The sequence below is a fragment of the Oncorhynchus nerka genome, linkage group LG22, assembly GCF_034236695.1.
Source record: "Oncorhynchus nerka isolate Pitt River linkage group LG22, Oner_Uvic_2.0, whole genome shotgun sequence".
In the NCBI taxonomy this organism is placed as follows: Eukaryota; Metazoa; Chordata; class Actinopteri; order Salmoniformes; family Salmonidae; genus Oncorhynchus; species Oncorhynchus nerka.
In genome coordinates this window covers 27,220,379-27,281,326 of record NC_088417.1, presented here as the reverse complement: position 1 = coordinate 27,281,326, position 60,948 = coordinate 27,220,379, and the positions used below count along the sequence as shown (strand labels likewise).

General features: G+C 41.3%; 1 protein-coding gene across 3 annotated transcripts; it reads right to left on the bottom strand.

The window, feature by feature from the left end:
- Nucleotides 1-22,657: 22,657 nt before the first annotated feature.
- Nucleotides 22,658-39,882, bottom strand: LOC115105059 (polypyrimidine tract-binding protein 2-like). Of its 3 annotated transcripts, none has more exons than XM_029626602.2 (13): nt 39,790-39,882; nt 38,787-38,814; nt 37,421-37,487; nt 33,240-33,421; nt 32,494-32,790; nt 32,121-32,231; nt 31,499-31,712; nt 29,191-29,306; nt 26,587-26,620; nt 26,017-26,109; nt 25,533-25,749; nt 25,209-25,286; nt 22,658-24,316 (listed from the first exon to the last, which is right to left on the bottom strand). In XM_029626602.2, exons 1-13 carry the CDS (start codon nt 39,795-39,797, stop codon nt 24,187-24,189), a joined length of 1,575 nt encoding a protein of 524 aa, XP_029482462.1. In that variant the 5' UTR covers nt 39,798-39,882; the 3' UTR covers nt 22,658-24,186. The 3 variants fall into 3 exon arrangements, with proteins under 3 accessions (XP_029482462.1, XP_029482463.1, XP_064863181.1); XM_029626603.2 differs by having other exon boundaries at nt 31,511-31,712; XM_065007109.1 differs by lacking the exons at nt 26,587-26,620; nt 29,191-29,306 and having other exon boundaries at nt 31,511-31,712.
- Between the last annotated feature and the right edge of the window lie 21,066 nt (nt 39,883-60,948).

Sequence of the window (60,948 nt, the reverse complement as noted above, 5' to 3'; positions counted from 1 at the left end):
CCGACCCTGGTTCATACCTCGGCTCCGCCGACCACCCCGTGTGCCCCCCCTCCCAAAAAGATTTGGGCTGTCTTTTGAGCTTTCCTTGTGGCCACGACCCCCGGCGTCGTCGCTGTTCTCCCTTCTCTCCTTGCGTTTGCTGTGACTCCTGCCAAGGAAGGATCTCCTGTCCTTCCATTATTTCCTCCCAGGTCCAACTTATTTTCCCCATTGTAGCACACTGCTTGGTCCTGGTGTGGTGGGATATTCTGTCACAATCGTTGAAAGCAAACTCGGACCAACATGCAGCGTGATCTGGGTTCCACATCTTTATTTATTTAAAGTAAGTGAACCACATAACAAAAGAATAACGAAACGTGACGACACTGGAGTGCTGACATACAACTACACATAAACAATATCCCACAAACACGTGGAAAAAATTATACTTAAATATGATCCCCAATTAGAGACAACGATTACCAGCTGCCTCTAATTGGGAATCATGCCAATCACCAACATAGAAAAACAAAACTAGAACCCCACATAGAAATAATAAACTAGACTAACCCCCAGTCACGCCCTGACTACTCTACTCTAACATAGAAAATAAGGTCTCTCTATGGTCAGTATGTGACATCTGGTAATGGTACAGGATGCCCAGCTAGCACATAACATTCTGAGAACCATATGTTGGTTAGGTGTGGATTTCAGTACTTCAGGATAAGGTTTCCTTTTTTTCTGTGAGTGGTGAGTGGTTCAGATTACAGACAGGTAATATACACTGCTCAAAAAAATGAAAGGAACACTTAAACAACACAATGTAACTCCCAAGTCAATCACACTTCTATGAAATCAAACTGTCCACTTAGGAAGCAACAGTGATTGACAATACGTTTCACATGCTGTTGTGCAAATGGAATAGACAACAGGTGGAAATTATAGGCAATTAGCAAGACACCCCCAATAAAGGAGTGGTTCTGCAGGTGGTGACCACAGACCACTTCTCAGTTCCTATGCTTCCTGGCTGATGTTTTGGTCACTTTTGAATGCTGGCGGTGCTTTCACTCTAGTGGTAGCATGAGACGGAGTCTACAACCCACACAAGTGGCTCAGGTAGTGCAGCTCATCCAGGATGGCACATCAATGTGAGCTGTGGCAAGAAGGTTTGCTGCGTCTGTCAGCGTAGTGTCCAGAGCATGGAGGTGCTACCAGGAGACAGGCCAGTACATCAGGAGACGTGGAGGAGGCCGTAGGAGCATCCTCCACCATGACCGGTTTGGCGGTGGGTCAGTCATGGTGTGGGGTGGCATTTCTTTGGGGGGCCGCACAGCCCTCCATGTGCTCGCCAGAGGTAGCCTGACTGCCATTAGGTACCAAGATGAGATCCTCAGACCCCTTGTGAGACCATATGCTGGTGCGGTTGGCCCTGGGTTCCTCCTAATGCAAGACAATGTTAGACCTCATGTGGCTGGAGTGTGTCAGCAGTTCCTGCAAGAGGAAGGCATTGATGCTATGGACTGGCCCGTCCGTTCCCCAGACCTGAATCCAATTGAGCACATCTGGGACATCATGTCTCGCTCCATCCACCAACGCCACGTTGCACCACAGACTGTCCAGGAGTTGGCGGATGCTTTAGTCCAGGTCTGGGAAGAGATCCCTCAGGAGACCATCCGCCACCTCATCAGGAGCATGCCCAGGCATTGTAGGGAGGTCATACAGGCACGTGGAGGCCACACACACTACTGTACCTCATTTGGACTTGTTTTAAGGACATTACATCAAAGTTGGATCAGCCTGTAGTGTGGTTTTCACTTTAATTTTGAGTGTGACTCCAAATCCAGACCTCCATGGGTTGATAAATTTGTTTTCCATTGATAATTTTTGTGTGATTTTATTGTCAGCACATTCAACTATGTAAAGAAAAACAGTATTTCATAAGAATATTTCATTCATTCAGATCTAGGATGTGTTATTTTAAGTGTTCCCTTAATTTTTTTGAGCAGTGTATATTCTAAAAGTACATATATAAAGAAACAAAACAGGTGTCCTTATGGTTCTATTTAAAGCAATGTCCTCAAATTGTTCAGAGAACATTAAGAAACATTATTTTGTGGGAATGTCAGTACTTCAGCATAAAATGTTCAGCAAGGTTCCTCGTGGTTGTATTAAAAGTCATTTTCTTAGAACATTAAGAAAGCGTTCCATAAAATCACAAGAAAACATTGGTAACGTTCAAAGAACGTTCTAAGGATGTAATTTAAAAACATATACATTCTGTTGAAAGCGTGAACAAAACTCTATCCTCTATCTTGCTAAGTGTGTTCAGGTGTGCTAATTGGCCACACCTGATTGTTGCTAGTTTCCTTTGAAATGGGCTGTTTGAATAGACTAAAATAGCTTTGTATGACAAAAAAATGGCATGCTAGCTCCATCCTGGTGGCGCAGTGGACTATTTTGATTGATAGAAAACAGAAGATTATAGGTTTGAATCTCACTGACCACAATAAAAAAAGATTAATGATTAATGTCTAAGCAAATTCATTTCCATGTGTCCTATCTGTGCTTGGAGTTAGAAACAGTTCATGTAAGCTGGCAGTGTTATTAAAAGTCCTATCGAAACATGTTTTCAGAGTGTTATTGAATTACCTTATAATTACCTCAAATGTTAGTTCTCGGAACGTTAATAAAACCTCCCAGGAAAACTTTCAGGGAACCATAGTAAAATGTCCTCAGTACCTCCCTGCAACCTGGAAATAAAATGTTAATTTCTGTTCAAATAATGTTCAGTTTTACCATGATTTCGTATGATTTCGTTCCCAGAATCAATGTGAAACCAAAAACCCACATTCCCATAACTTCCAAGGAACTAAATGTGCTAGCTGGAGAATCTCACAATCTGCTCTGGCCCCCCAATGGTGGAACAAACTCCCTCATGACGCCAGGACAGCGGAGTCAATCACCACCTTCCGGAGACACCTGAAACCCCACCTCTTTCAGGAATACCTAGGATAGGATAAAGTAATCCTTCTCACCCCCCTTACTAGATTTAGATGCACTATTGTAAAGTGGCTGTTCCACTGGATGTCTTAAGGTGAACGCACCAATTTGTAAGTCGCTCTGGATAAGAGCGTCTGCTAAATGACTTAAATGTAAATGTAATACATAATCAATTCAGTTTTGTTATGCTTTGAACACTCATCTCTCTCTATGACTAGATACTTGTGTGTGGAAGGCTCAAACTACTTTGTATTATATTATTGGTGTGAATGCTTTCTGAGAACAAAACTTTGGTGGAAATGTATGTGCTTAGCACTGTTCTGCTGATGTACATCATAGACACAATCCAAGCAAGAGACTATCAGCTAACAAAATGAGTGCTAAAAACTAATTTTACAGACACAATTTTAATTAGCTGAAAATCCTTTGCCACATTTTTTACGATGGGTCAAAGTTTATTTGCTTCTGCCGTGAACATTAAGCCAATATAAGGCGTTAATTGGGGTTATTTTAGGCTCATTACTTTTTAATATTTTTTATCTTGCTTGAGATCAGATGTTGTTTCATCCCCCAAAAATGATGCAAATGCCTCGGTCACACACACACACACAGAGACACACACACACACACACACACACACACACACAGACACAGACACACACGCACACACACACGCACACACACACACACCATACAGTTAATTGTGATCCAGGCTCCCCTGGTAAAGGTTTCCTCAGATTCACCTTTTCTCCTGTTCAGCTCCCAACGGCACATTACACATGATTACCAACATCCTCAAATGTGTACGCTGAGAATAATCACAGACCAGGGAGGTTTCACAAAATGTGGCTTATTTTTTAAATCTTTTTTTTGTGGTCTTGGTGATTTTCTTGCTCAACTTTTTGACTGTTTGTGTCTTAAACAAGGCTTTTTATTTAATACATTTATTTAATACATCAATGAAATGTTTCCTTCCTGATGGAGAAATTATATTTGAAAGCCTATCAGTTATCAGATCCTTCATATGATAAAGAATTCATATTATTAAAGCTTTCAAAATATGAGAATACAACAATTGTTTTCAAGTGACCAGGATATGTGTTTGTGTGTTTTATTCTGAAAGAAGAAGACAAAACAGTGTTCAATGAGGCGAATTGCGTGGTTTCACACATCTTGAATGCGTGGTTTCACACATCTTGAATGCGTGGTTTCACACATCTTGAATGCGTGGTTTCACACATCTTGAATGCGTGGTTTCACACATCTTGAATGTGTGGTTTCACACATCTTGAATGCGTGGTTTCACACATCTTGAAGAAGACTAACATGCAAACCTCACTGGCCACATTGCGTGTGCGAGCGTTGCAAAATACATCTATACATACATGTTATGTTATTCAATCATTTCACCCACAACGCTTGAATGCGTGAATGAGCGTCTGCGTAGCCAAGCACTAAAATAAAACTTGGTTCTATTTGAGACGTGCCAACCACTCCCTCCTTATTGAATATCAGGAAGATACAAACCCATGTGGGGTTTAATGAACGAGGTTTCCATTTTTATCTGTGAATTAATCATCGGAGAAGAGAAACACAATTTTGTATGACTTCAGGTCAAAATTCTACAAAGACCCAGCTAAAAAGAAGACCAAATGTCAGGTAAAATAACAAGCCAATGTTCATCTCCCTGGACAAACTAGCTACAAACAGCTAGCTAACAACATGTTCATCTCCCAGGACAAACTAGCTACAAACAGCTAGCTAACAACATGTTCATCTCCCAGGACAAACTAGCTACAAACAGCTAGCTAACAACATGTTCATCTCCCAGGACAAACTAGCTACAAACAGCTAGCTAACAAAATGTTCATCTCCCAGGACAAACTAGCTACAAACAGCTAGCTAACAACATGTTCATCTCCCAGGACAAACTAGCTACAAACAGCTAGCTAACAAAATGTTCATCTCCCAGGACAAACTAGCTACAAACAGCTAGCTAACAACATGTTCATCTCCCAGGACAAACTAGCTACAAACAGCTAGCTAACAAAATGTTCATCTCCCAGGACAAACTAGCTACAAACAGCTAGCTAACAACATGTTCATCTCCCAGGACAAACTAGCTACAAACAGCTAGCTAACAAAATGTTCATCTCCCAGGAGAAACTAGCTACAAACAGCTAGCTAACAAAATGTTCATCAATGTTTCATGTGTTTTTTGACCTGCCCCCAAATTGGTTGGTTCACAGTTGGTTTTGATATTTGAACCGGAGTGTCATGAGCACGTCTGGTGAGGATGGACACAATCAACATTTGCATGATGGCACACACGGACGGACGCACGTGCTTGGCCGATGTAGGCGGCATGTAAGTCACAACACAATTGTAATCCTTTTTGGCCTGTTTCTCTGGGATTACTGACATGTAATATGCCAGAAATTCCACTCATTCAATATACCCAATGAAATTCCTTTTATGTATTTTTGACTGCTCTTCTCCCCCCTTTCTATAATATTTGCTCTTGTATGAGCCTGAATACACTGATTGCAAATGCCAGTCGCCAAACAAATTGGAGTTATACAGATGCATGTATTACATCAATACATGCAAATGACATGCCAGCACTGTATTCTAGGTCAGCCTTGGTTCTGTCAAGTTGTTATCAGCCCATCTTTTGGAGAAAAGCTCAGTGTCCTTCAAGGAGAATTGGCATTTCATCTCCACAGTTATGCCTATGGATAGATTTATGAAAGGCTCCACCTCTAATGACAGTGATATTGGCATAGATCAAGGCATTGCATGTACTGTATCTGCACATGGTCTCTCGCTCACACGTACATAGAGAAAATAGATATGCAAGCTAGTATGTATGTATGCAGGCGCGCAAACATGCACATGTACACGCTAAGTCACAAAAACCTTGTGATGGCCAGGTCTTATATTTACAGTACTGATCCGACTGGCCACACCTATTGAACACAATCATATAGGAATGTGGTCTCTTTTATAAATGAGGAAATGCTTTTCTCAAGTCAAATTCTCCCAGTTAGTCACAGCACATAGACCTTTCTCCTGAGAGTATGTGGTCTCACCGCAGGGGGTTTGATTAGATGACTCGATGAATTACTGTCTGACTGCGAAGCAACGGTTATGTTTAGAACAAAAAACATAACTGAACAAAAAAAAATAACATATCCTTCTTATCAACAGAGATCTGAAAATGACAGAAATTAAAAGCGTAAGTAAAACTGTTTAATTAAGGGAGGAAGGAAAGATAATGGTTCCTTCTTTCCCTCAAGTCCAGAGAGGGGGGGGGGGGGGGGAGAAGAGGGTGAGAGAGGAACACAATTTTTTATGCATTACACTGTATAGTGTATTTTTTTATGCATTACACTGTATAGTGTATTTTTTTATGCATTACACTGTATAGTGTATTTTTTTATGCATTACACTGTATAGTGTATTTTTTTATGCATTACACTGTATAGTGTATTTTTTTATGCATTACACTGTATAGTGTATTTTTTTATGCATTACACTGTATAGTGTATTTTTTTATGCATTACACTGTATAGTGTATTTTTTTATGAAAGGTATTTTCTCAGTGTGGGTTTCTGCAGTGCGGCTCGTGAATTCTGTCCATTCGTTATTCTTTTGTCACTGATACTTCTCTAGGAGGACTAGGTGGAGATTGAAAACATCTCAATGGATTCTGCTAGTGTCACAATTAGATATTTTCACAGGCAAAATCCACTTCGCTGCTTTACAGAGAATCCCCATTGATGCTATTTGATTCTCCTTTCTCTCCTCACCCTGACAGCCTCAGTGTGTTAATTCCAAGCTGAATGTTTGCTGTTAACAATGCCAGACTAATATTATGTAACTCTTCAAGTCCTAGCCCCACCACAGTGGGGGACGCAGCCATAAGTAAGGCTCAGTAATTGTGTTCTCATTGATCGTTTTAAGCCAGAGACCGTAAATATGCGTGATGTTCTTCCCCTCAAGTGTCACCAGTTCCTTCCTGCACAGACCGACACAGGTGATTGTGTTGTTATGTATACATTCAGTATTCAATGTTTTGACCCTGGCTTGATGGTTTAAGAGAACGTTTGTTCGTGCTGTAAAGAAATAGATTGTTTATTATACAAATATTTGCTTCAGTCGTACTAGCTCTCCAAATGAGGCCGTATTACATCTACAGGTTTCTCATGGATCCAGCAAGCATTTCCTAGGCAACGATAAAATAGCACAGCGTCTAAAATATGCCTCCCAATCGAAGGCAAATAGCACAAAGATGTGTGTCTTCCTTTTCAATGTCTTGTATTTAGTGTGATTATTCTCTCTCTCTTTCTCTCTCTCTCTCTCTCTGATATTCCCTGTGTAGTTCTTATCCTCCTCTTTCACAAATGCCCTTGGAGAGCAAGACCCTGTAAGCTACAATAAAGGCACCCAAGCATGTGCCTGAAATAAACCTATTAACGAACAACCAATTAGGCTGTTTTGTTTTGAAATCGGTAGCCACGGAGACCTTGTTTGAGACCATGCCTTACAAGACCTAATACAGGAAACCAGTCGAGATGTGACGGCAGCAGGTCCTAATGCCCACCAAACCACTTGTCACTGTGAATACACAGCATTATATTAGCTGACAATGATATACTTTAAAAAATAATATAGAGATGCTGCATCTCTGCCAGCATTTTGAGGGCGAAAATACTTTTAAATCTTTTGTACCATCAATTTGATTATTACTTTGAGTTTGAGATTATTTCTTCCATATGGCTGAAATTAATTTGGAGGTAGTAAAGGTTAGATGACAGAATGTTGAGACACATATCCCCTCGTTCTGTCATATTGTCAGATCAGCTTCACATACGAGGAGAACCAGGATAAAGATCAAAGCAAACAGCACAAGACCAGAGCTGTGGATCAAATTATAAAGGATGAGAAATATTGAGATGTGATAATATCAGTAATGTCTTTCTGGATGGGGCTTTTACTCTGGCTCCGCCGCGGGGGACGAGGAGGGCAAGCAGCAGGAAGAGAAGGGGCAGGAGGAGGAGAATAGGTCCCGTCCTAAAGAGCAGGATATTAAACGTGTTATTGTTCCCTAATATATCCTTCTGGGAGATAAGATCATCACTATGGTGACCTCACCTCACACACTAATGTCATCGCCCCATAACAGAACGATCCTCTGAGAACACTGCTGGGCCATTGGCCACATGTCATTCTGCCAAAATAGCGGAGAGAAAGAGATGATGTACATGTACAATCCTCAATTAGCGACCAGCGTTGAGATGAACCTTTGTCCAACCTTTAGAGCCGGTTGTATAAATCTCTCACTGTTACATTGTCTATGTCTTAAACAGGCATTCTCAGGAGTAAGTGTAGCTGCTATGGTACATTGACATTAACTGAATGCATATAATTGATGACAAAAATGGGGTTTGAATGCCCCTGTTTTGAATGATAATAACATTAGAAGATATACAGAGAAGGTTTTTTGAAAGACAGACAAGTTTGTTTAAGCTGAGGTGAATACGGGATGGACAAAGGGCATACTGTAACTTGGTGATGGTGTACAAAATGTGACCATTTCTATCCTTACTCTCCATTCATAACAGTACGCAATCGGAATGGTATGGTTTGGGAAGACATCAGTGTTTGAAGTACATTTCCCTTTGGGAGTGAGTCTAAGACTATGGCTGTTCATTGCCCTTTGACCTCTTTGAGTAGATGAGATCATTCCCCAGTGGAGTTTGTATTTTTTTTTTCGAACAAGTGGAAGATGTATATTCGCGTTTCATCAAATCAAATTAGGAACAGACAGAGAGCTCTTAAAATGTACAAACACACCCCAGTGTTATTGACATGCGGCCTACATATTCTGTACTGTAACAGTAGACAACTATGAGCTAACTATGATTTGGTCATCTCAGTGTAGTGAAGGGAATAAAGATGGACTCTACAACAGTTCAGTAAATCAAATCAAATTGTATTTGTCACATGCGCCGAATACAACAGGTATTCGGTAATGCAACCTTACAGTGAAATGCTTACTTACAAAGCTGTTTTAAGAAAATACCTAAAAAAGTAAGAGATAAGAAATAACTAAAGAGCAGCAGTAAAAATACAGGGCTATCGGTGTCAAGGTAATATTATTAGAGAGTTATTAAAGTGACTATGCATAGATAATTACAGAAGCTTAGAAGAGGCAGTGCAAATAGTCTGGGTAGCCATTTTATTTTTTTAACTGGGCAGTTAAGAACAAATTCATATTTTCAATGACAGCGTGGGAACAGTGGGGCAGAACAACAGATTTTTTTTTACCTTGTCAGCTCGGGGATTCGATGTTGCTACCTTTCGGTTACTAGTCCAACGCTCTAACCACTAGGCTACCTGCCGCCCCAGTTGATAAGCTGTTCAGGAGTCTTATGGCTTGGGGGTAGAAGCTGTTTAGAAGCCTCTTTGACCTAGACTTGGCGCTCCGGTACCGTTTGCTGTGCAGTAGCAGAGAGAACAGTCTATGACTAGGGTGGCTGGAGTCTTAATAACAGCAGGAGAGAGAGTTCTCCTCATTGTAAGCATGATGACAGAAGGTACAAAGAGCCAGTCTTCTACCACCACTCATCAACATAAAAGTGTCTTTACTTTGAGGTGTCTCTCCCTGGACCGTGCCTGTGCCACTCTGGTCATGTGACAGACAGGAGAGTGATGCCTGGGCTATTGAAGAGAACAGGAGTCATAGCTAGTAAGAGCCGACACACGACAACAAACATCTTCGACGTGAGATGAAATTACCCATGTCCCCATGTCTGAGAGGCATGACGTCTTGATGTGTGACAAGAGGTTTGACGGAGGCTTGAGGAATGAGCCGAGCACCTGATATTGACATTACTCTACCCGGTGAAAGCCCCGCAGGCAAAATATTCACAGAGAAAGAGTGCAATAACCATAACGTTGGCACCCACAGCTCAACCCAGAGGAAAGCAATTGCTGTAATTGAAAGAAATAAACTCTGGTAAAAAAAAAATGGTTAATAGTTTCCTTTATAGCCTAACTGGGTTATCTTTCGACGGCAAGAGACACCCACCTCACTTTCAAACCTTCACATAAATTATTCAAATCAGTGGAGGAGGGGAGTCATTTGCATATAGATAAAAGTCAGTTTAATATTGCAAATTACCTTTTTATACAGCAATCTAGAAGATTTGGCTTTAATCTCCCAATAAACGTCTCTTTGTGGATCTGTGTGAACCTGGAGAGTGTGAGAGGAGGAGTGGAGGGGGGAGGGGAGGGGAGGATGGAAGGATGAAGATATCACAGGAAAAGGTTTCCTATTCATTCCACTCCTCCCTTTAATTAATAGATTATTTACACATGCACACCCCTGTCACTCTCTCTCAAAGCATCTCATTACCTCTCTGACCCCTCTGCCTGGCAACTGAGCTGAGCCTCCCTGACCACCCACACACACGGAGGGATATTTGACAGAAAGAGAGAGAGAGAGTCTGTTTTGTGTTGTGTATATGTGCCTTCTAGGCAGAGAGAGTGTCTGTCTGTCTGTCTGTCTGTCTGTCGGTTAGAGTCAGTGTGTATATTGTACGTGCAAATGTTGAGGGGGGGGGGTTGTGCTTAGCATGTTTGACCGGTGACCACTCACCCAACCGTACTCTCTCCATGTTGGGAGAAAACCAAGACTAAAACAAACACATATAGGGTATAATATAATCTGTTTCAGTTTCTAAATATACAGACTGTAAATTAGTAGGTCTACAGTACAGTGCCTTGCAAAAGTATTCATCCCCCTGTTTTTCCTATTTTGTTGCATTACAACCTGTAATTTAAATGGATTTTTATTTGGATTTCATGTAATACACAAAATAGTCCAAATTGGTGAATTGATATGAAAAAAAAGCTTGTTTCAAAAAATTACAAAAAATGTCAAACGGAAAAGTGGTGCATGCATATGTATTCACCCCCTTTGCTATGAAGCCCCTAAATAAGATCTGGTGCAACCAATTACCTTCAGAAGTCACATAATTAGTTAAATAAAGTTCACCTGTGTGCAATCTAAGTGTTACATGATCTGTCACATGATCTCAATATATATATACACCTGTTCTGAAAGACCCCAGAGCTGGGCTTTATGGAAGAGTGGCCAGAAAAAAAGCCATTGCTTAAAGAAAAAAATAAGCAAACATGTTTGGTGTTCGCCAAAAGGCATGTGCGAGACTCCCCCAAAATATGGAAGAAGGTACTCTTGTCAGATGAGACTAAAATGTAGCTTTTTGGCCATCAAGGAAAACACTATGTCTGGCGCAAACCCAACACCTCTCATCACCCCGAGAATACCATCCCAGTGAAGCACGGTGGTGGCAGCATCATGCTGTGGGGATGTTTTTCATCAGCAGGGACTGGGAAACTGATCAGAATTGAAGGAATGATGGATGGGGCTAAATACAGGGATATTCTGGAGGGAAACCTGTTTCAGTCTTCCAGGGATTTGAGACTGGGCACTTAAGTGGTTTAAGAGGAAACATTTAAATGTCATGGAATGGCCTAGACAAAGCCCAGAACTCAATCCAATTGAGAATCTGTGGTTTGACTTAAAGATTGCTGTACACCAGCGGAACCCATCCAACTTGAAGGAGCTGGAGCAGTTTTGCTTTGAAGAATGAGCAAAAATCCCAGTAGCTAGATGTGCGAAGCTTATAGAGACATACCCCAAGAGACTTGCAGCTGGAAATGCTGCATAAGGTGGCTCTACAAAGTATTGACTTTGGTGGGGTGAATAGTTATGCACTCTCAAGTTTTCTGTTTTGTTGTCTTATTTCTTGTTTGTTTCACGATAAAAAATATTTTGCATTTTGCATCAAAGTGGCAGGCATGTTGTGTAAATCAAATGATACAAACCCCCAAGAAAATCCATTTTAATTCCAGGTTGTAAGGCAACAAAATAGGAAAAATGCCAAGGGGGTGAATACTTTAGCAAGCCACTGTATATGCTAGTTCTAGTCAGATCAAGTTAGTTAGTATGTAGGGGGTGTTCTGTGTTCAGAGGAAACGGAGAAGGTGCATGTCAGTCAGGCGGAATTTCAGAAAAAGGACCCTAGCCCTAAGAAGTAAACCTAGGGTCCTTTTTCTGAATTTCCGCCTGACTGACATGCCCAAAGTAAACTGTCTGTTACTCAGGCTCAAAAGCCAGCATATGCACATATGGTATTACTGGATAGAAAACACTTTGAAGTTTGTAGAAATGTAAAAATAATGTATGAGACTATAACAATTGATATGGTAGCTGAAAATCCCAAGAAAAACCAACCAGAAATCTTTTATTTTGAGATCCCATGCTCTTTCAATGGAAAGATATGGGTCCTATGCAATTCCAGCTCCCAGATTGCAATTCCTATGGCTTCCACTAGATGTCAACTTTGTTCAAGGTTTCAGGCTTGTTTCTTCAAAAACGAGGAAGAATTTTGAGTTTTGGTACCGGGAGTCACAGTGGGAAATCAGTCTGTGGGCGTGCGACAAAGGGGACGCGCACTTGCTAATTTGACTTTTCTTTCCGTATGAAATATTATAGTTTATTTACATTTTAGGGTACCTGAGGATTGTATAGAAACGTAGTTTGACTTGTTTTAACAAAGTTTAGTGCTAGTTTTTTGGATTCCTTTGTCTGCATGTTGAAAAAGTGAATTGTTGAAATCAACGGCGCCAACTAAACAGACTTTTTGGGATATAAAGAAGGATTTTATCTAACAAAACAACCATGCATGTTGTAGCTGGGACCCTTTGGATTGCAAACTGAGGACGATTTTCAAAAAGTAAGTGATTATTTAATCGCTATTTGTGAGTTTATGAAGCCTGTGCTGGTTGAAAAATATGCTGATGTGGGGCGCCGTCCTCAAACAATTGCATGGTATGCTTTTCCAAGTCGTCCCTCCCAGCTGAACATTAAACTATATTCCACATCAAGTAAAGCAGTAAAAATAGATTTTAAAAAAATACACCATACAACTTATGGAATAGCAGGGACTGTGAAGCAACACAAACATAGGCACAGACACATGCATACACACACACGATAACATGCACTATACACACACGTACACATGGATTGTGTGTTGTAGATACAGTGGGGCAAAAAAGTATTTAGTCAGCCACCAATTGTGCAAGTTCTCCCACTTAAAAAGATGAGAGAGGCCTGTCATTTTCATCATAGGTACACTTCAACTATGACAGACAAAATGAGAAAAAAAATCCAGAAAATCACATTGTAGGATTTTTTATGAATTTATTTGCAAATTATGGTGGAAAATAAGTATTTGGTCACCTACAAACAAGCAAAATTTCTGGCTCTCACAGACCTGTAACTTCTTCTTTAAGAGGCTCCTCTGTCCTCCACTCGTTACTTGTATTAATGGCACCTGTTTGAACTTGTTATCATTATAAAACAGTCACACTCCAAACTCCACTATGACCAAGACCAAAGAGCTGTCAAAGGACACCAGAAACAAAATTGTAGACCTGCACCAGGCTGGGAAGACTGAATCTGCAATAGGTAAGCAGCTTGGTTTGAAGAAATCAACTATGGGAGCAATTATTAGGAAATGGAAGACTTACAAGACCACTGATAATCTCCCTCGATCTGGGGCTCCACGCAAGATCTCACCCTGTGGGGTCAAAATGATCACAAGAACGGTGAGCTGGGACCAAAGTAACAAAGCCTACCATCAGTAACACACTACGCTGCCAGGGACTCAAATCCTGCAGTGCCAGACGTGTCCCCTTGCTTAAGCCAGTACATGTCCAGGCCCGTCTGAAGTTTGCTAGAGAGCATTTGGATGATCCAGAAGAAGATTGGGAGAATGTCATATGGTCAGATGAAACCAAAATAGAACTTCTTGGTAAAAACTCAACTCGTCGTGTTTGGAGGACAAAGAATGCTGAGTTGCATCCAAAGAACACCATACCTACTGTGAAGCATGGGGGTGGAAACATCATGCTTTGAGGCTGTTTTTCTGCAAAGGGACCAGGACGACTGATCCGTGTAAAGGAAAGAATGAATGGGGCCATGTATTGTGAGATTTTGAGTGAAAACCTCCTTCCATCAGCAAGGGCATTGAAAATGAAACGTGGCTGGGTCTTTCAGCATGACAATGATCCCAAACACACCGCCCGGGCAACGAAGGAGTGGCTTGGTAAGAAGCATTTCAAGGTTCTGGAATGGCCTAGCCAGTCTCCAGATCTCAACCCCATAGAAAATCTTTGGAGGGAGTTGAAAGTCTGTGTAGCCCAGCAACAGCCCCAAAACATTACTGCTCTAGAGGAGATCTGCATGTAGGAATGGGCCAAAATACTATCAACAGTGTGTGAAAACCTTGTGAAGACTTACAGAAAACGTTTGACCTCTGTCATTGCCAACAAAGGGTATATAACAAAGTATTGAGGTAAACTTTTGTTATTGACTAAATACTTATTTTCCACCATAATTTGCAAATAAATTCATTAAAAATCCTACAATGTGATTTTCTGGATTTTTTTTCTCATTTTGTCTGTCATAGTTGAAGTGTACCTATGATGAAAATGACAGGCCTCTCTCATCTTTTTAAGTGGAAGAACTTGCACAATTGGTGGCTGACTAAATACTTTTTTGCCCCACTGTATGTGGTAGTAGAGTAGTGGCCTGAAGGCACACACTTAATGTGTTGTGAAATCTGTTATAAATGTATTGTAATGTTTTTTAAATTGTGTAACTGCCTTAATTTAGCTGGACCGCAGGAAGAGTAGCCGCTGCCAAGGCAGCGATCCTTAATAAATACAAATACAAAGATGAAAGGAATTTTCCCCTCCTCTCACTGTGCAGATAAACTGTACAGTAGATAATACAATGTGATAATGTGTAGGCTTGTGAGGAGTGAAAATATCGCAGCTTGATTTGCATGTCCGACGGCAACACTTGAGATGAACAAACCATGCCTCAAATTACCATGTAATAAAACTATACCTCAGAATGGGGGTTCCTCCCTATGAAAAATATTGCTGGCAGCTTAATGGTGCCAATGAAGAAAAAAATGGTATTATATTCTCCCATCTGAAACCAATTCCTTTAGTGATTCAACATGTAAAGATGGTATTGTGGTGATGTTATGTAAGTTGATAGTTTTCTTTTGTAGTATTAAGGTACAGTAAGATATCGATTTAATTGTGTTCATACTTTTTATTCAGTCATAATATTGAGTATAAACTACAATACATTATTCTGAGGAAAGCTTCAAAAACTGCATAAGTGTTCTAATGTCAGTTGGTCAGGAGTCAGGTAGAGCCACCCACTGTGTTTATGGTAGCTAGTCTTGCTCCAGGCACTAGGTAATCAAGTACACAACGTAGGACAACACAGACCCATGAACGTCCCCCTATTTCCCCCTCTGCCCTGGGCGTTGGTGACAGCAATCACCATGCCGATCCTACAACATGCACTTCCACTGGGCCGGAGCAAGTGAGGGAAAGGGGGGTGGACGACACTGGTGATTGTGTTGGGGGAGGGTAAGTTGTTTGTTTGTGAGGGGGATCTCCGCATGGAGCAGACCAAGCAGTAAAAGACACAGTCCCTCCATGTCCCTCTCCCTCTCGAACAGGAACACAATCCAAATCAATAGTCATTACCAGCCGGGCCAACTGAATTGCATGTCACAGTAAGGTTACCTTGGGGCCAAGGGAGGCTGACACGTGAAGATTATGAGGCCTGTGTGATAGATAGGGACATACACACACTCACAGTCTTGAACAGCTAACCTTGTGGAGACACACAATTCCGTCCCATTTACAATCCTATTTTCCATAAACCCTAACCCTAAACCTAACCCGTACTCTTACCTTAACCCAAAAATCAAACCTTTAACCCTAAACCTAGCTCCTAACCCTAAACCTAACCATAACCCCCTAAGAAATAGCATTTGACCTTGTGGAACCAACAAAATGTCCCCAGTTTGTCAAAAAATAAAAAATACCAGTCTTGTGGGGACTTCTGGTCACGCATGCACGCACGCAAACACACACACACTCTTTAATGGGGTCTGTGTGTATTGGCTGAGTGGAACAGTATGGATTAGCAGTTACGGTCCCCACCATGCACTGATGACCAGGTAGTGAACTTAGTAAATGGAATACAATATCAGAACAGCAGGCTCACCACTGTGTCTCTATACAAGGGAATGAGACGAGATGAGTGGAGCACAGCGGCATGGAATGGCTGACTGAGCTGGAGACTGGAGTTGGTGCTGACTGACTGACTGCTAGAGGGCCTCACTGTATATTAGCCAGAGCCGAGCACAGATGAGAAGTGCACTTCTACTATTAAGAACTATCTCTGAGCTCTGAACTGAACAGGCCTCCAGTGTGAACAAGATACTTCATGATTATCCACTGATTAACAGTCTGAATTAAATAAGTTACTGAATGACTTTGGAAAGAGCTATTATTTTCACACTCCAACAATTGTTTTGATGTCTTTAAATGCAGCTAATACATTAAATGAGATATTATTCTTCATTACAAATGCCAACACACTGGGTACACTACCTCATTTCACCGTGGTGATTGGGTAATATTTGGTTGAGACGTTGATCAATGAGATTACAACCTACAGTTGAAGTCGGGCGTTTACATACACTTAGGTTGGAGTCATTAAAACTCATTGTTCGACCACTCAACAAATTTCTTGTTAACAAACTATAGTTTTGTCAAGTCGGTTAGGACATCTACTTTGTACATGACACAAGTCATTTTTCCAACAATTGTTTACAGACAGATTATTTCACTTATAATTCATTTTATCAGAATTCCAGTGGGTCAGAAGTTTACGTACACTAAGTTGACTGTGCCTTTAAACAGCTTGGAAAATTCCATAAAATTATTTAATGCATTTAGAACCTTCTGATAGGACAATTGACATAATTTGAGTCAATTGGAGGTGTACCTGTGGATGTATTTCAAAGCCTACCTTCAAACTCAGTGCCTCTTTAATTGACATTATGGGAAATCAGACCTCAGAGAAAGAATCGTAGACCTCCACAAGTCTGGTTCATCCTTGGGAGAAATTTCCAAACGCCTGAAGTTACCACGTTCATCTGTACAAACAATAGTACGCAAGTATAAACACCATGGGACCACGCAGCCGTCATACCGCTCAGGAAGAAGACACGTTCTGTCTCCCAGAGATGCACGTATTTGGTAAGAAAAGTGCAAATCAATACCAGAACAACAGAAAAGGACCTTGTGAAGCTGCTGGAGGAAACAGGTACAAAAGTATCTATATCCACAGTAAAACGAGTCCTATATTGACATAACCTGAAAGGCTGCTCAGCAAGGAAGAAGCCACTGCTCCAAAACTGCCATAAAAAAGCTAGACTATGGTTTGCAAGTACACATGTGGACAAATAATGTACTTTGTTATTTTCTTGGAGAAATGTCCTCTGGTCTGATCAAACAAAAATAGAACTGTTTGGCCATAATCACCATCGTTATGTTTGGAGGGAAAAGGAGGAGGCTTGCAAGCCGAAGAACACCATCCCAACCTTGAAGCACGAGAGTGGCAGCATCATGTTGTGGGGGTGCTTTGCTGCAGGAGGGACTGGTGCACTTCACAAAATAGATGGCATCATGAGGCTGGAAAATTATGTGGATATATTGAAGCAACATCTCAAGACATCAGTCAGGAAGTTAAAGCTTGGGAGATGTTGCTTCAATATATCCACATCATTTTCCTGCCTCATGATGCGATCTATTTTGTGAAGTGCAACAGACAATGGCTTAATCCCATTCTTTAACTTATATTTTTGGTTGAGTTGGAGATGTGAATCCAACATATAATTTGTGATTTATCTTCTGCTTAGTTCCATCTGTGTCACAGGTCATTTAATTTTTTGTCTTCAAATTAATAATTGATATGTTGGATTCATGTCTCCATCTCAACTAAAAATAGATCTTTAAATATGTTATAAAAGTTATGAAAACTTAGTACACTAAAGAGGCCTTTCTACTGACTCTGAAAAACACCAAAAGATAGATGCCCGTGGTCCCTGCTCATCTGCGTGAACGTGTCTTAGACATGCTGCAAGGAGGCATGAGGACTACAGATGTGGCCAGGGCAATAAATTCCAATGTCCGTACTGTGAGACGCCTAAGACAGTACTACAGGGAGACAGGACGGACAGCTGATCGTCCTCGCAGTGGCAGACGACGTGTAACAACACCTGCACAGGATCAGAACATCCGAACATCACACCTGCGGGACAGGTACAGGATGGCAACAACAACTGCCTGAGTTACACCAGGAATGCACAATTCCTCCATCAGTGCTCAGACTGTCCGCAATAGACTGAGAGTGGCTGGACTGAGGGCTCATAAGACATCACTGGCAAAAACGTCGCTTATGGGCACAAACCCACCGTCACTGGACCAGACAGGACTGGCAAAAAGTGCTCTTCACTGACGAGTCGTGGTTTTGTTTCACCAGGGGTGATGGTCGGATTCCTGTTTATCGTTGAAGGAATGAGCGTTACACCAAGGCCTGTACTATGGAGCGGGATCGATTTAGAGGTGGAGGGTCCGTCATGGTCTGGGGCGGTGTGTCAAGGCATCATCGGACTGAGCTTGTTGTCATTGCAGGCAATCTCAATGCTGTGCGTTACAGGGAAGACATCCTCCTCCCTCATTTGGTACCCTTCCTGCAGGCTCATCCTGACATGACCCTCCAGCATGACAATGCCACCAGCCATACTGCTCGTTCTGTGCGTGATTTCCTGCAAGACAGGAATGTCAGTGTTCTGCTATGTCCAGTGAAGAGCCCGGATCTCAATGCCATTGAGCACGTCAGGCACCTGTTGGATCGGAGGGTGAGGGCTAGGGCCATTCCCCCAGAAATGGATTTTGACCCCCCCTTTGTTCAGGGACACATTATTCAATTTCTGTTAGTCACAAGTCTGTGGAACTTGTTCAGTTTATGTCTCAGTTGTTGAATCTTGTTATGTTCATACAAATATTTACACATGTCAATTTTGCTGAAAATAAACGCAGTTGATAGTGAGAGGACGTTTCTTTTTTTGCTGAGTTATTAAATGATTCATTTGTAGACAAACTAGAATTAAAGCCAAACCAATTCAGTGGCACAGCTGGAACTATCCAAGCAAGAAAATACATATCTTTCAAATGTTGATTTTTGGTTGAGTTGGCTAAACATCATTACATTTGAAATCAATCAGAGCTTGAAACCCTAGGTCTATTGTATTGTCTATTTTCAGTCAGATTCTGGGTTGAACTGAATCAATAGCTGTTGAGGACTTCGCAAATGCTATATAGGCCTAAATAGCACCATTGAGGATATGTGAGTGATGAAGTATGGTCATATTTAATTTGCTCTGTTAAACCTACCCTTTGGAATCATTTCAATAGCAACAGTGAATCTATTTCGTGTTTAAGTGGAGACCTCTCAACAATCATTCTCACGATAGCACATTGGTAATGGTCAATGACAAATACCATAGCTAAGCAGGGCTTGGTTATTAAAACCCTGGATGAGAGACCAAAGGGTAGCTGTAGATACTGTTGATTAATTCTCCAGGAGGTGCTGCCTAGCCTATTATAAAAAAATTCTGATAGTGCCTTCAGAAAGTATTCATACCCTTTGACTTATTCCACATTTGGTTGATTTACAGCCTAAATTTAAAATGGATTAAATATGATTTTTTGTCTCACCCATCTACCCACCATACTCCATGAAGTGAAATATTTTTGCAAAATGTATTGAAAATGAAATACAGAAATATCTCATATACTTAAGTATTCACACCACTGAGTAACTTGGCTGCTCAGGAACATTCACAGGCTTCTTGGTAAATAACTTCAGTGTGGATTTGGCCTTGTGTTTCAGGTGATTGTCCTGCTGAAAGGTGAATTCATCTCCCAGTGTCTGGTGGAAAGCAGACTGAACCAGGTTTTCCTCTAGGATTTTGCCTGTGCTTAGCTCCATTCCCAGTCCTTAGCGATTACAAGCATACACATAACATGATGCAGCCACCACCACTATGCTTGAAAATATGGAGAGTAGCACTCAGTAATGTGTTGTATTGGATTTGCCCCCTATGTTTTTAGGATAAACAAGTGAATTGCTTTTCCACATTTTTACTGAATTAATGTTGTGCCTTGTTGCAAACTGGATGCATGTTTTGGAATATTTTTATTCTGTTCAGGCTTCCTTATTTTCTCTTTGTCGATTAGGTTAGTATTGTGGTAACTACAATGTAACTAGTAACTACAATGTTGTTGATCCACCCTCAGTTTTCTCCTATCACAGCCATTACTCTGTAACTGTTTTAAAGTCACCATTGACCTCATTAAATCCCTAAGTGGTTTCCTTCCTCTCCGGCAACTGAGTTAGGAAGGACGCCTATATCTTTATAGAGACTGGGTGTATTGATACACCATCCAAAGTGTAATTAATCATTTCACCATGCTCAAAGGGATATTCAATGTCTGTTTTTTTTTCTTCTTTAAACCCATCTACCATTAGGTGCCCTTCTTTGCGAGGCATTGGCATTGGTCTTTGTGGTTGAATCTGTGTTTAAAATGCACTGTTAGACTGAGGGACCTTACAATTATCTGTATGTGTGGGGTAGAGACAAGGTAGTCATTACAAAATCATGTGAAACACGACGCAACTTAATGTAACTTGCAAAGCACATTTTTACTCTTGAACTTATTTAGGCTCAAATACTCACTGACTCACAACATTTCAGTTTTTTCATTTATAATCAATTTATTAACATGTCTAAAAACATAATTCCACTTTGACATTATGAGGTTATTGTTTGCAGGCCAATTTTTTCCATTTTAAATTCAGGCTGCAAAAAAGTCAAAGGTTGTGAATACTTTCTGAAGGCACTGTAACATTGAATATCTGATGTTGTTTTAAAGGTACAAATTCAACATATTTCAGACAAGTTTGTCTATGTTGTAATTTACCATGATGACACTGTATTTTCCACGTCACAATACGCTGACAAATTATATTGAAACAACGTTGATTCAACCAGTTTGTGCCCAGTGGGAAATGACTTGTGGGAAATGACTTGCTCTCACATTACATTATGAAAGCAATAGTGTTCGTACAATATCACACGATTTGGAAGAGTATAGTAACATATGTCTTACTCGTTGGTACAATATCATACGAATTGGATAATGTTATTTATCATACGTCTTCGAGGACATTAGGTTTAGGGTTATACGTGTTTCTCTGAGACCAGGCTGCTTGTTCCATGTTGCTGGTTAGGAGAACTGACCACAAAGGTTAGAAGAATCTATGTAAAAGGGTAGGAGAACTAACGACAAAGGTTACAGAGAATTGACTAAAATGTTAGAACTAAACGAGAAAGGTTAGGAGAGGTAGGATAAGGTTAGGAAAAGGGTTATCTAACATTATACAATTGTCCCTGGTGCGACTTGAACCCACAAACTTTAGATTACTAAATGGTTGCGGTATATAAAATATTACAAAAATTTGAGCTTTACTGACAACAGAAACATTTTGACATAATAGGAACTTGCACCGGACAGAGTATAACACTATTCAACTCCAACAAGAACTTCTTAGCCACACTGCTCAGTGGGGGAAAAAATAGAACAGCTCCCATCTTGTTGACTGGGTGATGGAGAGTGGATACAGATGTCTCGTGATGCATTGGGGCTAGACGAGCTATTGATTCGGTCTGGGTCGTCCGCTCGCTGATTTATCATGTATTTTGTGTTTATAAAGGTAGATGGAGAACACAAGCGCTTTCATTTAAGTGTGCAAAATAACAGCAGCGTGGACTGGGAGTACCGGTATGGTGGTAGTCAATCTAGGACTAGGCCATGATGAATCACACCGGCCCCGCGTTTCAACTCCAGAGCGGGGCTGGAGAATCGTCTTCATCAGACAGTCACAGACAGGGCGTCCATCATTGTACAGCCCATGCCGATGAACTGACTCAATAACGGCACTGCAAATACAGCAGCCACTGGTCAAGTACAGAAATGCGTTGAGACTATAATAAACAGACTGCCATAGACTAGACATTAAAACATTTCATGACCAGAAACATGAGTTATTGGTCAATGGATGTTAGACATGCTTTCCCCCCCTATGGCCTCAGAATGGAATGATATTACCCAGATTACTCCAGAGATGGTAGTAACTGACACAGTATACCCACACACAGTATGTTAGTTGGTCTAGATAAAATGGTGGCATTGGATTAGTGCGATATGCAGCGGATTCCAGTGGTTATGAGCATTTAGTGACAGATGCCCTTATAGAGCAGAAAGAGAAGACTATATATGGATTTTAAAAAGTGTGTGTCCCAGAGACTGGTTAGTGTATTCGATCTACAGGAAGAGGAGACAGAACAAGTTCATAACCAGGGGGTTTAATCTGCCAGAAGCAAACTTCAAATTGTTCATTTATTTTGTTCAGATAATTGAATTAGGCCTATTTTGAGCTTTAGTATCCCCATTTGTTTTGGTGCCTTTCCTTTCCCACCCTGGGACAGAATATACCTGATATCAGAAACCTAGTGAGGTGAGACCGGAGAAGAAAGTTGAGCAAGCTGTAGACAGAGACAGAAGAGGTGTATACAGAGCTACAGAAGAGTTTATTGAGCATGCTACACAAGTAAAGCAAAGTACACACAAGAGAGAAGATAAAAAGTGGAGAAAAAATAATAAATCTCAAAACAAGTCAGACCAAATATCCCAATTTGTTAGAAAATTATTTTAATTGTGCCGCTTCCAAACTATATCTGAATGTTACATTTCTAGAGCTGTAAAAATGTCACTGATAGAAAATATACATGACTTGAAAAACAATCTCGTTTTCTAGTAAGTTGAGGTTGTGGGATTCTTCAAACTATTGTGGGTATTACATGTAGATCAGCTTAAAATTAACCATAGGAATGAAGGTTGTTGATTCTGAATCAGGTCCTGTATCTTATAATGTTCAGATATACAAAATATATCAGCGGTTCACTAAAATATTGTTCCTTTCCTTGACGATGAGATGTAAATTAAAACTAAAAACAAAAGGCACATACACTTTGGTCCCAACCTTCATCAGTAAACTGCAACACGTTGACGTCACTACAGATACTCTTCTAAACGCATGCAACAGCAGATTTCGTAACACTTTACTTGAACTGTACTTCATAATAATCACCATGACATTTGTTTCATCACCTGTAGGACAATGACAGTTATGAAGTACAGTTCAAATGAATAAAGTACTACCAACTTTTAATTCCAATAACTAGACCAGGCAGTACATGCTTAGGAAACCACTCAACTTCTACCCATGTACACCCCCCCCCCCCCCCCCAAAAAAAACCTAACACCTAAAGAACAGCAACATTGACTATTTTAGTAAATGGATGACCTGTGGAAACAAAAACAGTTAAAATGATCATACAGATGGAAACTCAAGCATGGTGGTCCAAGTTAGTACAAAAAAAACAACAGATGTAAAAAGTCTGATTCAACTTCAATCTCATATGGTTCCCCACTCCACAACTATAGTGACTTTAACTAAATTAAATCTGGCACAAACTCAACACCTACAACAAAAAAGGGGAAGTTTTTTTGGGTGGCAGCAGTTCAAACTGCACAGTCACATGGGAGAACAGAAATCATGTTTTGAACTAATCTTACACATCAAAATGAATGTGCCTCAAAATCTGACTGCAGGGATTCGTGTAAATATTTAAATGTAAAAAGAGTTGATATTGTCAGGTAAGGCACATATCTTATATAACTAATCATAAAGAGACACCAAAGTCCATTCATCCACCCTTCATAAGAAGATGGAAAAAGAAAATGGTTTGCCTATCATACAAATGGAATATGGGACTTACACAGGGGTCAGGTGAAGGGGGTAAAACACCCTCAAAAACATACAAGTACAACAACTTATCTTTTTTAATACACATTTTAGTTTCTGGTTCTCTGAAGGAATGACTGATAACACGTAGAAAGACAAAAATAGAAAGAACTACAATGAGGTCAAAATGTGGCCCCCCCCGTCTGGAAAGAGTGAACCGGATAAACGAACGGCAGCCAAAGGCCATTTGGAAACAGAAAGCGATGGATATTGTGGAGGATCATTATGCTGGTTTAGATGGAGGATTTGGAGAAGGACACTCTCAGGTGGTGGTTGTCACCCATGTTGTAGTTGTGGAGGTCGATCAGACCCTGGATGGCCTCTTCCACCGTCGACATCTGGAGCAGCGCCATTTTGTGATCCCTAGGAAGAAGACAAGATTGTTTATTTGTCCCACTGTTACATCAGAATTTATATAAAAGCCCACACAAACATGCACATATTTGAGTTACACAGGGTCAGTCAGTGTACCACCCTGGAGCTAGCCACAGAGCTAGCCACAGACCTAAAGAAATTAATTCACAACCAAATCTCACACAGAAAGCAGCGCAGGTCCTAATCCAGGCACTTGTCATCTCCCGTCTGGATTACTGCAACTCTCTGTTGGCTGGGCTCCCTGCCTGTGCCATTAAACCCCTACAACTCATCCAGAACGCCGCAGCCCGTCTGGTGTTCAACCTTCCCAAGTTCTCTCACGTCACCCCGCTCCTCCGCTCTCTCCACTGGCTTCCAGTTGAAGCTCGCATCCGCTACAAGACCATGGTGCTTGCCTACGGAGCTGTGAGGGGAACGGCACCTCAGTACCTCCAGGCTCTGATCAGGCCCTACACCCAAACAAGGGCACTGCGTTCATCCACCTCTGGCCTGCTCGCCTCCCTACCACTGAGGAAGTACAGTTCCCGCGCAGCCCAGTCAAAACTGTTCGCTGCTCTGGCCCCCCAATGGTGGAACAAACTCCCTCACGACGCCAGGACAGCGGAGTCAATCACCACCTTCCGGAGACACCTGAAACCCCACCTCTTTCAGGAATACCTAGGATAGGATAAAGTAATCCTTCTCACCCCCCTTAAAAGATTTAGATGCACTATTGTAAAGTGGCTGTTCCACTGGATGTCTTAAGGTGAACGCACCAATTTGTAAGTCGCTCTGGATAAGAGCGTCTGCTAAATGACTTAAATGTCAAATGTAAATGTAAATCAAGAACTGTAGCGCAGTTACATTATTATAGCGGTAAAGAAAAGAAAAAAATACTTACTGGAAAAACTTGAATGCGTTCACAGTGCCCCCGGCATTGGAGAACAGTAGTCTCAGGTCTTCTTCAGTTACGTCCGTTCTGTCGAAACAAGTGAACTTAGCATCCCAACAAAAAGACAACCAACCCAGACCATAGGGTTCCCTTTACTTTCTATCCAGGTATAGACGTTGCCCTTAGTTAGCACAGACCTGGGATCAGATTACCCTCCCCAAATACCGTTGAGTGAGAAACCGCAAAACTGACCTTGGATCAGGGGCTACACTGACAGACACAGGTGCAGGATCTGCTGAGTGTCTAGTCTAGGGGGCCATGACATAGACTTACGGGATGTTGGAGAGGTGAAGGGTGGTGGAGGGAGGGAAGATGTTCTGAAAGTTCTTGGAGCCGGGCTTCTTGAAGCGGTGCAGGGGGGAGTTGGTGAAGTCCTTGGTAAGGCCCTGGTCATCCAGTCCATCCCTGGGCAGCTGCACTGAGGTGTGCTTGGACAGAGCCACCCTGATGACCTTCCCATACATCTTCTGACCGTTCAGGTGACTCATCGCTGGAAGCAGATTGGATTTGTATTAAGTGTGTATGGTTTGTTTTATCCAGCAGTAATGTTCCCGAAAACAAATGCCCATGTGAGGATGTTTATCCTATCCAATTTTAGTTCATTTAACATTTATTTATCCAGGTTACATCAAGAAAATAAAACAAATATTCTTATTTGCCACTTGAGAACGTGGGAAACAGAATAATATTTAAAATCCTTTTAAGTCAGCCGGTTAACATGGGAGTTGACAGTTGGGGAAATGGAGGAAAATCTTACCTAGCTGGGCCTGACTGGCATCGGCCATCTGTATCAGAGCACTGTCCTTCTTATTGTAAAGAATCTTCACCCTCTGGGTGTCCCCATAGACCCCTGTGTTAAAGCCATGAGCAGACGAGAGGAGGGCGAGGAGGAAGAGGAGACAGTGAGGAAAACAGTTAGCGCTGGAGATAGAGGGAAGGTTAAGGCAAGACAGAGAGAGAAAGAGGCTAGATAGAGACAGTAGGCTTGAGATCATTCATCAGAATTAAACGGAGGCGTGTGTCTGTAAAGGTCAGACAGAGGAAACCCTCAAAATAGAGAAGTTAACAAGCTCTGTGAGATGTTTAGCCAATCAAACTACAGTACATGCCAAATCAATTTACCATGCATTTGAACAAATCTATGGATGGATCAATTTCAATAGCCGAAACGAGAGATTGAGATAACCAAACCAATGTAACAGAATAACCTATTCCTAAAAACTACAATCCAAACCAGTTACAGTGTAAGGAAATAAAATAAAATGTCTCTTAACAGAAATAAGCAACAACAAAAGAAGAGAGCGGTAGAGAGCTAACAATAACATACCGAAGAGAGTAAACAGACTTTGGGGCGTAACCATCTTTAGAAGGAGAGAAGAGCAAGCAGCGGAAGACAGGTAGAGAGGTAGAAGAGTCGGAGCGGAGGTAGAGAGCGTAGCGGAGATGGACAGATCATCCATAACGGAGGAGGGTGGTTTCCCGTAGAATGGTGAAGGTGGTCATGGAGTATGGTTCAGTTAATTTGGGAATACGGTTGGTCCAAGGGAACGGGTTGGTTTTGTTCAAGCACCAATCATGAACAGTGGGGTTACAGTGATGGATGAAGCAAGGGGAATAGATGGGGTGGGGGTGGGGAGAGAGAGAGGAGGAGCAAATGCAAATATTAAAACAAAGTGAGGGGGGACAAAAATAAATACAGGTCAGTACACTGGAAATGCAGGAGTTTGGTCAGAAAATGGCCGGTTCATGTACTTAGTCAGAACTAAACAAGCAAATAAATTGTGCCAAATGTAATCACACCCTGGACAAACATGGGCATGGTACATTCAATGTCAAATCATAATTATAGGAGTAATAGCCTCGCAATGAAGAAACAAAGGACATGCAGTAGGCTAAAGCTTGAAGTTCAGGGCCCAGTTTTTCAAAAAGGTATCTATCCAGATAGGATTAAATAGAATGGGAGTTCCCATTCAAGTCAATAATTGGTCTGTTCTATTTCTATGCATTTAATCCAATCCGACAGGCAAAATCCAGATGGATATCTTTTTAAAAACGGGGCCAAGGAGATTAACTGAAATGTGTTAAAGAGTATGAAGTGAATAAAAATTTGTCCAAAGACCATGCACTCAAATGTTGAGACAAGACATAAAACCACCTGAGTTATGGCATTCAACGATCATGTTTGGCCCCACAGACCAGTACCAGTCAAAAGTCTGGACATAGCAACTCAAAGGGTTTTCCTATGTTCTCCATTGTGGAATAATAGCAAACCAAAAAGAAGTGTTAAAACAAAATCAAAATATATTTAATATTTTTCAAAGTAGCCACCCTTGGCATTCTCTCAACCAGCGTCATGAGGTAGTCAACTGGAAAGCATTTCAATTAACAGGCGTGCCAGTTCATTTGTGGAATTTCTTCCTTCTTAATGCGTTTGAGCCAATCACTTGTGTTTTAACAAGGTAGGGGTGGTATAGAGAAGATAGCCATGTTTGGTAAAAGACCAAGTCCATATTATGGCAAGAACAGCTCAAATAAGCAAAGAAAAACAACAGTCCATCATGACTTTAAGACATGGTCAGCCAAATCAAAAAAATTCAAGACTTTTGAAAGTACAGTCGCAAAAACCATCAAGCACTATGATGAAACTGGCTCTCATGAGGACTTGCTTCAGAGTTCAAGTAACAGACACATCTCAACATCAACTGTTCGGAGGAGCGAGTGAGTCAAGCCTTCATGGTCGAATTGCTGCAAAGAAACCACTACCAAAGGACACCAATAAAAAGAGATTTGCTTGGGCCAAGGAACACATGCAATGGACATTAGACGGGTGGAAATCGGACCTTTTGTCTGATGAGTCCAAATTTGAGATATTTTGTTCTAACCACCGTGTTTTTGGGAGACGCAGAACGGATGCTCTCCGCACGTGGTTCCCATCGTGAAGCATGGAGGAGGTGGTGTGATGGTGTGGGGATACTTTATTTAGAATTCAAGGCACACTTAACCAGCATGGCGACCACAGCATTCTGCAGCAATTCACATTCCATCTGGTTTGCGCTTAGTGGGACAATCATTTGTTTTTCAACAGGACAATGACCCAACACACACCTCGAGGCTGTGTAAGAGCTATTTGACAGGGGAGAGTGATGGGGTGCTGCATCAGATGACCTGGCCTCCACAATCACCTGACCTCATCCCAATTGGATTGTTTGAGATGAGTTGGACCACAGAGTGAAGGAAAAGCAGCCAACAAGTGCTCAGCGTATGCGGGAACTCCACTACTGCTGGAAAAGCATTCCTCATTAAGCTGGTTGAGAGAATGCCACGAGTGTGCAGAGCTGTCATCAAGGCAAAGGGTGGTTTGTTTAACACTTTAATTACTACATGATTCCATACGTGTCATTTCATAGTTTCTCGTCTTCACTATTATTCTACAATGTAGAAAATAGTAAAAAAAACAAATAAAGAAAAACCCAAACATTTGACTGGTACTGTACATGTTGAGAGTGGGAAGTAATAACAGAGTCATAGTATCTGAAATATAAGGTCCTCTCCATAGAGATTTCATACAAGACAGGCAGACAGAGAGAGATCAAGTTAGGAAAGGAAAGAGATGGTTACGTTTGTTCAGTATGGCAAAATGAGAAAGGAGAGAAGAGCAGTGAGAGTGATTCAGACAATACAAAGTCATCATATGATCTTTCATATGAGCCAGAGAGGAAAGCTTAGAGAAGACTACAGTCTCCCCCCCCCCTATCTTTGAAGAGAGCGAGAGGGACTCAGTCTGCACTGGCAGACTTGGACATCATGGAGAGGCAGAGAGAGCGAGAGAGAAAGAGGGAAAGAGGACAATAGAAACCAGAGCATGTGTGTTAGGCATGTGAGAGGGGTTAGGTCCATGTCTGGATGGGAAGGTAGGTAGAACAGTACTGACCTCTTCATTGAGGTTGGAGGCCAGGAGCACGCCGCTGGAGCCAGAGTGACCAGACAGAGCCACCCTCCCTGCAGCAGCAGCCGCCGCCGCCGCAGCATTCAGCGGGCTCAGCGCACCTTGAGAGAGGGCAGAGGTTAGGTCAGAGCAGGGGTCCCCGCTGTCCTTAGAGTACCAGAGAAAGTAGCGCACCGTGTTCTGTCAATATAGCTGGTAAAAAAATGGTTCATAAACAACTCAAAAGGGGGCCCTGTAAAATCAGATTTTTTCAAGAAATATTTCTTATCCTCCCAAATGATGTTCTCAGTTGTGTCTTGGTCTTAGATTTGTTTTTCACTCTCAAAATTAAAATTGTTCCTAGAGAAACAACCAAATTGAATGTTCTGCGTCCATGTCAACTGTTAAATCACACCAGGACACGTTTTCTTGGAGTCTGTAAAAAAACAAGTGCCAGTCAAAAGTTTGGACAAACATACTCATTCAAGGGTTTTTCTTTATTTTGACTATTTTCTACATTGTATAATAATAGTGAAGACATCAGAACTATGAAATAACACATATGTAGTAACCAAAAAAAGTGTTAAATCAAAATGTATTTTATATTTGAGATTCTTCAAAGTAGCCACCATTTGCACGCTCGTGGCATTCTCTCAACCAGCTTTCCAAAGCCTCGAAGGAGTTCCCACATATGCTGAGCAGGTGTCCAAACTTGACTGGTACTGTATTTTTTGTGCAATTTCCCTTTAATAGCGCACCTGGTCCTTTAATTACGTATCTAGCGAGTGAGGAATGTGCCGACGTGCATGCATAGCGATGGTTCCGCATTGCCGCTGCCCATTTCATGGCAAAGTTTGCAAATAACAAAATTATGGATACAAATGATATACTTACTCATGATATACCGCTGCCAGGTAAGCCTACTTTGCAGTTAACGGTTAATTGAGGAGATTGAGGAAAACATTTGTCAACCCACAAGACAGTTATCACATCAACTGGCTTCACGCACGCACCACAGACGGGCAACACAGACGGGAAATATTACAGATAGCTTAAGCTTTTTAAGCCAATTGTGGCTAACACCAACTATGGTGGGATAATGTCAATGTTGCGTTGATTAGATAGTAGCTGGGAGCTTGAGGTGTCTGATTAGTTTATGACAGTTTGCGGTGGGAACATGTGAATTGCATGGCAAGCTACTCATAGGTGGGCTGCGAGCTACTGTTAGTTCACGGCCGACCTTTGGAGAAAACTGGGTTAGAGGGATCAGGACTTAGACCCAACAAGACCCTGAGGGCGCATTTGGCTCACCCAGGGCCCAGTGTGGGTGGAGATTTCACTTTAGGACCAATGGAATAGTCTACGATGTGCAAACCCCACCCACCCAGAGCCCCGGTTGTGGTAAAACAAATGTACTTTCCCTGGCAGACGGGCACAGCCAGTCCAGCAAGAGTGATTCCACCTGACACTGGACATTAGTGGGCAATATTCCATACATTTTCGAAATACAGGCGTCCCAGATGTGTAACTCAGTTGGTAGAGCATGTCGCTTGCAACGGCAGGGTTCAGGGTTCATTTCCCATGGGGGATCAGTTCGAAAATGTAAATGTTTGATATACAATGCTAGCTATACCACTGCTTATAATGCAACTGTGGGCTCCCGAGTGGCACAGCGGTCTAAAGGCACTGCATCTCAGTGCAAGAGGCAACCAGTCCCCGGTTCGAATCCAGGCTGAATCACATCCGGATGTGATTGGGAGTCCCATAGGGCGGCGCACAATTGGCCCAGTGTCGTCCTGGTGTGGGGTAGGCCGTCATAGTAAATAAGAAATTGTTCTTGACTGACTTGCCTAGTTAAATACACTTCTTTTTATTCTAACTTTAAGAAATAGAAAATGTGTCAAATAAATTACATACAGCTCAGGTCTCAAGCTACGCATTTGGTTTGCTAACTTGCTAGCTAAGTGGATAAAGATAAAACTTCTTCGTAAACAGCTTAGACATTCAATCCCCTCGCAGATCAAGATCCCTGTTGCCTAAATTGTTCTGTGTTAAATACATCTAAATAGCACCCCGTGTGCAATTCCGGTAATAGCATATACAGAAAATCTGGATACCGCCCCACCCTACTAGACATAGGAGATGGATGAAATTGCCAGACATGAGCAGAGATGGACAAATAGACCCTACAGCACCAGAGATACAGAAAGCAGAGCTAATCCCTAAACAAGTGTTGAGCATCCAACACCTCCCAACCCCAAGAGCCCCAAAGAAGACATGAAGAGGAAAGAGAAAGGAAAAGAGAGGGATCTACCTGGGATCTTACCAAGCAGAGAGTTGGAGTCCTTGCCTTGAAAGGCAGCAGCCATGTTGGGGTCCATGGCAGGCTGTCCATCCCCGGCGGGGAGCTCTGGCCGGGTGTAGTCACGGCTCTTGTCGTTGTTGTACTTGACATTCAGGTTGACCAGCTTGGAGTAATCGATGCGGAGCGTACAGCACGAGTTGTAGATGTTCTGACCATCCAGGGCCTGAGTAAGAATGGAAACAAGTTTCAGGTTTATTTGCACGTGGAAACCTTACTCAGCAGTGCTCTCACAATAGAAACAGCGAGAGAAGTGTACAAATACACCAACGAGTAATGAAATTGTACAACTCAGTTCATTTCAGTCCCTTGTGGCCCAGTTGGTAGAGCATGACGCTTGCAACAACAGGGTTGGGGGTTTGATTCCCACAGGGAACCAGTACGAAAATGTATACACTCACTAAAGTAAGTCGTTCTGGATAAGAGCGCATGCCAAATTACTAAAACGTAATTTTGAACTCTTGAGGTGCTATGAGAGGTCTGCACGAGGTATCACAATCGCTCTTACTCTGTGGTTCTTAGAAAAACACTTTATCATACCCATGTATTTATTATCATCTCCAGGACTACTCACAATTTTGGCTTGTTGTGCAGTAGATGGGTCGTTGAACTGCAGCAGGGCCTGGAACTGATTGTTCTTAGTGAAGGTGATTATCTTCATGACCGTGCCGAACTTTGAGAAGATCTAACAGATGAAAAAAAAAAAAACAGGAAATGTGTTTAAAATACGTCAACAACATAGCTGATGTTTGACTATCAGACATATTAAACCACCATTAATTAAAAAGAAAAAAATGTCAACACCCTAATTTCCGCAACGAGATAAGGGCAGACGAGGTAGTGGTCAACTATGTGTAAAAAAAATAAATGGAGCATACCCACAAGAAAATGTATATTGCATTCATAAATCTGCTCTCAGACACAAAAATGTGAAGTTGTGAGGGTACCTGCTGCAGCACATCCAGAGTGACTGGGTAGAACATGTTGTCGATGATTATTCTGAGCACAGGGCTGGATGCAGCTGTTAGAGCCAGATCTGAACCCGACGTAGGGGTACCGCCTCCTTGGACCGCTGACACCGCCTGCAGGACTGCCTGGGCCCGCTGGTTTCCGGCGTCTGTTTTGAGTTCTTTGTGGTTGGAGTACTGGATGAATACGGGGACATTACGAACATGCGGTGTCACAGTAGAGTAGTAGTTGACCATAGTAATTGCCGCTTCCTCTGTCCCCAGCTCCAAGAAAGCCTGAGGACCAATGGACAAAAAGAGAAATTAGAGTTCTGTTGGGATAGATACCCAATGTCATTCTATGGAGTCTTATGATACAGAAATTATAGTTATATTCAATTAATTGGAACTTTATCATTTCTGTATTGTAAGACACTATACAGGGACACAAAGCAAGGAAACTTAACAATTCACTATGAAAACATCAACAATGTGACCATGACATTCATTTCAGAAAAACACAGCCAATGTTTTCAAATCCTAATGGCAAGTTTGAGATGGAATACCAATGGATTAAAACACAGGCAATTAGGAATCACTCAGAGAAAGAGGTCGCACAAGAAAGGAATCTATGGGGCAAGAGCCAAACATCTCCCACCGACCACTCACTGAAAAATAGACATTTGGCAGGACACGGCAGGGAACAAAATCTAAAATGGCTGCAGAATTGTTCTGGGCCCACTCACCTGGTTTTTTCCCTTCAGAGTCAGGATATTGGTGACCTTCCCGAAAGGTAACCCCAGGGCAATGACCTCCGTTTCTGAAGTTTCGTTGGGCAGTTTTCTGATGTGCAACACACGAGAAGGAGGAGCCTCCATCCTGTCTTCCACTCTCAGTTTTTTACTGTCACTCCCGTTGGACGTACCATCTAGATAGACAATAAAAGTAATTCTATCCGTCACAATGTAAATTGGGTCTCCTGCTCTGCTCTCAATCTGCCCGCCAGAACGCACACAAACAACTTAAGGCGCACAGAATGATTGTGGTTGTGATATAGCCTGGAATCGAACCAGGGTCTGTAGTGATTATTGCAACTATAGAAGAAAAGACAGAGGTTTGGGGGGGCCTTGTAAGAATTTGCAGATGAGTAAGTAAACCACTACTACAAGTCCAAATTATTGGCCAATGTGCAATCATTGGAAAACAAACGAATGAGACTATACTACCAATTACACATTAAAAACTGTAATATCTTATGTTTCAAAGAGATGTGGCTGAACGACGACACGGGTAACACTGGCTAGCTTCTCTGTGCATCGGCAGGACAGAGCAGCTACGTCTAGTAAGGCGAGGGGCAGGGGTCTGTGTCTATTTGACAATAACTGCTGTTTTGTGTATAATATTAAAGAAGTCTTGAGGTACTGCTCGACTAAGGTAGAATACCACCACCACTTTACCTCATTTCTACCAGCATGTCACACTTGCAACCAAAGGAAAGGGGAAAAAAAATATACACAACTCTGGACGACCTTTACTCCACACACACAGACACATAAAGGCTCTCCATTTGGCAAATCTGACCATAATTATATCCCCCTGATTCCGGCTTACAAGAAAAAACTAAAGCAGGAAGTACCAATGACTCGCTCAACATGGAAGTGATGAGATGACGCGGACACTACAGGAATGTTTTGCTAGCACAGACTGGAATATGTTCCGGGATTCGTCCAATGGCATTGAGGAGTATACCACCTCAGGCATCGGCTTCATCAAAAAGTGTTCCCCACAGTGCCGTACGTACATTTCCCAACCAGAAGCCATGGATACAGGCAACATCCACACCGAGCCAATGCTAGAGCTACTGTTTTCAAGGAGCGGGACACTAATCCGGACACTTATAAGAAATTCCGCTATGCTCTCAGACAAACCATTAACCTGTTAGTACTCTAGGGGCAGTATTTCATTTTTGGATAAAAAGACGTGCCCGTTTTAAGCGCAATATTTTGTCACGAAAAGATGCTCGAATATGATTGGAATTGATAGCTTTGGAAAGAAGACAGTCTTACGTTTCCAGAAATGCAAAGATTTTCACTGTGAGTCCCTTAGAACAAATGTTTCGGGCAAAACCAAGATGTATGACCGACCAGGAAATGCACAGAATTTCTGAGGCTACGTTTTCCATGATCGCCTTATATGGCTGTGAATGCGACAGGAATGAACGGACTCTTTCTCTTGTTTCCCCAAGGTCTCTGCAGCATTGTGACGTATTTGTAGGCATATCATTGGAAGATTGACCATAAGAGACTACAATTGCCAGGTGTCCCTCTTGGTGTCTGCGTGGCAATTGGTGCGCAAAAGTCAGGTCCTAGTATTTTTCCAGTCACTTATCAGAACGAGGCAAGATACAAGGACGGTGCTTTCAATGGAGAGAAATATGACAAACCACCTTCAGGATTGATTCAAACAACGTTTTCCATGTTTCAGTCAATATTATGGAGTTAATTCGGAAAAAGTTCGACATGTAGGTGACTGAATTTTCGGTTAGTTTCGGTAGCCATATGCATAGTAACAAAAGGGAACGATGTGTCCTACACAAGAATCTTTCAGGAAAAACTGGACATCTGCTATGTAACTGAGAGTCTCCTCATTGAAACATCTGAAGTTCTTCAAAGGTAAATTATTTTATTTGATTCCTTGGCTGGTTTTTGTGAATATGTTGCGTGCTAAATGCTAATGCTAACGCTAAGCTAGCTACCACCACTCTTACACAAATTAGTGATTTTCTCTGGTTCTAAAGCATATTTTGAAAATCTGAGACGACAGGATTGTTAAGAAAAGGATAAGCTTGAGAACAGGCATATTTATTTCGTTTCATTTGCGATTTTTAAAAATCGCGAACGTTGCGTTATGGTAATGAGCTTGAGGCTGTAGTAACGATACCGCATGCGGGATGGGGCGGACTAAGAGGTTAAACAAGCATAGCGTCAATCCAGGACTAAGATTGAATCCTACTACACCGGCTCTGAAACTCGTCGGATGTGGCAGGGCTTGAAAAATATTACGGACTAGAAAGGGAAACCCAGCCGCGAGCTGCCAAGTGACGTGAGCCTATCGAGCTAAATGCCTTTTATGCTCGCTTGGAGGCAAGTAACACTGAAGCAGGACAAGATGCTAGAATATGCATATAATTGACAACTTTGGATAGGAAACACTAACGTTCCAAAACTGTAAAGATATTGTCTGTGAGTATAACAGAACTGATGTTGCAGGCGAAAGCCTGAGAAAAATCCAATCCGGAAGTGCCCCATATTTTGAAAGCGCTGCGTGCCAATGAGTCCCCATTGAGCTGTGAATGTGCTATGAACCAGCTTACGCTTTCTATGCTTTCCCCAAGGGGTCTATAGCATTGTGACGTAGTTTTACGCATTTATGTTGAAGAATACCCATAGGGGGCTACATTGCGCAAGTGGTCACATGATGCTCCCGGAGAAAATCTTACGTAAAGTACAGAGGTAGCCATTATTCCAATCGCTCCTACTGAGAAACCAATTGTCCCGGTGGATATATTATCTAATAGATATTTGAAAAACACCTTGAGGATTAATTCTAAACAACGTTTGCCATGTTTCTGATGATATTATGGAGCTAATTTGGAATATTTTTTTTGCCGTTGTCGTGACCGCAATTTCCAGTCGATTTCTCAGCCAAACGCGAAGAACAAACTGAGCTATTTCGCCTACAAAAATAATATTTTACCTGGAAGTCTCGTGAGTGAAAACATCCGAAGTTCAAAGGTAAACGATTGAATTTGATTGCGTTTCTGATTTTCGTGACAAGGTTGCCTGCAACAACATGACAACAACACACCTGCCACGCTGATCCTCAACACTGGGACCCCTCAGGGATGCGTGCTTAGTCCTCTCATGTACTCCCCGTTTACCCACAACTGCGTGGCCAAGACTCAAACACCATCATTAAGTTAGCTGACAACACAACAGTGATAGGCCTGATGAGCGACAAATATGAGACAGCCTATAGGGAGGAGGTCAGAGACCTGGTAGTGTGGTGCCAGGACAACAACCTCTCCTTCAATGTGAGCAAGACAAAGGAGTTGACCGTGGACTATAGGAAAAGGTGGGCCGAACAGGCCCCCATTAACATGGACGGGGCTGAAGAGGAACAGATTGAGACCCCCAAGCCATACAACTGCTGAACAATAAATAACATGGCCAAACAAAGTATTTACATTGACGACCCCCCCCCTTCACACTGCTGCTACTCGCTGTTTATTATCTATGCCTAGTCACTTTACAAATTACCTCGACTAACCTGTACCCCCGCACATCGACTCTGTACCAGTATCCCGATACCAGTACCGCCCGTTATTATGTAATTTCCGATGTGATTTAAAAAAACGTTTTAATTAACTCCATTTCTTGAACTGCATTGCTGGTTAATGGCTTGTAAAGTAAACATTTCACGTTAAGGTCTACCTGTTGTATCGCATGTGACAATTTGACTTGATGTTGAGGATTTCAAGTTATGGATTTGGACCTGTGGAAAATAAAATAAAAAAACAAAGGGAGCAATACAGTAGCTTTCTCAGGCTACTATATTTTCTCTTTAAGGCATTACAGCAATGCCCTGAAGAGATATAGCCTATTGAAATGCACAGCAGGCAGCATCTCTATTCCAATCACATGCAAGCATGTGTGTGCCCACCTACAGAGGCGCACTAGGTTTATCAGATACTGAAACACCTCCCGCGAGGAAGACATCCACTAATACAGCCGTTCAACTTTCAAACATTCATTAATCCTTTCATTTCTTTAATTGCCGGTGGACGCCGATCAAATGACGTATGCAAATTCCACTAAGAGAGGGCTGGCAAAGAGGAAAAAGAAAAATTAGGACCACACTAACTTACCACTGATACTGCTCATGTCAGAGCCACTGTTGTAGAGACTGCTTGACAGCAGCTCATCTGATCCTCTCTGGAGAAAGAAAGAAAACAAAGAGCGAGAAAGAGGGAAAGTGAAATAAAGGCATGGCTCTCCAAGAAGAGACACCTTCCATTTGCAGTGAGCAGAGCCCCTGAAAGACCACAATGAAATAGGTCTCTCCCTGGACAGTTCGAGGAAACGGAGGGAGGACATAACACCAAGAGTCGCCCCTCATTTAGTTTTTTTTCTTCTAGTGTCGGTCGGTTTAATCTCATGGAGTCTCAAGATATCAGACATGTCATTTCATCTGGAGCTCCCCAGCGCTCCCTGAAGGCTCGGAGCTGTCCTCTGTCCGCTGGGCTGCAGTTGCTAGCTGACGTACTCTGAGCACCGCTAAAACTGACAGATGGGACAGCGAGGCCTGGAGCCATTACAGACCCAACTATAGAATAGGCCCGGTCTTAGTCTTTTTCTCTTTTGTCTGCGAGTGAATTTGAACGAAATGTTCTTTATCGCCAACATGTTTTATAGATGTGATAAATTAGATATGGAGTGCTCCCGTAGGGCCAGAGTCCACAAATACATTCCAGATAATAAAGTTGTCTTTGACTTAAAATGTGACAACTAGACCTAACTCACACCAGGGCTGGGAATGTTTCTCAAAGCAAAGTTTCTTTTGGACATTAAATATTGATGAAAAAAACAGAGGCAAAGCCCAATAATACTATCAAAGGACTGTTTGTTTTTAAGAGTCATTCCTTTAGCAGAAGAGTTAACTTAGTTTTGCACCAAACAGAACTGCAGTTGTTGGACAAACTGGGTTAGGAGGGTACAGGATCAGGATGAATTTATAAAAGAACACATTTCTCGCTAAACAGAATGGACATAAGTTGGTCCTATCTAATTACGGTTGTTCTAATATCATAAAAGCTAGAAATTACCATTTGAAATATAGCCTCATCTTTCTTCCAAATGTAGCCTCATCCAATACCACATGCTCTCTCAACAGTAGGATGCTACATTTAGGATTCTGTGTGCAGATTCTGACTTGAAAAGCTGTGCCATGTACACAAAGCACTTTAGTTTGTATTAATTGTAGTAAATGGTCAGGTTGCAAATTTGAGTTGTGTCCCCCGTGTAAGGCATCTGCCCACAAAGTGTAACATAGGGGTCTAAAACTGGATGGAGGCAAACCTTGACCAAGGTGTTAATTGGGATGTAGTTAGCATAATGTAACAAAAACTGGTCAAGAAAAATGAGGTTTGCATTGCCATAGTAAATGAGAGAGAATTTTAGATGTTTCCAAGCATCTATAACCTTTGCCATAGAGGGCACTGGACTGAGGCTTACCTTTACGCCAACTGCAACATCGCCAATACTGAAAAAGAGAGGGAACATACTGATTAGCTAAGCATAATCTTTCCACAATACAGAGCATGCTGCTTATCTAGCCAGCTACAGTTCAACTGGCTAGTTAGTTAACTCGCGGGATGGAGACGGTAGCTAGCCAGCTAATGTCACCTAGTAACAGTAACGTTATTAGCAGATACTTTATGTGCATCACAGTCACCCAACAAGCTAACGTTAGTAAGCTAACGTTCAAGTAGATTCGAGCTTGCATAGGAAGTTAGCTAACGCTAGCCAGATAGCTAACGTTACCCATGGTAAGATGCGCAACTTAGCTGGCTAGTGCCATGGCTACCTACAAAAAAGAAAACCAAACGTTTCTTTCCACAAGCACATAGTTATAACATATATACACGTTGATTATCTGACCACATATAAAAGGGGAAACATGCATGGCAATTCAAGTTAACCAGGATTTATTTTTAGGTAACGTTAAACGGTGTTGACTTCTACTTTGAGTTGATAGCTAGCTAACGTTAGCTAGTTAGCTAGATTTCCGATCAACAAAGGATTCAATGAATGATCCACGCACAAGCGAGGACGACACACCCTCGCATGGAATACTATCCAGAGCTAGGTAGCTAACGTTGGAATGTGCAATGTATTATTCAGCTATGTACTACCTAACGTAAGTTAGCTAACATTAGCAGGCTACTAAACAGTTTCGGAAACAAAATATACGTTGTTTACGTAGCTACCGTTAGCTAAATAGGTAACGCTAACTTGCCATCGGTCTCTCCCAGTTCACTGACATGGGTCAGCCAGGAGTTAGTTAGCAGCTACTAGTAGCTAACCAAGCTAAGGCAACGCTAGCTAGCTAAAAAAAAAAAAAAAACTAGCTAGAATCTGACGTTAGCTACCTCACTTTTAATCAACGATATATTGCCGCGCATGAAGCATTCATTCAAGAAAAACACAAGCTTCGTAGAAGGCCGATTATACATACCCGTCCATTGCCAGAAAATCCTTCTAAACAACTCAGTTTTCTGAAATGTTCTCTTGCCAACAACAGAAAACAAAATGGAGGGACTGGAGACCGCGGCGGAAATAATCGAATAAGGCGGAAATAGTCGAACAAAAAAACGTGTTTCGTTTCATGCAGCGTCATGCTTTTTTTGTGTTTATTAAAGACGAGAGCATTTTAAGAGATAGTGGTACAACGGTATTGTATTTAATAGTGGCTTTAAATTGATTCATTACCATTAAGAAGTCTTCATTATTTGGCAAACGGAGTGTTCAATACAACAGACATAAGCTTGCCTTGGCCTTGTTGGCTATTATTTGAGGGTGTTTTCCTATAGGCTATCTGTTGTACCATTTATAAATGAATGCACTTTATGTATCTCCCATTTGAAGGTGTCATAAGTATTTGGACACATTTGCTTATAGTGTATCAAAGTATAGGATTTGGTCTCATATCCCTAGCATGCAATGACTACATCAAGCTTGTGACTACAAACTTTTTGGATGCATTTGCAGTATCTTTTGATTGTGTTTCAGATTATGTTGAGCCCAATATGAATGGTAAATAATGTAGGCCTATTGTGTCATTTTGGATTCACTTTTATTTTAAACAAGAATAGAATGTGAATGCTACCATGATTATGGATAACCATGAATGAATAATAATGAGTGACAAAGTTGCAGATGCACAAAATCATGATCCCAAAACATGCTAAACTCTCACCATTGCTAACCTCTCACCATAACAGGAAAGGTGGAAGAAAATAGTTGGGGGGGGGGGGGGGGTGATTTTCATGCGTAAATTAAAAAAAATGTAAAAACATTAAATACACTATAATATACACTACCGGTCAAAAGTTTTAGAACACCTACCCATTCAAGGGATTTTCTTTATTTTTGCTATTTTCCACATTATAAATAACTATGAAATAACACATATGGAATCATATAGTAACCAAAAAAAGCATTAAACAAATCAAAATATACTTTATATTTGAGATTCTTCACACTCTTGGCATTCTCTCAACCAGCTTCACCTGCAATGCTATTCCAACAGTCTTGAAGGATTTCCCACATATGCTGCGCAATTGTTGGCTTCTTTTCCTTCATTCTGCGGTCCGACTCATACCAAACCATCTCAATTTGGTTGAGGTCGGGGGATTGTGGAGGCCAGGTCATCTGATGCATCACTCCATCACTCTCCTTCTTGGTAAAATAGCCCTTACATAGCCTGGAGGTGTGTTGGGTCATTGTCCTGTTGAAAAACATATGATGCTGCCACTAAGCCCAAACTAGAATGGATGGCGTATTTCTGCAGAATGCTGTGGTAGCTATGCTGGTTAAGTGTGCCTTGAATTCTAAATAAATCACAGACAGTGTCACCAGCAAAGCACCCCCACACCATAGCACCTCCTCCTCCATGCTTTACAGTGGGAAATATACATGCAGAGATAATCCGTTCACCCACACAGCGTCTCTCAAAGAAAAACTCAAATTTTGGACTCCAGACCAAAGGACAAATATCCACCGGTCTAATGTCCGTTGCTCATGTTTCTTGGACCAAGCAAGTCTATTCTTATTATCGGTGTCCTTTAGTAGTGGTTTCTTTGCAGCAATTTGACCATGAAGGCCTGATTCACGCAGTCTCCTCTGAACAGTTGATGTTGAGATGTGTCTGTTACTTGAACTCTGTGATGCATATATTTGGGCTGCAATTTCTGAGGCTGGTAACTCTAATGAACTTATCCTCTGCAGCAGAGGTAACTCTGGGTCTTCCATTCCTGTGGCGGTCCTCATGAGAGCCAGTTTCATCACAGTACTTGATGGTTTTTGCGACTGCACTTGAAGAAACTTTCAAAGTTATTGAAATGTTCCGAATTGACTGACCTTCATCTCTTAAAGTAATGGTGGACTGTCGTTTCTCTTTGCTTATTTGAGCTTTTCTTGCTATAATATAGACTTGGTCTTTTACCAAATAGGGCTGTCTTCTGTATACCCCCCTACCTTGTCACAACACAAGTGATTGGCTCAAATGCATTAAGAAGGAAATTAATTCCACAAATGAACTTTTAACAAGGCACACCTGTTAATTGAAATGCATTCCAGGTGACTCCCTCATGACACTGGTTGAGAGAATGTCAAGAGTGTGCAGAGCTGTCATCAAGGCGAAGGGTGGCTTTTTGAAGAATCACAAATATACAATATATTTTGTTTTGTTTAACACTTTTTTGGTTACTACATGATTCCATATGTGTCTTTACTATTATTATACAATGTAGACAATAGTACAAATAAAGAAAAACTCTTGATGTGTTCTAAAACTTTTGACTGGTAGTGTAAGTAAATTTGACAAAATACTTATGACACCTTCAAATGGATACAGTGCCTTCAGAAAGTATTCACACCCACATTTTGTTCTGTTACAAAGTAGGACTAAAATGGTTTAATTGACGTTTTTGTGTCAACGATCTACACAATACACTCTGTAATGTCAAATTAGAAGAAAATTCTAACATTTGTACAAAATGTATGAAAAATTCATCACTAATATATCCGAGTAGTACAGTGGTCTAAGGCACTGCTCTCAGTGCAAGAGGTGTCACTACAGTCCCTGATTCGAATCCAGGCTGTATCACATCTAGCCGTGATTGGGAGTCCCATAGGGTGGAGCACAGTTGACCCAGCGTGGTCCATGTTAAATTGTAAATTAGAATTTGTTCTTAACTGACTTGCGTAGTTAAATAAAGGTAAAATAAAAAAATAAAAAAGTATTAAACCCCCTGAGTCAATACATGTTAGAATCACCATTGGCAGCCATTACACCTGTGAGTCTTCCTGGGTAAGTCTCTAAGAGCTTTGCACCACCTGGATTGTACAATATTTGCAAGTTATTCTTATAAAATTATTCAAACTCTGTTAAATTGGTTGTTGATCATTGCTAGACAGACATTTTCAAGTCTTGCCATAGATTTTCAAGCCGATTTAAGTCAAAACTGTAACTAGACCACTCAGGAACATTCAATGTCATATTGGTAATAAACTCCAGTCCTTGTGTTTTAGGTTGTTGCCCTTCTGAAAGGTGAATTTGTCTCCCAGTGTCTGTTGGATTTTGCCTGTGCTTAGCTCTATTCTGTTTCTTTTTGTTCTAAAAAAACTCTATAGTCCTTGCCAATGACATGCAACCCATAACATAAGGCAGCCACCTCCATGCTTGAAAATTTGAAGAGCGGTACTCAGTGATTTGTTGTGTTGGATTTGCACCAAACATAACACTTTGTATTCAGGAAATATAGTTTGTTTCTTTGCTATATTCTTTGCAGTTTTATTTTAGTTCATTGACCTGCCGCTCCCCCAGTACTCTCTCCCTCTCCCTCTCCCTCTCCCTCTCCCTCTCTGTGTGTATGTGATTGTGCGGAGACAGGTGTGCTGGATTCAGAGCAGATCCCCACCAGCTGCAACCTGTTCCATAATCAAGACCTCTACAAATACTCAGCCCTGCCACTTCCACGCTGCCGGATCGTAATCTCTGTCCATGGTCTAGCCATTTGTTACTATTCAGATCCTGCTATCCTGTTGTGCCTGTTTTCCTTGCCTGATGCTGTTTTCCGCTCCACTACAGTTTTGCCCACTCTATCTCTGGTCCCTGTCTCCTGTGCCACGTCTCGTCATCCTGCTCCTCTGTCCTGGATTCCCCACTCTACTACCCTCTTTGATTCCCCTCCGGACCTGCTTACCCTGTCTCAACCCCTCTCGCTTCAGCCTCCGCTCCTGGTTTCCAGCAACCTGCCCGATCTTCCCCTGACCTGCACTCCATCTCCCCCCTGGGGTTCAATAAATACCTTGGTTACTTCATCCCAGTCTCCTCGTTGGAGTCTGCTCTTGGTTCCCCTGTTCCACCCAGGGCAACAGGATTACCTGTATCTTTGTAGTGACTGGGTGTTGATAAACCATCCAAAGTGTAATTCACCATGCTCAATAGGATATTCAATGTGTGATCCCCCCCCCCTTTAATCTACCAATAAGTGCCCTTCATTGTAAGGCATTGTAAAACCTCCCTAGTTATTGTGGTTGAAACTGTGTCTGAAATTCACTGCTTGACCAAGGGACCTTATTATTATTATTTTGTGTGGGCTACAGTCACAGGAAATCCTGCTAAACACTGTTATTACACACAAAGTGAGTCTATGCAACACATTATTTGACTTGTTCAGCACATTTTTACTCCTGAACCTTTTTAGGCTTGTCATATGAACGGGTTTGAATACTTATTGACTCAAGATATTTCTTTTTTTATTAGTTTGTAAGAAAATCTAAGATATAATTTCACTTTGACTTCATGTGGTATTTTGTGTAGGCTAGTGACAAAAAAATCTAAATGTAAACCATTTAAAATTTAGGCTGTAACACATAGAAATGTGGAAAATGTCAAGGGGTGTGGATAATTTCACTAGGCACCGTACATAAAGTGCATTAATTTCTAAACGGGGAAACAGGTATGTATGAAAATACCTTCAAAAGGTTCTGTACTGTTGCCTTATATACAACATTTGATCTCAAATCCCAAATGCTGGAGTATAGAGCCAAATTAAAAGTTTAAATAAATAAGTATGGGGAGTATATATATTTGATCTATTGGCATGTACGCTATTCATAACTTATGATATGCGTAATACACTGTCAGAATGTTTTTAGAAACATGACAGACATATCATTAGGAGTTCTTTGTCATACCAGAGGGAGGGGGTGTACAGAGTTTATGCATATCATTAGTCTTGATAGACATACGTCATGCTACTCTGGCTCTATACAACTTCACGCCCTAGGTGAAATTAATGCCTAACTGCTTATCTGAAAGGACCTGGGATTTAATTAAAAATGACATTTCCCCAAACACTTAGTTTAACTTCCACTGCCTGCCATGTTGAAATTAGCTGATGAGAGCCCTCAGAGCAGAAGGGAAATAAGCAAACTGTCAAACACTCACCAAATCACCACTGTTTATCAGCCAGGCTGTGCTCAGGAAAATAAAAGCTAAACTGACATCCTGCAGACCGCAGTGGGATAAGTCATACTCTTATTAGCAAGGGGGTAGAAACAAACCAGTCTGATGTGATAAAACAAACAATTAGTTTTTGTATAGCAGTGGATTACATTTTTGAGGATGTCTGATAGCTGTTATAGTTGAGAAAAGCTGTGCACACAGCAGACATCATTACATTAACTGTTGTTACAAGGCCTTTCGAATGTTCTTGATTGAAGTTGTTGCCAGAAATGCACCCTTTAAGGACAATGAAGTGATGTTAGAATACCACGTTGATACCGAAGCATTTCAACAGAGATTTAATGTCATCGATCTATGTCATGATAATGTGCAGGATAGTAAAATGTCATCCTGTCTGAATATCCAAATGTTTCTGAGGGGTCAAAGAACCCATTTATTAATCATCATGTGAGAGTGAAGCCCTGTGCTAAAGAGAGTATTTGCTGTCATGTTTTCTGTGACCCTCCAGCTTGACATTTTTATTTCGCTCTTTGTCCTTTGGAGTTTTCACTCAGAATGACAGGGTGTGTTTAGTATGCACTAGACATCCCATTCTGACAGGGCCTCAAACTGAAAGATTTTCACCCTGAGGGGAACACAGAGGCCTACACCAAAACTGGCCCGGTACCTTCCTAACCCAGGTGGCACAGATGCCCAGTCTTCCAGAAAAGATCTCAGTCTATTTACAGAAGTCACCTTATCAGAACGTCTATTTGCTTGGCGATGGTTGCTTCAACTTCTTGCCTGTTTTCCTTGAGGGAGCTCCAAAAAGGATATTTTAATTAAACACTGAATTTCCTTTTCTACATAGCATGGCATGTTGCCAGACAAAACACATATGTTTGTACTGCATTTGGAGCATCCAAGTAGCCTGTGACACCGTAGTACTATTTTACCTGTGAATAGAGAGGCATCGCCCTGGCCATATAGTCATGGCGCCAATACGGACGACCATAACTCTAGTAACTCTAGTAGCATGCCCTCACTCCTGTAGCTAAAATAGAGCTGCTTTTGCTAGTGAGAAACCTGTATTGATTTCCAATTTTCTGCATACATGTTCTCTAAGTCCCCCAGGAGTCTGTAAAGCTGTGCCCTGCCATGTCAGTCCAGCTGAAATGAATCAATGTGTTGATAGCCCAGGTATAAACTTCAGTATTCTTCCCTACTCTATTTCCAATTTGTTGCTATATTGGAAACATCTTTCTTGTGCTGTCTGTCTTTGCAGAGGGTATTGCCAGCACTGTGTGATATGGTCCTACGTATCTAGGTTATTGGTTAGTTGTACGAAGCTTATTACTGTGCTTTACCTCCAGACAGAAGTTGGCACATAAACTTTACTGATTTCAGACGAGTCGTAGAGAAAAACACAGTTGTGTTCGTGAGAGTCTCCCCTTTCCATACTGTAGAGTGGTCAACAGTTTTTGTCGGACAAACCGTCCGGACGCTACAGATGTTTTTTTGAGAAGAACAAATTTTCGGGTCTCGTGGTCTGACAAACACCGCTGTAGCTCGGCCGCCTTCTCCGCAGGTGCGGAAGACCGACAAATACGCGGATGCGGTGGGTTGAGAAGCGGCCCGTGCAAAAAAACGGACTTCTCTAGCTTAAACTGACGGATTTTGATGGGGATATTTTTATTATGTGACTTAGATTGACGATTGGGTTCTTCAGTAGACTCTTAAGAATTACATTTTTTTTTTAATGTAGAGTATTATAGTGTATGTGTGTACAGATTATGTGTTTGATGTTATATGTCAATTAATTCAAATTTAGTTCCTCTGTTCCATATGCTGTGATGTGAGATAAAAGGTGCCAAATGTGAAAAATATATCTACAGAGATGATTCAAGGCCTTTCAGGGTGTACGGTAGTCCAACCACTAATGGTGCATGGTGTGCTGTCTATGAACGCTTGAGTGCAGCACTCAACCTGTGACTTTAGATGACATGACAAGTAAATTATTTTCCAAAGTCATATTTGACCCTAAATGGCATACCGTTTTTTTAGATGTCCCTGATTATTTTGAAAAGAACAAAGTAGTAGAGACATAAAGCACTTTAGACATGAGGAAGGCAAATACTGAAAACAGAGACTGAAAAAAAAAGAGTTGATTCTTTCCTAGTATTTGCTATATTTTCTCTATTTGCTTTCATTATGGTTTGCTTTGGTTGTGAAAAAGGGGTGTCGGGTTGTATTTGACATCGGTCAAATCTAATGAATAGACCATAATGGGACTAACCTCAAGGTCATGTGTGATTAAATATTAACTTAGTGGTGTTGCTGCTGAAACTGTTATGCTGAGTTGAAGGACAACTTCACACGCAGACAGCTGCTCGATTTGGTTCTGGGTTTAGGACTCGTATGTTGGACGAGTGGCCGAACCAGGGCGAATGCTCTTTGGTAGCAGACAAGTCAGTCTGAATGCTTCAACAGCTGTCCATGAACGGTTTTGTATGGGAGGCGGACACAAAATAATACATTTTATATCATCTTTGGACTACATTTAAAATTAATTTCAAATATACAGTATATCTAACTTCCAGTTTCATTTGCTGCCCTCAATGCGTTTGGGGCCCTCCTTTTCCTTTTTCTGTAACAGTCGTTTGTTATCTGTGTAGCCGTATGCTGAAACGTACAGACAGAGTGAAGAGGGAAATGGAATTGGGTCCATATTTCTAAATTTGATCCAATTTTTTGTAATTCTCCAGCCTCCCTTTTAGAGGCCCATCCCATCCTGTGTCTGCCAGAAGGAGACTATGCCTGGACACTTACAGAGTAATAGAATCATGTTTTCCCCTGATGTGACCCACCGCACAATATTGGCACAGCTGCAGCTCCAGAATGCCTTATGATTATGAAAATGAGGTGAAATCGAGAGCTGCAAGCTGTCTCCTGTCTCCAGTGGCCTATCACCTCTACCAGCACAGACAGACAGACAGAGACACAGCTAAGTGACGATCCAAACTATTAAACCCAGGTCCCGATTGATGCATCATTGTTTTTGTTTACCCCCTCTCCGTCCTGTTGTCATTTTTTATTGTCTTTACAACTCTCACACGATTGTTCCATTTGAGGAAACCACTGATGAGGTGTGTACAAGTCCTGAATGCTGCCTTTCTGCTTCAAATACACTCACATATGGCCCCGGCCGTGACACGTAAACTAAGCAGCAGGTGCATGCATCCTCCTTGATGAAAGATGACTCTTCAGGTATCCCATGTCAGCAGGTGTGCTGTGGTGGGATGTGTCCGTGTGATTCTGGTGAGGGTGGCAGGGTTAAAAAGTAAGGGATCCGTGAGGCGATTAAATGTAACCCAAAGACACTTCACAGATGGGGCGAAGCAATAGTGCTGCTGTGGCTGTGGGGCTCTGAGGCAGAGAGTCCCTCCCAGCCAGGGGAAATTGGATACTCTCAGAGCCTGGGGAGTGAAGCCAGGCACAAGGCATGGCAGACCAGACAGAGGGCAGGCCAGGCCTGGAGAAGTACCTATTATGCACTAAGAATGGGGAGATTGGGGCAGCGACCTCTGTAAGCCACACTAAACACTGCAATCACAGGCAATCCTGAGCTAAGATAACTCCCTATGTCAGTGCAGGAGGAGTCAGTGGCCATTTTACAGAACAAATTGTGAATTTGGTTTGACTTCACTCATATTCGTATACGTGTATTTGGAACTCGCCTTGGATAATCCCATCTATTTAAAATGTTGCGATTGTTTTTGCTCAATGCGTGTGTCCTTGAGTGCGTGGGCAAGCATAATGGAGCAAGCACAAATGTATAAAACCCATTTCTGTGAGACATGTTCACAGACTATACTCATTGGCACTGAGTGTTTTTTCCCTCCGCATCAATCCAGCAATGTTTACACATGATTTACACAGATAGATGCAGTCCAGCTTGGCTCCCATGGTTGGTCTCTGGTGTCGTCCTCAGTCCAAATATCACAATGCCAAATACTCTGATTCCCTCACAGAGAAACATTGGAAGCATATTGAAGAGTTTGGCCCTTGGCTTCTCAATCAAGACCGGTCACTAAAGACAGTTTAATTAAAATTCAGGCTGGAGGGTTGCTAGAATAGATCAGTGTTTCAATTTTGTATGAATCCAACCACCAATAGATTTCATGGGCAAACAACACTTATTGGAGAAAAATACTACTGTGCTTGAAATGTTGCAGTGAATGTTTGTTGTTCGATTAAATGGAAGACGTAACAAGTGGAGCAGAATACAGTGATAATAAATCAAATCAAATTATATTTGTCACATGCGCCGAATAGAACAGGTAGACCTTACCGTGATATTCTTACATACAAGCCCTTAACCAACAATGCAGTTCAAGAAATAGAGTTAATAAAATATTTACTAAATAAAAAGTAACACATTAAAAGAACAATAAGGAGGCTATATACGTATAGGGGGTACCGGTCCTGAGTCAATGTGCGGGGGGGGGGGGGGTGGTACAGGTTAGTCGAGGTAATATTGTCACGCCCTGATCTGTTTCACCTGTCCTTGTGCTTGTCTCCACCCCCTCCAGGTGTCGCCCATCTCCCCCACTTATCTTCTGGGTATTTATACCTGTGTTTTCTGTCTGTCTGGGCCAGTTCGTCTTGTTTGTCAAGTCAACCAGTGCTTTTTGTATCAGTGCCTGCTTTTCCCCAGTCTCTCTTTTCTCATCCTCCTGGTTTTGACCCTTGCCTGTCCTGACCCTGAGCCCGCCCGACTGACCACTCTGCCTGCCCCTGAGCCTGCCGTCCTGTACCTTTGCCCCACCTCTGGATTGCCGACCTCTGACTGACCTGAGCCTGCGTGCCATCCTGTACCTTTGCCCCTGTTGCTGTAATAAACATTGTTACACGGTCTGCATCTGAGTCTTACCATTATCCGGATAACTATGTACATGTAAGTAGGGTTAAAGTGACTATGCATAGATAATAAACAGCGGGTAGCAGCAGTATAAAAACAAAGGGGGGAGGGTGTCAATGTAAATAGTCCGGACTTTGGCTAGAATGGGTAAGGTACCCTAATACAATTCCAAACATAATTTAATTTGATCATTTAACTCCTCTCTCCATGAGGACATCTGATCCTCCCAGATACTAAAAGAGATGCTTGCGTCTTCTCATCGTCTAATCAGATCAGTTGTATTTCAGGGCCTGTGTGACCACCTGCACGCCTCTCTATGCATCCCATTAATAATAATCAGGACTATTTCCATGTCTTTAATATGCAGGTGCGTCAGGATGCCAATTGAGAAATCATAAATGCACCTGCTAATTGCTGTAACTGGAAGGTTTAATTCCTTAATGTTCGACTTGTTACTCAGACACCCAAATGAGAGGTGATTCGGTTAATTGAGAATGCCAAAAAGTCTCTCTGTGTGTCCCTGAGGTGGGGAGACAGGGAGACAGGGATAAAGAGGGAGAGGGATAGAGATATATAGAGAGAAAGAGAGAGAGAGAGAGAGAGAGGGAGAGAGAGAGAGAGGGAGAGAGAGAGAGAGAGAGGGGGAGAGAGAGAGAGAGGGAGAGAGAGGGAGAGAGAGAGAGGGAGAGAGAGAGAGAGGGAGAGAGAGGGAGAGGGATAGAGATATATAGAGAGAAAGAGAGAGAGAGAGAGAGAGAGAGAGACAGACAGAGACAGACAGAGAAAGAAACAGAGACAGATAATGAAAATGGTCATGCATAAACATTTTGTGATGTGTCGGTGCTGGGAAATGCTGGCACACTCAGTACAATAGCTCTTCTTAAACTAGCCAGTGTTATTTTGGAAGATTAATTATCTGGAGACCACAGTTTTAAACATATTCAAGTCAAGTGCTAGTTTAGTGTAGTGCCACCTGGTAGGCCTATCCATATTTCCATTGGATAAGCCTACCAAACATTAAAACATTAAGAACGTGTTCTTTCCATTACATAGACTGACCAGGTGAAAGCTATGATCCCTTATTGAAACTTGTTAAATCCACTTCAATCAGTGTAGATGAAGGGGAGGAAACAGGTAAAAAAAATGATATTTAAGCCTTGAGACAATTGAGACATGGATTGTGTATGTGTGCCAATGAGGGGGTGTATGGACAAGATAGAGGTGTCTTTGAACGGGATACGGTAGTAAGTGCCAAAATGCACCGGTTTGTGTCAAGACCTGCAACGCTGCTGGGTTTTTCACGCTCAACGGACATAATGTTTTTATTTTTATTGTATTTTTTATCCCGGGGGAGGGGGGGTATAAAAAATAGTCCACCACGCAAAGGACATCCAGCCAACTTGACACAACTGTGGGAATCATTGGAGTCAACATGGGTCAGCATCCCTGTGGAACTCTTCCGACAGCTTGTGGAGTCCATGCCCCTACGAATTGAGGCTGCTCTGAGGGCAAAAAAGCGTTCCTGATGTTTGGTATAGTCAGTGTTCAGTACGTGTCAAGAGGCAAGTAAGAAAATATACAATTTCAAGAACATGATTTGGCTTTTTTGTTATTTTCTAGGCCAGTGGTTCCCAAACTTTTTATAGTCCCATACCCCTTCAAATATTCAACCTCCAGCTGCGTACCCCCTCTAGCACCAGGATCAGAGTACTCTCAAATGTTGTTTTTTGCCATCATTGTAAGCCTGCCACACACACGCTATATGATCCATTTATTAAACATAAAGGGTTTCTGTCACAACCCAGCTCGTGGGGAGTGACAAAGAGCTCTTATAGGACCAGGGCACAAATAATAATATAATAATAATCAATCATTTTGCTCTTTATTTAACCATCTTACATATAAAACTTGATTTGTTAATTGAAAATTGTGAATAACTCACCACAGGTTAATGAGAAGCGTGTGCTTGAAAGGATGCGCATAACTCTGTAATGTTGGGTTGTATTGGAGAGAGTCTCAGTCTTAAACCATTTTCCACACACAGTCTGTGCCTGTATTTAGTTTTCATGCTAGTGAGGGCCGAGAATCCACTCTCACATAGGTACGTGGTCTGAACAGTGTGATTTACCAAGGCAGGATACACTGAGCGCAGCCCAATCCAGAAATCTGGCAGTGGCTTCTGATTAAATTAAATTTTCACAGAACCGCTTGTTGCAATTTCAATGAGGCTATCTTGTTCAGATATCGGTAAGTGGACTGGAGGCAGGGCATGAAAGGGATAAGAAATCCAGTTGTTGTGTCATCTGTTTAGCGAAAGTACCTGAGTAATTGCGCACCCAACTCAATCAGATGCTTTGCTATATCACATTTGACATTTTGTCTGTAAGCTTGACTTCATTTGCACACAAAAAAATCATACAATGATGAAAAGACCTGTGTGTTGTCCTTGTTAATGCAGATAAAGAAGAGCTCCAACTTCTTAATCGTAGCCTCAATTTTGTCCCACACATTGAATATAGTTGCTGGGAGTTCCTGTAATCCTAGATTCAGATCATTCAGGCGAGAAAAAACATCACGCAGATAGGCCAGTCGTGTGAGAAACTCGTCGTCATGCAAGCGATCAGACAAGTGAAAATTATGGTCAGTAAAGAAAACATTAAGCTCGTCTCTCAATTTAAAAAAAAACATGTCAGTACCTTGCCCCTTGATAACCAGCGCACTTCTGTATGTTGTAAAAGCGTTACATGGTCGCTTCCCATATCATTGCGTAGTACAGAAAATACATGAAAGTTCAGGGGCCATGCTTTAACAAAGTTAACCATTTTTACTGTAGTGTCCAAAACGTCTTTCCTTTGGCAGCAAGAGCCTCTCGGTGGATTCTGCAGTGTACCTAAGAGCCTCTCGTGGATTCTGCAGTGTACCTAAGAGCCTCTCGGTGGATTCTGCAGTGTACCTAAGAGCCTCTCGGTGGATTCTGCAGTGTACCTAAGAGCCTCTCGGTGGATTCTGCAGTGTACCTAAGAGCCTCTCGGTGGATTCTGCAGTGTACCTAAGAGCCTCTCGGTGGATTCTGCAGTGTACCTAAGAGCCTCTCGGTGGATTCTGCAGTGTACCTAAGAGCCTCTCGGTGGATTCTGCAGTGTACCTAAGAGCCTCTCGGTGGATTCTGCAGTGTACCTAAGTGGCGTCGGGAGCACTGTTTGCACGCGTGTTACCACTCCACTATGTCTCCCTGTCATGGCTTTTGCTCCATCAGTACAGATACCAACACATCTTGACCACCAAAGTCCATTTGATGTCACAAAGCTGTCCAGTACTTTAAAATATCCTCTCCTGTTGTCCTGGTTTCCAGTGGTTTGCAGAAGAGGATGTCTTCCTTAATTGACCCCCATAAACGTAACGGACGTATATCAGGAACTGTACCAGGCCGCCACGTCTATTGACTCATCCAGCTGTAATGCATAGAATTCACTGGCTTGTATGAGAAGCAGTAATTATTTCAAAACATCTCCTGCCATGTCACTGATGCGTCGTGAAACTGTGTTGTTTGATGAAGGCATTGTCTGTTTAGTTCTTTGGGCCTTTTCCCCCAGCAATGTCCCAGCCATATGATGCGACTGATGCGTCGTGAAACTGTGTTGTTTGATGAAGGCATTGTCTGTTTAGTTCTTTGGGCCTTTTCCCCCAGCAATGTCCCGGCAGCAGGAAGAATTAAGTCCTCCACAATAGTATGGGGCTTGCCTGACGTAGCCACTTAGTAGCTCACCATATAAGACGCTTCTAGCCCCTTCTTATTAATGCTATATGTTGCTTTTATACATGTCTTACTACTCGAAAGTCATCTGAATTCTCGCTCAAAAAACTCCTATGGCTTATTTTTCAAATTGTCTTCGCAAGAGTCAGCAAACTGGATGCAGTTTATCACAGTGCCATCCGCTTTGTTGCTAAAGCACCTTATACCACCCACCACTGCGACCTGTATGCTCTAGTCGGCTGGCCCTCGCTACATATTCGTCGCTAGACCCACTGGGTCTAGATCATCTACAAGTCCATGCTAGGTAAAGCTCCGCCTTATCTCAGTTCACTGGTCACGATGGCAACACCCACCCGTAGCACGCGCTCCAGCAGGTATATCTCACTGATCATCCCTAAAGCCAACACCTCATTTGGCCGCCTTTCCTTCCAGTTCTCTGCTGCCTGTGACTGGAACGAATTGCAAAAATCACTGAAGCTGGAGTCTTATATCTCCCTCTCTAACTTTAAGCATCAGCTTACCGATCACTGTACCTGTACACACCCAATCTGTAAATAGCACATCCAGCTACCACATCCCCATATTGTTAATTAATTAATTAAGTTAATTGTTATTTATCCTCTTGCTATTTTTCACCCCAGTATCTCTACTTGCACATCATCATCTGCACATCTATCACTCCAGTGTTAATGCTAAATTGTAATTATTTTGCCTCTATGGCCTATTTATTGCCTACCTCCCTACTCTTCTACATTTGCACACACTGTACATAGATTTTTCTATTATGTTATTGACTGTACATTTGTTTATGTGTAACTCTGTGTTGTTGTTTTTGTCGCACTGCTTTGCTTTATCTTGGCCAGATCGCAGTTGTAAATGAGAACTTGTTCTCAACTGGCCTACCTGGTTAAATAAAGGTGAAATAAAATAAAAGATGCTTATGTGGATCCAAAACTAGTGCCAACATATTATTGTTTGATGACAAGTATTATAGAACGCAAGCTCCTATGAGCAATATTTGTGTTGTATATTCCTCTGTTCGCGCTCCTATTATCAAAGTAATTCTCCCTTCTTGTACTAAAAACAGCTAGCTCAAGCTTGTCCTCCCTTAGGCGACTATGCCACATTTCCAATAAAGGACAACCTGATTCTTTCATTACCGCTGAACCATGATGTATGACATTATCTGATTGTAACAATCTGAGATTTCATGAATCATCTATTTGCAGAAGAGCAATATCAGCTGATACATAAAATACTTACAGCAATGTCAGCATTCATCCAATATGTACAAGGGAGAACACACCATTTCTCTTGTTTCACTTGTGACATTCTGGTTATTGACTATTTATTGTTGTGCACCATGACATTATAGTTATCAGTACATGGAATACATATCAATATATTATGACACTATATGAATGTGGTCAGTTGAATTAGATGCTGTGGTTCAGTTCCAATGTCCACACTAGAATAGTATTTAATAAGACACAATGTATTGGGAAAGCATTCTTAGAAGTATGTTAGTGAGGGTATAGTCACAGAGACAGTGTTTACTTCGCTCTGTAATTGTGTATTTAATGTACAGTGAGCCTACAGCTAGCCTGCAGCTACTGTATTTAGATTTACGTAAAGAGAACCACCCTAGGCAGCAGTCAATGTTAATCTTTTTTACATTTCTGTCCGGTTTTGTTGAAGCTATTAATCATTTCTCTATCTCCACTGTGAGGGGCCCAGACACTTAAAGGCAAAATGCAGTCATTTTTATCTCAATATCAAACCATTTCTGGGTAACAACATTTATGTACCTTACGGTGATTGTTTTCAATTAAAATGGTCAAAAAGAAACACAAATAGCTTCTTAGCAAAGAGCAGGTAATCAAGCAAGAATTTAGCTAGGACTGCCTGGGTGCGGTCTGAGTGGGGAGGGGAAAACTGACAACTAGCTGCTTTTGGCGGAGACCTTTGGAACTCTCTTTCTTATCGGTCTATTAACTAATTAACCACCTTGAAAACTCCCTCCCACCAAAACAGACAAACATTTCAGGCGGTCTTTTCAAACAGCTCTTACACTAAAAGGGCATTATCATCATTTTCACTATATCACAGTATTATTCCAACCACATACACTTTAAAAACAAAAGGTTCCCGCAGTATTCTTTAGGGGTCCTTCAAATTGAAACTGTAGGGAACCACTATAAGTTATTCAAAGAACCCCTTTTAATGGATCCTCAAAGAACCTTTTGAAGAACCTATTGGGCTATATTTTTGAACTACCCCCCCTTCCCCTATTATTATTATTAATAATAATAATATGCATAACAACAACAACAATAACACAATATTTTAGTTGTCAGTGTTTGTTATGATTTTAGTGGCAAAGCAGAATAAAATAATACAAATATGATGAAAACTCCCAGCAGAGCCCCAAGTCTAATGGGTTTATCCTCTGGCATGTTGATGTTAATGTGTTGATGTTCTCCGTATCCACAGCCAGAATGATTTTGCAGTGCATGGTGATCAAACAGGTTTCCTGTTAAATTCATAAGAGGTGTAGGGAGGGTGAAGTCTGTAAATCCCAAAAAATAGCAATTATACAGATGTTTAACAAAACATGCACATAACAGAGTATTCATACCTTGGTTTTTGTGGTAAATGTGAATGAAAAACACTGTTGTCCATAATGTAGAGGCCTGTGAGATTTTCATTGACGAGGTAAGGGAGCAGGATGGTAAATGTGATCTGCATAACATACCAATACCAATTGACATACCTTTGTATGCCTCCTCGTCTATATACCTGTGGACACAAAGTGAGCAGTCCAGTCATCTGCACCCAATACAGCTAGCCTTCAGCATATTCTTATAGCATATATATTCTGACCTCTATGTTGATTGATATCCATTGAATTGTGTCCATTTTCTGTTTTAGATAGACTTGCACAAATATGAAAAGATAAATGGTATCATCGTAAAATAACATCAATTTAGATCCTACAAGGGACAAATATGACCTTAAATTGAGATTTTTACATTTTTCAGTTAAGTGCCTGCACCTGCTGTCCTTTCAAATTCAAATCCTAATGTTCCTGGAAGAACCCATACCAACTAAGGAGATTCCTCGATGAACCCCATCTCATATAGGGTTTTTGGAAGAACATTTTGGGGTCAATTTTCAGTTCCAAGAACCCTAAGGTTCTTCAAAGAACTTAGAGGATCTTAGAAGAACCCTTGTTGAACCCCTCATTTTTTTAGTGTAGTGTGGAAGTACACTGAGTATACAAACATTCAGAACACTTTCTCTTTCCATGAATCCAGGTGAAAACTATGAACCCTTATTGATGTCACTTGTTAAATCCACTTCAAATTAGTATAGATGAAGGGGGGGAGACAGGTTAAATAAGGATTTTTAATCCTTGAGACAGTTGAGACATGGATTGTGTATGTGTGCTATAGAAAGGGTGAATGGGCAAGACAAAAGATTTAAGTGCCTTTGAACGGGGTACGGTAGTAGGTGCCAGGCACACCGATTTGTGTCAAAAACAGCAACGCTGCTGGGTGTTTCATGCACAACAGTTTCTTGTGTGTATCAAGAATGGCAACTCACGATTATGACCGCACTGGGCCTTTAAATCATTCCGCAGTCTTGTGTGTTTAGCTGTAATAATTTGGCTCGATCATGCAGAGACAGTCCCTGCTATGATTAATGTGGAAAGTCGATGAGAAACAGAAAACAAACCAAATGTGATTGGACTGCATTGGATAAGCTGCCGTTTGTGTTGTGTTGTCTGCCATTATTTACATGGTTTTCTATTTCCTCTAATCTCTCATACTTGATACCCACTGTATCAATTCATTTCCACATTTTAAAACAGACATATATTGTGTCTCAACAGGCATTGGATGAGTCAGACATTCCAAGTACTTCCCTTGCATAGACACAGGGTGCAAACAAACAAAAAACACTTCAAGAACAATACAACTGTGTTCCAAATGGGGTTCTACTGTATGCATCCAATTAGATCAAATATGTTGTAAAGGATTGGAGGAAGAGAGGAATAAATACATGAAGGGAGATGAAGAAAGAATGGTAGAGAGGTCAAAAAGAGCCTTAAAGAGAGCAATGTGTTTTTTTAGGAGTAGAAACTGGGCTGAGGTCTTCTTCACTTTGTGGGGTTAGCAGGTGATGCTGGACAGCTCTACCACACAGATGTGCGTCATAAAATCATGCGAGCGGAAGGGCTCCTGGGATTGGAGACCAATAACAACATTTAAATGTAATATTTGCAAATCTCCAAAAGACATCACACAACAGGGTTTTAGAAAGCCTGATTGTGTATTGAGAGGAATCACTACAACTGCTGGAAAATGCTGTTTTAATGCCATTTTAAGGAAAACAAAGGTCACAGTGAAAATAAAAAACATGATGCAAATGTTTGCTTGAATCTAGTTGAAATTAAAACACTCCTAAACACACCCTGTCATTCACAGATGTTTTCACACAAATCTATACAAATCCAATGTACCCACATAAATATACAGTAGGGCCGATGAGAGAGTGCTTGGTCTAGACCATTGTCTTATGTCAGATAGTGCATTGATTCCACCTGCACTGATCTTTGTCATATCTCGCAAAGGGTAATGGAATAGATCAAAATGAGTTTGGCTACAATGTGATGTCTAACATTTGAAAATATTACCTAGGATGACATCGTTTGCTGAACCCCATTTCTGATTCGTAACAGTCTGAATCACTCTAAGCTAAAACAATAAATCTGTCCATCATTTTTTTCATTTCTATTGGAAGTTTAAATCAATCCCTTTTACATCTAGTTAAAGATATGTGTCGTTCAAAAAGCAGCAGTTCTCAAGTTTGACAAAGGGCACTAAACCTAGCATAAATCTGTCCAACATCAGCAGCCTGCATGTCTACACTGAAACAATGTTGCTAACCAACCTACCTTGCGTAGTGCTGCACACACAATGTTCAATGCATTCAAACAAAGCTCGCTAGTTAGCAAGCTACAGGAGTAGCGCTAATTCTAACATTATTATGCGTTTTCCTGAAGCAGGTGTTCTGCCGCGAGTCATTGAGTAGCCTCCAGTCCCGAGTCAGCTGCTGTGCTCAGCTGACCCAACAATACAAAGTAACCTTTGCGATCACAGAGAAACAGGATCTACAGACTGATTTCTGATAACAGTCCCTCCTAATTGTGGTGCTGCATGTCTACAACATCAGGGTAATTTAAACAGGCTACACACAAGTTTTATGTTAGTAAAGCAAGGTAGAGCTAACTAGCTAACTAATGTTTACAACAGTAAGCTAAGCAGCTGATCATGTTGTCACTGCACTAACGACCGATGTCCTGGCACATCATTTTTGCAGGATAGAATTTAAAGATAGCCAGCACTTTTAAACCGCTGTTACAATGTTTGTAATCATTTAGCTAGTTATTTTGCCTATTCCATGGAGACTCATACGGGAGCACAGTGATATAACAAATGCTCAATATTACAATTTGAAAATGAGTTCCATGTCCTACAAGACGGATCGGCTGAGGGATGAGCGTTGCGTAGGAGTGACACAATCTGAAGTAAGACAATGCGTCTAGACTGATGTGGACAGCTTTTATTTACAATAGAAAGACCACTTAGGTGGCTTCAATACTTGTTGTAAATGTATTTGAATTGAGAGCCATTAGGCCTACACACTCATTTTCAAGATATGTTACAAAACAGGTTTGTTAGACTTTGCAATGTCTCAATTAAAGGCTTTCTTTTGTATCTCATCTCTCGCTGACTGAAGTCCTGCATGTGATTTCCCTCCTTGACTAGCCAGACGCCTTTCAAAATAATGGGATCATCTTGTTTCAATCTGATTAAAATAGATTAATTAATTACTCTGCTCGGATGCTGTTGTTCCTGATTAATGAAGCTTAATAAAGCCCCAATTGGCTTGTAAACCATGAAGCCCAATTGGCTTGTAAACCATGAAGCCCAATTGGCTTGGCTTTTCACCTGAATGCAGTCTATGAACAATATCAATCCTTTCTTTGGTGAATCACTTGAACAACAGGCAACCACTGCTTTTTACTTCACTTATCATAAGACAATATAAAGGCTCACAAGTGTTTATAACAAGTTATGACTCTTTATACCTGCAGGCTTTAAGTAAAGTTTTGCCAAAAGACAAAAATGGGTGGTCAATCAAAATTATTCATCTTTACTAACGGCTTCAAGACCAGTTTGGCTTCTGAAAAGTATTGTTGAATTCCAAAACACTATATATCCATTTTCAGAAATGTTTGTAAATGAGCTTTTATTGTTTAAAGAAATTATGAAAGATATAAATCATGACATGGGGGTGTTTAATGACAGACATGTCTTTGTTTAAAATCTATCACTTGATGGTTTCATTTCAGAGAGACAAATAATCAAATAATTTGATTTTGCAAAATTCTGTATATTCGCCTCACTCTCAGAGAAGTAAATAGTACTGCTAGGTTTTACACAGTCAAATGTAACAAATAACTACATTTTCAATAAAGATCTTTACAATTGATATATTTGTGAGATCAATATTAGAGATAGAGGCAGCAGGTAGCCTAGTGGTGTTGGGCCAGTAACCAAAAGGTTGCTAGATTGAATCCCTGAGCTGACAAAGTACAAATGTGTTGTTCTGCCCCTGAATAAGGCAGTTAACCCACTGTTCCTAGGCCGTCATTGTAAATTTAAAAAAATTCTCAACTGTCTTGCCTAGTTAAATAAAGGTCAAATAAAAAATATTTAAAACATGTAAAAATTTATAAAAAAATTCAATACAGTAATATGAGATCTCTATGTAATACTTTGACATTTTAGTCATTTAGCAGATGCTCTTATCCAGAGTGACTTACAGTAAGTGCATTCATCTTAAGATAGCTAGGTGAGACAACCACATATCACAGTCAAATTTACAGGATACAAACATTCCATTCCAGCTAAATAATGGATATATAGAATTTTGCAACAACAACAAAAAACATATTCCTACACATCTAAAATCATAAGGAATCATTTCTGATGAAAAAACACAAATGTGAAAAAATTGGTGGATGTATCGCTTTGGAAATAAACTCTACATTTGTAGATATGACGTGTAGGTTTCCTCTGTCACCTCCATGTTTTATTGCAGACAGAGCTCCTGGAAAAAATACAAATAGCATTATGCAGAAACGAATAAACAAACAAATGCTTACATTTAACTTAGTGGCTTTTTAGAATTATAACTTTCCGTATACGATTTTCTCTTGTTTTAAATTTCAGGTCGAACAATGCGATCTCTAGCCTCGCCCGATGTTTATCTAACCATCTTAAGTCTGTCAGGGAGCGAGAGAAGGAGGGAGGAGGGAAAAAAGCAGGTTACTAGCATGGAGTTTTATAGAGCAGTTATGAGCTGGCCTTTTGGGTTTGAGCAATGTTCCAGAACTGCTTTGTCGTCTGTCTCA

Coding starts and splice junctions, on each gene's coding strand:
- LOC115105059 (XM_029626602.2), bottom strand. Junction 29,307..31,498: donor TCTGCTTGGTAAGATCCCAG/GTAGATCCCTCT, acceptor CCCTCTCTCAAG/GTGCGCTGAGCCCGCTGAAT. Junction 25,750..26,016: donor TGCCAGTCAGGCCCAGCTAG/GTAAGATTTTCC, acceptor ATCTGCTTCCAG/CGATGAGTCACCTGAACGGT.